Source organism: Diadema antillarum, unplaced genomic scaffold, assembly GCF_040938485.1.
Source record: "Diadema antillarum isolate AM-2024a unplaced genomic scaffold, OU_Dant_1.0 seq00001479_RagTag, whole genome shotgun sequence".
Classification (NCBI taxonomy): domain Eukaryota; kingdom Metazoa; phylum Echinodermata; class Echinoidea; order Diadematoida; family Diadematidae; genus Diadema; species Diadema antillarum.
The window spans coordinates 484,959-555,993 of record NW_027272218.1 but is presented as its reverse complement, the minus strand read 5'-3'; the positions used below and the strand labels follow the sequence as shown (position 1 = coordinate 555,993).

Genomic DNA, 71,035 nt, shown 5'->3' with positions numbered 1-71,035 from the left:
TCAACTAAAAAACCCTTTTAAGTGCTCGAAAAAGCATATCAAGTGGACTTTTTAAAGTCCCTACCGGGATGGGATTGGGGTTGAACACTGTTGGTATAAATCGTTATCTATAAGACCGTCACTATATCTTGATTAGAATTGTCATTCGAAGATTTAATAACCAAAAATGACAAGAATTCCATGTTTTGTAAGCTGAAATACAGAAATTTTCGGCTCGCTCGCTGCACTCGCTCGCCAAAATTCTTCAATATCTATTACATTTAAATCACCCTCAAAAGACCCCTTCTAAGTGCTTGAAAAAGCATATCATGTGGACTTTTTTTTAAGTCCCTACCGGGATGGAGTTGGACACTGTTGGTATAAATCGTTATCTATAAGGCGTCACTATACATTGATTAGAATTGTAATTTGAAGATTTAATGACCAAAAATGACAAGAATTCCATGTTATGTATAAAGCTGAAATATAAAAATTTTCGGCTCGCTCGCTGCGCTCGCTCGCCAAAATATATCAAAATTTAGGGTTGCCTATTACATTAAATCACCCTCAAAAGACCCCTCTTAAGTGCTTCAAAAAGCGTATCATGAGGACTTCTTTTAGTCCCTACCGGGATGGGGTTGGGGTTGAACACTTTTTCAGAAATTAGGGGCGCAATTTTCGCGCTTGCCCCGGGCGCCGTTTTCCCTAGATACGCCACTGACAGTGGCGTAACTACGGGGGTGGGGGGGGGGGGCACGTGCTCCCTCCCAATCCCCCCAAAAAAGAAAAAAAAAAGAAAAAAAGGGGGAAAAAAAGAAAAAACCTACGAAAATGGTAATTCAAGGGTTAGTAAACTGCTTTTTTAAATCGACATGAAAGGATGATCAAGAAAAAAAGATATTTTTCTAAGATTTCTTTTAACCATATAATTAAAGAGGTATAACATTGTTCAAAAGGCCCGGAGACGACAAAAGATTGTGATTCAGCGTGATTCGTGGTTGGCATTTTGAATACAAGCATGGATGTGCGCAGTGTACTCAGAATATCGGAATGGCAAAAAAGAGTTGCTGCAATGTTGTGCAATGTGATGTTTGATAGGTTGTACACATTTTGCTATCAAAGGTTGATCATTGATTTTGCAGTGTTGCTTTACATACTAGTCTATATTAAAATGCCTTGCATTGCCAATAATAAGACTTGACCTTGGCTATTTCCTAACTTTTCCATCTATTTGAAACACACACACTCACAAACACAAACAAATTAGGGGATGCTCTATATAAAGTGCAGATTTTGGACATCCTTCTCCCGCTTGGTCACTTCGACGCCCCCTCGCTGGTCATACCTCCCCCAATCATGAACATAAACCGACACCCTTGACTACCAGTGGCGGATCCAGGGGGCGCCGGTGCGCCCCCTCCCTCCAATGCGAAAAAATATATATACATGTAGATACAAACGACAGTTTTTGGACGGTAAAATGTCAAAAATTTTCAAGCTCGCTCGCCTCGCTCGCTCGCATTTAACCGTTATATGCTATTCTCCTGATGTTACTGCCATTAACTGCCAGCAGCAGTTGCGCCCGATGCGCCCCCCCCCCCCCCCCCGAATTTCCAAAGCGAAAAAAATATAGCTACAAACGGCAGTTTTCGGACTGTAAAATGTCAAAAATTTCAAGCTCGCTCGCTTCGCTCGCTCGCATTTAATCGTCATGCAATTCTCCTAATGTTGCTGTCAGTAATTGCCAGCAGTTGCGCCCGGTGCGCCCCCTCCCCTTGATTTCCAAAGCGAAAAAATATAGCTACAAACGGCAGTTTTTTGGACTGTAAAATGTCAAAATTTTCAAGCTCGCTCGCTTCGCTCGCTCGCATTTAATCGTTTATGCCATTCTCCTGATGTTGCTGTCAGTAATTGCCAGCAGTTGCGCCCGGTGCGCCCCCTCCCCTTAATTTCTAAAGCGAAAAAATATAGCTACAAACGGCAGTTTGGGGACTGTAAAATGTCAAAATTTTCAAGCTCGCTCGCTTCGCTCGCTCGCATTTAATCGTTGTGCAATTCTCCTGATGTTGCTGTCAGTAATTGCCAGCAGTTGCGCCCGGTGCGCCCCTTCCCCTTGATTTCCAAAGCGAAAAAATATAGCTACAAACGGCAGTTTGGGGACTGTAAAATGTCAAAATTTTCAAGCTCGCTCGCATTTAATCGTCATGCAATTCTCCTGATGTTGCTGTCATTAATTGCCAGCAGTTGCGCCCGGTGCGCCCCCTCCCCTTAATTTCTAAAGCGAAAAAATATAGCTACAAACGGCAGTTTGGGGACTGTAAAATGTCAAAATTTTCAAGCTCGCTTGCTTCGCTCGCTCGCATTTAATCGTTATGCAATTCTCCTGATGTTGCTGTCAGTAATTGCCAGCAGTTGCGCCCGGTGCGCCCCCTCCCCTTAATTTCTAAAGCGAAAAAATATAGCTATACAAACGGCAGTTTGGGGACCGTAAAATGTCAACATTTTCAAGCTCGCTCGCTTCGCTCGCTCGCATTTAATCGTTATGCCATTCTCCTGATGTTACTGCCAGTAACTGCCAGCAGTTGCACCCGGTGCAACCCCCTTAATTTCCAAAGCAAATATATAATATACATATATTATTATATATAGCTACAAACGGCAGTTTGGGGACTGTAAAATGTCAAAATTTTCAAGTTCGCTCGCTCCGCTCGCTCGCATTTAATTGTACAGTTATGCAATTCTGATGTTGCTTCCATGAGGTGCCCCCCCCCCCCCAATGTCGTGACCCACGGTACGCCACTGAACACCCCCCTCTAAAAAATCCTGGGTACGCCTATGCGTTCAACAGTTGAAAAGGTTAGAGCAACGTCGATCTGGCGCTGCTCAGTGGCTGCCGGGCCCACGATCAATTGGGCAAAAAGAATTTCCATTCTTGGACAATAAAATTTGGAGTTTATATCCAAAACAATTATTATTATTATTATAAAAGTTATCGGGTCAGGGCTATAGCCCTGACCCGATCGGTGGCTATATATAGAGCGACCTGCAGACTAATGATGTCGGGCCACCACTGTTATTACAATTAATGTTTAGTTGGCTCGATCTGGCCATCAAAACGTCGTAAGCGTGACTATGTGTTTTTCTCATCCAGAATAGGGTACAATAACTCAAGACTGAGTGCTCACGACTGCACCCATTTTCGCTATAGTTCAGGCGACAGTCAGATCGCCGCGAAGATCTGACTGTCGCCTGAACTATAGAGAATGTGATAATCTACATTATAGCTACACATTATAGGCTTTTTACTTAGTATCTGCCAAATTCGACTCAAACATTTTTTTTTTTTTCACAGTCAACTTTCACGGCCAAATGCTAATTGTTATCTATCCTGGCATAGAACTAGGCCTGACCTTATTCTTGATTTAAGCATTTCCATGAGTCGTTTAAATTCATGTTTATGCCTCAGTTCAATAATTATTTTGATGTTTTATTAAAAATTGTTTCAGTTCTTATATGCTTTAAGCTTTTACTTCTTTGTCTACACGTTTCCACTCTATTCTTTCCAAGTTACTACTCTCTATCTCTCAGCCCCCCCCCCCCCCCGCTTCTCTCGTCTCCACTGGTCAAGTATACAACTTCAATTTCCAGTTCTGCTCACTGCTGCCCCTCAGTCAGTCAGTTGTCACCATTTGCCTTCTTTTCTTCTTTATACACTCTCCCTATATCGCTTCCCTCCTCTGATCAACTCGGTCTTTACTAGGCAGTCTTCTTCTGCCATGTAACAGTCCCTGGCAAAGATTTTTGATACTGCAAACCTCCCTTCCCCTTGTAATATCTCACTGTCAAAATGTACGCGATGTCTACAACTCTTTCTCTATCATGTCAATTTCCATAGCATGGTTGATTGTATTTTGATTGTTATAAATTATTTAATTCTTTATGTTTCCTTTAATTTTTCGGACCACGAACTTTCATTATCAGATCTCCAAAAAAAGAAACTTGATGATTTTGATGGCCCGAACGGGCCACCAAGGAACATAGATAGTGTCTCTCCAAAGAGCTGGTCACTGAAATATTATTTGTTACTTTACTCAATCTTTAGAGACGATTTACAGTATTTGCGACTATCCATGCAAGACTGAACCATGAGAGTTCAAAATCTATAGTGTATACAAAAATGGGTGCTTGGAGAGGTAAAAAAAAGAAGGAAAGTACACTTAAACGCGCATTCGACCAAGTTGATAAATTGGTAGGCAGAACTAATGAAATGACTAAAGTCTGTATATAGGGAGCCTTGTGGCAACTCAAGAAATCAATGTTAGGTGGGATATCTTACGCTTTCAAGGTTTGAGGTTTACTAATGTTAGATTATTGTTTTCGGTTTCATTCAGTCCCTGTGTTATAATACCGCCCATGTATAATTCTGGTCAGGTTACGGTATATTCTATGTGATACCTATACATGGCGATATTTATAAGAATAGTGTCGTATAGGCTTGAATGTTGAGAAGTTTAGGAAATTCCGTCCTTTTATGATATAACATGTCATCATGATCACACTTGATATCTGAGAGTACACGACTGGCTTCAAAGCGTAGCCATGATAAAAGTAGGCCTACTTTCCCGAACGTCAAAGCTACACTAACAGTAAGACAGTGTGCTGCACTTGTAAATTAATTAAAGTAGGCCTACATTGTGCTATTCCTTAGTATCATCCAAACTGCGTGTCGCCAACCCCCCCCCCCCCCCCCCCCCCGGTTGCACCGGTCCTGTCTTCGTATCCGGGCAATTACCCCCAGAGGGCAATATGTGGTAAGGTTAGAGTAAAGATTAGGGTTAGAAATAGGGTTATAGGTTTAGGGTTAAGAGTTTGGGTTATGGTTAAGATTAGGTTCATGATTAAGATTAGGGCCAGGGGAAGGGTCCGGGGTAATTGCCCAGGGGGTAATTGCCCAGGGGGTAATTGCCCTAGACCCCCTGTGTATTATACTCGATCCTTCTGTTTCAGATTTATCTATATCCATTTCGTGTTCAAAAAGGAATATCTCTGAAGTAAGATCTTTAGGAATCATCAATTAATTCAACGTATTCAAATGAAACGATCGAGACTATCAAAGTGGTTGAAACACAAACATTGGAATCACTGAGCATTTACTAGTTTATCATTTTGAATTGTACTTATCTCCTCGCAGCTTTGTGGTTTCCTCCAACTAGATGATTAGAAGAAAGAACTATACCCTTTGCCAATATTCCGTATCAGGGCAATTACCCCCCTTCCCGGGCAATTACCCCCCGGCTAACCATACATACTGGTCAGTAAAAAGTTTAGAATAAATTCTATTTTTAAGATTAGGGTTAGGGTTAGGGTTACACTTTGGGTTAGGATTAGATTAGGATTCAAAGGCCAGGGTTAGGGGAAGGGGCCGTGGTAATTGCCCCGGAAGTAATTTCCCTAGATCCAGATATTCAGTCATCAGATATTATGATCTGAATAAAAAGTTAATATCAGGACTCGATTACCCTATTCATCTCGTATCATATACATGTACTAGTATTATTCTTCTCACTAGAATAATACCCGAAAATAGTTATCGCAAATACGTTTGTCAGTCTGCACCCTTTTTTCCCCCTTTTTGACACGCGACGTACAGTAATTGATATTTTGTAAGTGCCTTCTATGTGTATCCGGTATCCGAGTAATATCCGAAATGAAAGCAGATCCGAACAATATTAAAGTCATTTAAGTGGAATTTCAACCTTTTTTAACACTTTAATCTCTTCCCCTCTTTATTTTTGTACAGTCAAAACTTTTAATCACTTATTTCAAACTGAATATGACCTATTATTTCACCTATATCTGATATCCTATTCCATTGTCTCATTCCTTCGGATATAAGCTATCCGGATTACATGCAGTCATGTAGTAGCGCATAGAAACAGGATGCTTGCTGTCCGTTCCACCGTTCGCATACACTGCTTGCTGCACTGCACTGCTGGCTTGTATCACGTACAACATTTTTGTACATTGTATGTACGTGACGTGCATAACACAACAGCAGCATTATATGCGATGTGCACTTGTTCAGTCATGTCGTCCCTAAGCCGAGTGAAGATGGATGCTATTGAGGGCTAGCTGCGGTATAAAGTAGTGCATAGTCTGCGCACAGTACAGTAAATGTTAACCCCGGGACGCTCCGTATACACAGTTACACACTGTGGGAGCGTCCTGAGTCAATAGAGTGCTATATCGGTAAGCTTGAAAAACATACACAGTCTGTCACAGATTTTCGCACCTCCGTAGGTTTCGAATATCACGAGGAAAAAACGTACTTTTATAGTATACATAAGATTCTTATCTAATTAATACCCTTCGTTCACCTTGTTCTTGTTCACATTGGTCCAATGATCTTGAAAAAACGTTTTTTTCACGGCCATATACGGGTCCGTAGTCCTAGCTCCCCATCCCATTCACCATTTTCGAAATCAGTATGCAGTACACTGCGCACGTAAATATTCATGTGCTGGCGGAGTCGCAATGCGTTTAGCCTTCTGACAAGGCGTGCGCGCGCGCACCCACCCAGAAAGCAACGCAATATACAGCGAGAGGGTTTGCCAACAGTATGATAAGGCCTTGCCACAAAGCTACACGACTTGATGGCCAGCGCATGCGCACAAATCTCAAATCCATTTACTGTATAAGATGTAGTTCTCCCGAGTTCCTCTCGACCGAGTCGCATTTAACTCATCAAACCGAGCAGAAAGGGACTATTACCAGAACCAAAAGTTGAACGCAGTCAGTCTTCAACATTACATCTTCACCTGTAAGTCTTCATATTGCGGAATTTTTGCGATTTCATATTGATTTTTAGGCGCTATACTTCGCCTGTCATGATCATGTCTGCTACAATGCGCAGCCCCAACACTGCGTGTTGGGGCTGGTCGCAGTTAAGTAAATGTGAGTCTAATTAAGTAACGTGTTAGATAGAGAAGACATGCTTATAATGGCTGGATTCACCACATCCACGGCCTTTTTACTGTAAGTGTTAGATCTGCTTTCCAAAGAACTGTATTGACCTATTGTATTACTTGTAAACAATTGCAAAATTTAAGCTCTTCTTGCATGTGTCTTGCAGCAGCAGCGCATATCAACATTGACATGTCCATGATCATGTTTGACAGACATTGAATTAGTGTGAGACAGTTATGACAGACGATGTCGATGGTCTAATAAAATTTGATACACTTGTAAACAATGGTAAATGTAATGTTAGAGGGGGTTTCTGAAATTAAGGTTTACAATGCAATGACGCCAATGTAGAGTTCTAGTCAGTAGATGTATCAAACCTCTCTCTGTCTCTGTATCATTTGTAATGTATGGTTGGGGCACCACCTATCGGCAGGGCACCCAATTCCCATCGGCACCCTGCGTATCATGCTTATTCATGGCTGTTTGCGTATAGAACGAAAAGGTACGCGCGGGATTAAAGTGTCAGCTATAAAGACAATAAAAACGAAAAAACGAAAATCAAACTCAAACAAACCAAGCTAAAAATTACACATCCGCTCAGTAACGACGCATGGCTGTGAAATTCACGTGTATTAACCTATGGCCTGTGAAATTCACATGTATTATTACCTATGCTGTGAAATTCACGTGTGATACCTATGGAGGGGAGGGGGTGCCGATCGCAAGGTTCCCTTTTTAGCTGCGCGAAGAAAACGGAACGCACGCACTAAACTTGCGCTATTTTAAAACGGAGATTCATAATTAACGAGACGGTCACGACATTCAAAACTGCAGTATTTATGGCATATTTGAGGTAAGAATTAGGCGGATTTGTGTTATATTTTTAGAATAAACAAGCTACAGATCCTTAGGGTGACGATACGTGGTACCCCCAACCCTACTATCATCCTGCTGAACATGGATGTAACAATTAGTGAGCTGTGCCTGTGGCGATACTGATTCTAGGCCAAGTTTGTCTAACGTTACTGGTATTAAATTGTGTATTTTTAGTGGTAAGCTGAGCTGAGTGCAGTGTGATGTGTGTACACAAGCTTTAGCTAGACTCTCTAATTTAACGTTGGATGTAATGTTAGACTCCTCAAATTAAAATTTACTTTTGATTTTATATGCGAGGCCGAGGGTGGACAATCTAAAAATAGGTCTGTTTCAGGCGGTCGATGAGTATGAGTGGTAGTATAGGTAGCTCTACTACATCGACCACCCTTTTTGAAACCGACCGCATAGTTTTGGCGCACAGAACGCTTAGTACGCACTGCACTGTGCGCAGAGCACATAAAAATAAATTGGCTTTGACTGTTATGAGTGTTAGTGTTGTCGTTGATGAGGATGTGTGGGAAAACGCAAAAATTCACTGTTCATTAATGGTTTTAATCGAGGACAAAATTTTGAATGAATATTTTAACTGAATCGTAATTTGATGTCAGTGCATTTTCTAAAAAGTTTCATACAACCCAGTGTTCAATACAACTCGGTTTGTGTGCATTGTCAATGCAAAAACAGTGGTCGATCCAAATAAGGAGCCGCACCGCGGGGAGCTGAACAGAGGCCATGCAAGTTCGACGGCGATATTTTTGCACTGAAACTTCGAACAACGGCCTTTGATAGTGCTGGATTTTCTCATTCACGTAGCCTGCACTGAAAGTTTTTACATGAATTTCAGTGTTAAATATTCTTATTGTATAGATCTACATTGTACAGTGTGGTAGAAAGGTTGTATAATTGTAAGTTAGATCTAATGTGTATAAAAAGGACCTAATGTGTATAAAAAGCACATAATCATCAGCTGCGAGGGCGATGGCCGATGGTACAAATAATTTACCACAATCTAACATCGCCAAGCCAGGTGATTCGCGAGTTGTCTGTCAGCCCTTACCTTCGGCTCAGCCTGATAGACACCTCACCCAGGGAGGTGGAAAGAGCTAAGAGACCCCTCCCTGCCTCACCTCAATGATAACCGAGGCGATGTAGATCGTCATTGTATCCATTGCCTGAGAATTAGAGGTTAGGAGATGATTATTTGCTTTTTATCCCACATTGATTGACAAACTTGAGATTCGATAAAAATGTACATGTACATTCCATCATAACCACACATTGCTGATATTCATTTTATAATCTTGCTGAATATTACAACACAGGCGGTACAGCCACGGTCCATTGCAGTTGAATGAACGAGACTCGCATTAGATCTAAGACGATAACAAGCGAAAATGCTGCATCATCACTTTGTTCAATGCAGGAAGCAGCCAGACCTCATGACAAAACCAAACTGACAAATCTGGCCCTAGCAGTAGCCATCGATCCTCCATGTGAGATTTAATCACATGCAGCTTATTTGGAATACTCCTAACTATTAGTATTACTAGGGCATGATAGATCATTACCAGTACATTCTACCTACCACTACTGAACAAGGACAGCTCTTACTGAATAATGTTGTAATAAACATGTACTAGTACATGCATATGATCAAAATGGTTTTGCTGTAGTGTATGTCAAAGTCAAATATGTGGTACTCATACACGCATAATCAACTTACTACCCATGTACACGTATGTACATATTTTTGCTTCAAAATATTGCTTTTTGGTGGTTGGGAATCCATGTTTTGCCTATTTGTTTCTTTGTTTGTGTGTTTGTTTATTTATTTGTTTGTTTGTGTTTTTGTTTGTTGGTTGTTGTTTGTTTGTCATTGGTTTTTTTGTTTTTTTTGGGGGGGGTTCTTTTTGTGAGGTGTGAGTTAAAGCTTGTCAGGCATGTAAGCATTCATGAGTTAAAGACCCCTGAGGCATGGGGCTTGTGCATGCATAAGGCTGCGTTCACATAGAAGTACACACGTGTATACTATTCGGGTATTTGGGGCTCGTTTTCGAGGGCACGCGAATAGCTTGAATCGAACAATAGGATTTCCTAACACCGGTTCACATAAGAGAGCATCATTCGAAAGTACCGAATAGCATAGAATAGTATAGCATAGTGGGAATCGAGCTTGTTCGATTTTCTTGCAGTGTATACTGTCTCTTGTTAATGAAATAACGACAATTTTGGTCTGGATTTGCCCTTTAGCAAAAATAAGCATGTAGACTGACATTCTGGTGCAGTTTAGAAATTGTTAATAAGATTTGCTGGGATGTAGGAGGAAGAAATCCTCACTGCATGGGATGGTGAGTTGATGGTGCGGGTGATGGTGTACTGGGTGCCCGAATAGCGAATAGCGAATACCAAATACCGAATACCGCATACTTCTATGTGAACGCAGCCTAAGGCATGAGACTTTGTACAGTGTACTTCGAGGTCTGCTCTGCTCAGTAAACAATGTAATAATAAAGAAAGATGTACAGTTTTTTGGTTATCATTATCAGTAATTGATAAATTATATAGCAGAAGCTTGTGAACTGTGATCACAATTTAAGAATAATGAATCGTTGCATATTCACTGAAACAGCATGTGCAATGTATTGATACCTTTTCTTGAGTAGAGTGATCACTCTGTCTCATTAGTATAAGTTGGGTAGTTTATCGGAATCAAAGTAGGCAAGTGAAAATCTATAAAATGAAGAAAAAAAGTGACATGAGTCAATGCGAAGTCATCCTTTGTACATTGAAAAGACAATTTAGATTACAAGTACATGTTGTCCCAAGTGGACTGTGTTTTATCTGCAGCCAATCATTTTGTTCAATAGTGCTATGAAGTGGGTCAGTGGGTAATGCATCTGCTTTGCAATCAAATGGCTCAGGTTTGATTCCCAGTGAGTGTAGCTTTGCTAGGAGCAATATTTTGTGTTATAATGTCATCCCTTTTGGGAGGAGGCTAAAATGCTCTGTCCTTCAAATGTGTGTGAAAGAGTCACAAACCACTCACATAAAAGATCCCATTTCATTCATTCATTGCAATGAGCAGGGTTCTTACCTGTTTAAGCCCTAATGACCCACACCTGAAAATGGATGAAATGAACTGTGCTGACCCCTTGTGGTTCACCCAAGGTGACTACATGTACATGTAGCAAAACTCAGCAAATGGTATCAACTAGGCACATTGTGCCATACGAAGAACTGATATTTGTGCATACATCAGTATGTGTAGATGTAATTTACCAGTACCATTCTACCTGTATTTATGATATAATATACGCCGTATGTATGTACATTTGTACATGGTGTATTTCACCTGCCCTCAATGTACAGTGTACGATATGTCTGGCATGTACATGTACATTGTTTATATGTGCATCTATATATGAAAGAGTTGTTCTTTACATCTGTGTTCTCCTTACAGTTTTGATTTGTGCTCAATGCCACAATGCCAGTTGCCAGCAGTATTCTTCCAGTGGTCTGGGATGAAGATTTGTCTCATCGTAAACTACCTTGAGTGTTCTCATCTTGACCGTTTCGTGTACTGCAAATAACAAGTGAAGATGTTCAAGAATGAATTTCAGGTAGGTGTTGGAATGTTTTATTTACAATTCTTTTTTTTTTTTAATTGTTATCATATTTTTATTTTTAATCTTTTTTTAATTTGGTTTTTAAGATGAATGCCTGGGCACATAAAGGCTTAATGTTCATTCTTGATGAATTTGAAATACTCTGCTCAGGATCATTGTAAGGTCATTACGTCTTAGAAAGGCATTAATTATAGAATCTTGAGCATCATAATGATTTTTCTGCAAAGATATTTATGATTTCATAATATTTCTCAATATGATTGTGTGGGATTATAATTTTTTTTTTTTGTATCAAGAGGCTGTTATTTGTGCATTATTGCAATAAACTTACGGTTTGATTAAAAAACAGAATTGCATTATGCATCAAGAGCAAAGCAGCTTTACACAAGCATATATGTATAGTACATGCAAGGCTGCTCACTAACCCATTTTTCCTACTGGTCCGACAGGCAGGTTGGACCATTAGATACCCAGTTGTTCATGTTTTACTAGTCTATTCCTGAAAGAGTTACTGGTCCAACAGTGATTTTTACTGGTCAGGGACCGGCGGACTGGTGCCAGTGTGCAGCGTTGTACATGTATGTGTCAGCTTTTAGGAATATGCAGCAACAACACTTTGACAGAAGAATAATGCTGCAAAGTGAAATTTTTACCATTCACCTTTTCCATGCAAAATGGTATACAAATAATGTTTATGAGAGCAATGGACAGAATATTTCATGAGGTGAAAGATGAAATGATCCATTCAACGAGGCGCAGCCGAGTTGAATGGATCAAACCTTTCATCTTTCACCGAATGAAATATTCTGTCCATTACACGAATGAAAACATTTATTATTTGTTTTATATAATGCCTGAAAGAGATCCTTGTCCTTTCATGTTTTATCAATTTAGAAACAATAGAGAATCTGAAATCGCGAGAATGCTCAGCTCACTGAGCGCTTTATGCTAGGTAGCGCGCTGTCGCATATAGACATACACTGCAAAACGCAAGCGTATACGCGTAGTATATGCCGGGCTCTCAGTGAGCGTGCAATGGAGCAAATCGTATGGATCCAAAATTGCACGGTAAATGGAACCACAATTGCACGGATGATGACGTCATAGTGAAATGGGCCGAATAATCAACGTCAAACAACCAATCAAATGACAAGGATCTCTTCAGGTGTTTAACACAATATTAATACATGCATGGTTGCTTTGCTCCCGCAGGGTGGACCGTTTGTAGAGGTGTTCAGCTCTCAGGGCAAAGAACCCTTGCTGAAATGGAAACTTGCTGGACAGGCATCCATTCAAAAGGTAGGCTGCTATATGCTACGTTTACACCATGTTCCCAGCGGCCAAGGCAATCCTGTTTCAGGCCACCAGGGACAAAATTGGTTGGACGTGAGACAACGTGGGAGGGACGGGATGGGCAAACGTGACAGGCCATGGTTGCTGAGGATGCCGTGTCAGATTAAACTGTCAAAAATTTTACCACGGCAGTCACGATGCTGATGAGAAACCATGTAGACCATAATAAGATGGGAAGAAATGCAACAAACATGACAGCACTTAATAGGCCATTAAAAAAACAACAACAAACAAACAAACTAGGAGGCAGTGTGTAGTGGGGCACGAGAAATATGTGTAGTCCAGCCTGACCAGATGCTGTTAGACTGATGTCTGAAAGCTACATGATCACTAGAACAAGACTGGAGTACGTGGCGGGGTGGGGTGGGGGGGGGGGGGGGGGAGGAGAATATCCAACCTACTTATGGTGCACTATGTTTCCGGCAAACGGGGCTGCTGTGGCCACCGGGAACATTGAGTTAATGTACTTAACACTAGATTACTAGCAGCTCTGAACCCATGGTCGTGGTATGCTACTTGCAGCTGCTGCTTGCAAGCTTCTGTGACGGTAAGGGTGGAGGAGAAGGTGCCATGGTCGTATGGATATGAATATAATGCTACACTATCCACCAGACCTACAGGGTTTGAGCTTTGCTGTGGCACTTGTATTCCTTGCAAAGACCCTTTCTTAAGTATACTTCACCCCAGTTAGGTCTATAAATTGATACCCCAAAATAAGGTGCTGAATGCTGAATGTGAAGTTGAATTCAGCAAATGTGTGCATTGGAAAGCAGCAGCCATGCTACAGTAGAATAGATGCTGGAGGAAAGATTGATGAACATTCCTTGCTGCTATGGTTGTTGTTTTTTTAGGTCTTTATCTGTTAGGAATTAATTACCTTGGTATGTTTCAAACAATCAGTCATTGGTGCTGTTCAAGTTTTTAAATGATGTCCATTTAATAGTGCTTTGCAACATGGTTTGTTGTAAGAGTCCTGAAGAAATATCCAATAATGTATATGATGTTCTATTGAACAGCTACATTGAATTCATGGTGCTACATATGTAATTTCACAATTTACATGGTGAAGTAGACTTGCTAGTCTCAGGTGATATTTATGACCCCTAAGCTTCAAGCAGTCAAGGAATGTTTCCATTTCTTTGAACTAAATTTTATATTGAACTTTCTTGCTTTTTATCTTTCTGCAACACCATCTCCTCATGAAGTACCTGTAGTGCACTTGGGAGGTGTGAATACTCAAACAACTATCTTGGCTGTAGGCTGTCATCTTTTTCTGTGTGTTTGTTGACTGTTGTACATAGACATTTGACAAAGAATGCAAGAGCTACATTCACACCCTGGAGGGAGCATCGACCACCACCAAAATGCAGCTGCCCAAGGATAGCAAACAGACATGTGAGTATGAACTCTGACCCCTATCTACTAGTAATACTCCAACATGTGGAGAGACTTTGGCCCAGTAAATTGTGCTAAGACAAGGTTCTAGTTCAATACATATATTCAATGGGTTTATTGCCACTTGGTCTAATATCTGATGGTCCATTTCCCAGTTCATCTAACACCACTACGGCTATACTCATTTGGTCTACTATCAGTTTTGTCTAATGCCCAGTTTGGCTAATCATTGTTTGGTCTAATGACTAGATGGTCTAATTGCACTTTTTATCTTTGATAATTTCCCATTTTGTCTAATAAACTGTGGGTATTCGATTAAATGGACATAGCCCATCAGGAAGTAGACTGACTGGTAATGAGTCTTAGTGGCAATTGGACTTAATGGTCGGTCATTAGACGAACTGGTTGTAGACGAAACAGGATGAGATGATGTGGGTCGAGATGTATGGCTCTTAGACCAAGTGGGAGTAGACCAAGTGATAGATCACCATTCAGTGTATTGATACAGAATTTTGTTTATGCATACATGTAGGCTTCCTTGATTCCCTAGAATACTTTTATACTAGTTTATGTCTTCATTAGTGGTAGAGAAAAAAGAGTTCAAACATACACTTGTATCTACCATAGATCTTGGTGAATGAATGAACAACATAGGACAGAATGGAAACTAATGGAAGACAATGTACCTGGTGCAGATCTTCTCTCCATTTAAGTGTTTTAACCATTATTTGTTGTGTTTATACACTATTTGTATTGTGAGTAAAATGTCTTTGCCCTCAAAAAAAAAAAAGTTATTGTGGGATACCTATGTTGTATGTTATTATTCTCTCTATTTTTCTATTAGTGGCCTTGATCCAGAGATACCTAGTGATCCAGTTCTTTGTGCCTCTTGGTCAAGATTTCTCCATGGAGCTTGGGTAAGAACTGAACCATGAGCATTCTCTTGTCCTGCATCTAGTATCAGTGATCATATATTTCATGTATCTAGCAAGATGCTGTCCATCCTCTTCACTGATGTACAGATCAGATTTGGCTAAATATCTTCTTCTTTTTCTTTTTTTTTTCAATGGACAGTCTTTTCATGTTCCCTTCCAATCTCTGAAAGTAGTGGTTGAGAATTCTTTCTTTCGGAGTAGACCAAGAGAGATTTTTTAAAATGAGACTGTTGAAGTAGCTTGAGTTTACTTTTGTTTCTGCTTTGGATAAACGGCTTGCAAAATGTCTCTTTGTTGAGCATGACCATGAATATTATTGAGTAATATATGTTATTGCTGAAGAAGTGGAAATCTGTTTTTCTCTCACATGTACAGTTTTCTTTTTTATTTCAATGTATTCTGATGTTGTCTTTCTGTCACTCTTGTTATGGTTGTTTCTAGGATCAGTGACATGAGCAACAACAAGAGAAGGCTGTTCCTCTCGACAGCCCAGAGGGAGACCTCGGCCACTCCGCTGCACGCCAAAGTACCCCTCACTATCATGAAGAGAGCTGTGGTGAGCATTTACAGTGTCCAGTCCTATTCGCACCAAAGATGTGCCCTTTTGTGTTAACTCCCTGTGATACTTTACCAAGGTTGTACCAAAGCAACATTCCCAGAAGCTTATTGGCTGGTAGTATGGGAGCTGCCACTGCTGCAAAATGTGTTCAGTAGTATTTCTGTGCTGTAGAGCACTGCTTGCAAACAAGGTGTTGCTACACTACAGGTGGGACCCTCTGTCAATAGATTAGCGCTATGCCTATACACTGAGTTGACACAGACACTCTACTTCTTACAGTAAAATGCTTGCCTCTCTGCTGCTAGACTTCTGCCAGACTTACACCAGTATTTTCATGCTTATGGCAGTAATACATTCTCCAGACATCCTTCAATTTCACAGTCAAAATAATGGCACATTAAACTCATGTTTCTCTGTGAATTTTTCTCTATGCCTCCTGCCCCCCCCCCCCCCAAAAAAAGAATGATAAAGATATGGTCACTGTGTATGTGTGTGTGTGTGTGTGTGTGTGTGTATATATATATATATATATATAGCAGAGATTCATTTAGATTTTTGTAGATTACAAAAGGCAGTTGTGTCTGTTTTCTCAAGATTCCTTGCATTATTGTGACTAAGAATATAACAGTGGAGGACTTGATTTGAAAGAAAATATATCAGTTTGGTGATAGAGCTCATACTCGGGTTTATTCTGTCATAGATGATCTATCAGTTAAGACTTAAGGGTCTTAGCTATTGTGTGATCCTGATTCTGGTTTTCACCCAGTGTTGTCTTTGAATGTCAAGTGACATCAACATTTTTTATATTGTGTGTAATGTTTGAGTAATTGATTAAAAATACAGTTGGTTTACTTCAGATCAAGACCCTTTCATTGTTTGTGAAAGAGAGCCAAATATTCAAATTAATGATTCTTGCTGCAATTTGTTTTCATCAAGTTGTTTGAAGTACCGACTGCTGTAAAGGATTAGAACCATCATGAGGTAACAGGCTGAAGTTTGGTAGTCTAGTGGATATATGACACCTGTCTAGCAATCTGGATGTTGTTGGTTCGAGTCCATTCCGAGTATGTACTGTATGCCCATGATTTTTATCATGGTTATTACTAAAAACACTAAATAATCAGTGTTTATTTAGGCCTTTGAAGGGCAACTTGAGCCAAATGTTATTTGGCTAAGAGATCTTTGAAGCAACTCGTTTATGGGTATTGCTGGAGTTGAAGATGTCATTTCATGTTTTGTTTTTTATCAGTGGTCAAACCTGGCCATTGACATGGTTTTAATGTACTCTTTAATGGGTATTGTTGGAATTGATAATGTCTTTTCATGTTTTGTTTTTCATCAGTGGTTAAACCTGCCCATCGACATGGTTTTATACTCTTTTATGGGGAATGCTGGAATTGATAACATCATTTCATGATTTGTTTCTCATCAGCGTTTAAACCTGGCCATCAACATAGTTTTATACTCTTTTATGGGGATTGTTGGAATTGATAATGTCATTTAATGTTGTTTTGTTTCTCATTAGTGGTTAAACCTGGCCATCGACATGGTATCCTTGGTTGGGGAGCTGTTCCGAGGCCAAACCTTCAAATCTCTGGACACTCTCCTCATCTCTGCCTCCTGCAAACTTAGGAAGATCTTCACCCTCAAGGATCAACCGCCAGATACCACTGATGATGATGGTAGGTATTGTGTGTGTACATGTGTCTACATGGCATTATGTCTTGTTTGTGTGTTTGTTTGTTTGTTTGTTTGTTTGTTTGTGTGTGTGTGTGTGTGTGTGTGTGTGTGTGTGTGTGTGTGTGTGTGTGTGTCTGTATGTATTCATTCCCCATTGTGATATTTTGCTCATAGCATTACTGCAAATGTTATGCCATTATAAAATCAGATTGCATGCGTTGCAAACTATTATCACGGGATGGAATACATGTATCCATGTGTGCTTGGGTATTACCATATCTGGAAATTACGCATTTGGCAGCCATTGTTGCTTGTTTGTCGTTTGGGTGATAACAGTCATGCGGAAAACTGAAGTCAATAGCAGCAACCTTAAACTAGAAAAGCACTCAGAGAGTGCAGACCTCCGCCAAGCAGCTCATTTCTACCCATACATTCAGTTTGGATTGTTTTTTGACTTTGTGCTTAAGATTCAGCAAAAATGCCTCAGAATGTGATATCCAGTTGCTTTCTATTCTTATTCATAGTGTTTATTCACAAGTATGAAATCATAGATAGTGAAAAATGATAATGTAACTATACTTACGGTAAAATGTTTTGGAAGACCTTCCCTCGTCCTATAGTACACACAATGAATCTCTCTTCTTCTGCAGTGTTGTATAACTGTGATCCACCGACCAACAGTGTCAGAGATATTTCGTCAATCCCCAAAACTTGCCAATTCAGTTCAGACGTCCTACATCTGACCCAGGTTAGTGACAGTAATTGTATCGTTTACATTTATTTTCACATCTCTATCTGCTTTCTATTATTTACCTGGCTTGTGTTAGATATACACATCGTGTGTTTTGAGTTTTCTGTCCCCTAGATGATTGTTGTAGTAGTGACTGTACATGTACAACTTATGTAAACACATTCTTGTAGTAAAATGTGTGATATTACCCGTGAAAATTATTCAAGCAGCTGTCTTATATAAATATAATATACATCTTACACTTTATTTTCACACCTTTGTTTTGTCTTCTCTGTTGTATTCTTCAATTAGAATTCTTAGATATTTGACTCTAATAGTAACTGGTTAGGAATCAAGATGCTGCCTCTGGTAACATTGTTAATATTCATGGAAACAGAAGCAGTATTTTGTGAGTGAGAAATAATGCCTAGATGCTTTTGCAGTAGTGCTAGCGGCATTATGTTTTTGTTTTGTTGATTGATTTATCTATGTATTTGTCTGAAATGATTTTGAGTTTTGTTGTGCCTTTCTTGAGAAAGGCATGGTATGAGAAATGAATTTAATCTAAGCTGATATCTAGCTGTTCATATATCACTGTCGCTGTCCTTCCTGATCAAGTTTGTGTAGACCCTTAGCAGCTTCCATTTATAACTGTCATGGATACTAGCTCTGTTTATTACTATCACAAATACTAGCTGTGTATTGTCATAATTATCAAGACAGGATTTGTTAATTTTTTAGAGAGACAGCTCTGCCATTTCACATGGCATTATAAGACACAGGGCCTTACTGAGAAATTTGCTTTAGATGTGATACTTCCAAAAAGTACATTTTAGACTGTATGTTTCTGTCTAGCTTTCATTGCACAGCACTCATAAATGCCATTTGGCATCATAATGTAGTCATATTATTGTTCATGGAGTCTGTTCTACATGTTCATGTGTGCTCATGTCCGTGCCATTTGCAGCACACTTTCATTTGCACTATCATTCTGTATCATAAGAAGTGTAGTAGAAATCAAATCTAGTCTGGTTATTTGCTGTTCGCACTGCAAGACTATGATGATCTCCCCACAGGTGCTCTCCATGGCCAAGCTGAGGCACGTGGACTTCAAGATGAGAGGTGATGGAAGCAGGCCTTCCTCCTCCACGGAACCTGGTGAGTTGAGATGACCAGTTAGAGACAACCTTGACCAATGACCAATGACCATTTTCAAATGATATAGAGCCATTCAGAGATGGATTATATAGAGCAGTTTTGCTATTGCTGCCACCCTGTGTTATTAAGAATCTGTGAAAGTTCAACCAATGGCGAGAGGTGAAAACCTGATCATACCCACACCTGGCACTGCATGTTTGTCAGGGAGCAGCACTATGGTGCAATTTGTAATTATACTGGGAGCTGAACAGAATCTTGTGTGATGTAGAATGATTGAAAGTGGCACTAACTGTGAAGTTGTTCTAAATGAGTTGAAATTTAGTAGCACAGATTATCACATTCAGTAGTCAAAGAAATTGCTCTGTTGCTGCACAGATGATAAGAATAACATCTTGTTCATTCTCAGATATTTTCTTTGAAACATCCCTCGAGCACACAGAAGGCTGATGATAAAGATACATGGATACAAACATGAAAAATTAAACTTGTATTGATGTAAAAGATCACCATAAGAACTATTTCCTTGAATCTCCTGCACTAATTCCCAGATCTGAACTCCAGCCTGCGTGCCAAAGATGACCGTCCAATGCACATAGCCTTTGGCACCAAGGTTCCCGTACCTTCCACGTCATCAGGGAGAAAGGTTTCAGCCTCAGGGCAGAGAGAGGTGAGGAACCTTTTAATAGTTTTGTAGTTATATCCCCACCTGCGAGGTATGAAAGGAGCAGGGGCTAAAAGGGGTGGGGGTATTAAAATGTCGTGATATGATTGGTACATGTACAAGTGTATATTCCAGTTCGTTAGTTGGCCTTGACATTTACTCACAGATATCACAGTAATATCATAATTCACAAAACTTTTATATACCTGTGAGTGCTGCCATCAGGAAAGAGCTCAGTCAGTGTAGTTTGACAATTTAAGTCATCATACTATTGAGTTGTCTGTAGGGGTTAAGTTATAAAACTTGGTACACATGATATAGATGTAGATGTGTGAGACATATTTCTCATGTTCATCAAGGAAGATTAAAGACAAAAACCTTTCTTTTTCAGGTGGTATGGAAGGAGTATTTACATTTGTGGAGATGGTTCTAGTTTCTGTAACCCTGTGCAATTAGGATAGTTTTGCTTCATTGTACAGTTTAGGGCTAGTGAATATCTCGTGAATTGTATTTCCCATATGGAAAGTAAAGGTTAGCATCCATCAGGTAAAGGAAACTCTGTCTTTATCATAAAGTATACTAAAGAATATTCCTTTTTTTCACTGAATTGATTATTTCCAAGTTTGTTTGTTTGTTTGTGTGTGTGTGTGTGTGTGTGTGTGTGTGTGTGTGTGTGTGTGTGTGTGTCTTTTTTATCTAAAGGAAAATGCTCATGTAACAATTCTTAACGTTAAAACGTTTTGGGGTAGTCTTATTACCGTCAAAATGGAAGGGAAGGCTGCTGTGAAAGTGCTTAAATCAAGCCGATATTCTTAACCTGTGACTTAAATTCATTTGTCACATTATCAGTTACGTTGCAAGTCAAAACAATGTCAGTGGATGAAGTGTAAACTTGTTTTATTATCAGGGCTCCAGTGCCACTGGAAGTAGGACCAGTCGCTCATCACACTCCGGCTCCCACAGAACAGAAGGTGAGATCAAACTCTGGCCAGTAGCCTTGTTGGGCTCCCAAAGATTTGATTACCTTTTGGAGCTCATATCTGTATTTGATGATTCATCTAATTCTACATGTCATCTCTGCTAAATGGCAATTGTGCCACAATATTATCGTCATGAAACCAATGTACACTTTTTGAATCATTAGTCAGTAAATAGCCATTGAGACTTGGTGCAAATGTTGCTTTTATTGTTTTGGTTTCACAAAATGAAATCTTTATTTGAATGTTATTCAGACAGATTCCTCACTCAGATGGCACACTTTCTATTGTTGGAAATATGGCTTCATAAAGATAGGAAGAATTTTAAGCAAATCTCTAAAAATCTTTAACCTTCTTGCAATATTTGCATATTTGGGGTCCAATCAGGTAGCTCTGTGATGGTAGAAAGCTGTTGGTGTATGAACCTCAAGTTCAGTATCTGATACCCCAAGATAAAGACCAAACACTGAACCAGTACATGATAGTTACATGTACGTACCTCTTGCAGCATGAGTTTGTTTCTCTTCCAATATTTGTGTAGAAATCCCTGTGTTATAGAAACTTGTGGTTAACTGTGGATATAGGATGATACTTTAAATGCTTATTCTGCACTCCAGAATATCAGTAACAGTAAAGCTTTTTACATGTAAACCATGCTTGTACAATGCCAGAGCTGTACAGTACATTGCATACAGTGTACCTGGCAATGTGCACCCATGGTCTACTTCAATGTACAGGATGTGTGTAACAAGCTGCCCTTTGCTCCATTATGTCCCTTAGTTGATGGGAAAGAAGTATAAGTGTGGATTGTAAACATTACTAGTACTGTATGTCAGGTTCTAGCATGGCTGCTGGAATTGAAGTGTTTAATCTGTGTGTATCAGAGGCTCGAAGTATGAGGTAAGTATGAATATTGCTGTAAAAAAAATTATGATTAAAAAATGGTAGGTTCCCTAATTAGCATTGTATTAAAGTAGAAGTACAATAGTCTAACATGCTTGTGAATGCCTACTGTGACCCTACAGACCCCCTTCACAGTGCCAGAGGCCAGGCCCCACCCAGTGCTGGAGAGGTCAACAAACTTGTGGTCCATGGTCATCATCGACAGCAGTCAGACCCAGGCACAGAGATACAGCACCCTGATGGGATCGACAAGGGTGAGGGTATAGATTCAGAAAGACAAGAGTAAATCTTGAATGCCATCCTTGCCATACATTTTAGATAGCTCTTCCCCATCCACAGGAGAAAAGATTTGGAGGCCAGTGTGATATAAAAGACTAATATGCTCCATATTGTCAATGCAATGCTTTTGTTATGCTGCCAGTGCGAAGTGTCGGCGGAGGCATTATGTTGAGGGGTTGGTTGTGCGTCCGTCCTTCCAACCGTTCTTCTGTCAGTCTGTATTCGATTTGGTGGACAGCATAACTTAAGCACCATTTGAGGTATCCAAATGAAACTTGGCATATGTATGTAGGAGTGTGGGGGGGGGGGGGGGGGGGGGGGGGGGGGGGGGAGCGGTATGCCTATCAACTTTTGGGTACACACACTGGTGAAAGGTCAAGGCCAGTGCTCAAGTTTCACCATCCCCCCCCCCCCATATCTCTACAATGCCTGAATGTATTTTTGTGAAACATCGTGTATATATGTATTCCCAGGTACAGATTCTCTTGATTAAGTTTTTGGCCTTGGGGTCATACTTGTAGATCAAAGGTCAAAGGTAAAGTGAAATATGCTAAAATTTCACTTTGGACATGCCTAGGTTGTTTATTGGATTTTTATGCAATACTGTCATGCTTGAAGGTGCTGATGGCAGACAAAAAACACTTTTGACAGCCAGAATCATTCATTTTGTGTTTGTGTTGTTATCAAATTGCAAACTGGTATTTTTGAAATATGACAAAAATACAGCCTTTATTTCCCCATAGAAATGAATTTTATATGGAACACCAGTGTGCAGTGAAAATATTTGTTTGATTTGAGTTTGTTGTTGCCATTAGACACATATAAGGCCATTCTACAACATTTTGATAGGAGTTGAATGATATTTTAGGAGGCCATCAAAAATTTTGGGTGATATGTGGATATGATTAATTCTAGGCACCCTGGCAGGGAGCAATACCTGGACATCTTCTGGGATCATGGAGGATCGACAGCCACACCCTCCCAGGGAAAACTCTGGTGGACGATCGCGACGAGTGGTCAAAGTGAGACCGTCCAGCGGCAAGAAGAGTGGGGAGGCTGGGCGCAGCGATGCCGATGAGTCCAGTGACGCTGACCTTGCCTCGGCGAGAGGAAGGCACCGATCGGGTGGAGCCGCCAAAGACAATAACCCCCACCCGGGCAAGAGTGATTCGTCAGACATGCTGTCAGCTGGTCTGAGCAATATGATGAAGAGTAGCAACTCGGCTGGTAGGGTGAGAACTCGATTGGACAGCCTGTCCGAGTCTGATGAAGGCGGGGGGAGCAGGCAGGGTAGAATGGCCTCGGGGCGGAGCAAGATCCCGCGGAGGAAGAAGAAGGAGCGTGGTGCTGGTGGTGGTGGACCAAAGATGTCTGAGAAGGGTGCGACGAGGGGAGAGGAGGATCCCAGCTCAAAGAGTGCCGTCAGAGAGGATGCAGATGTTGTGGCTCAAAGGATGTCTATGGTGCAATCAGTGGAAGGGAGAGTGGTCAAGAATGGTGCAGATGTCAGCGTAAGACTGGGTGGTTCAGGTAGGTGCCATTTGAGTTGTGTTGGCTGGCAGTACAATACTTGCAGAAGAAACAGATCCTGAAAGTCCCCTGTCTCTCACCCTTGTGTGCTTGTAGTAGATACAAAGGGGTCAGTAGTCGTAGTTGGTGCATTACACAGTGACATATCAATTTGATTCATTTCTACTTCATATATGATTGAAATAGAGACAGAGTATTTTAATAATCATCACCATTTGTTACTGTGACAGCAAGTTCATTATCAGCCACTGATTTTTGTTTTAAATCTCAAATATAACCCCCCCCCCCCCATAAAAAAACAAAATAGACAAATGGCACTTAAAATTGATAACATATCCAAACAACTCAATGCAGTGCATTTGCTTTGGCAAATTAGCAAGTGTACATGCTGTTGATATCCAATTTTTAAACTCTTAAGTGTTTCATATGGTGCAGTTGCCTTTCTTCGTCATGATCATTCACCACCAAGTGAAAAGCAATATAGCATAAGAGCATGACAAAACGTCACTGCTGTGTGAATCTGTCTACATCTGATTATCAAGTTGTAACTCGTGTTATTCTCAGCCTGCCCTCTCACTAATATCTTCAGTATTTGAACAGAATGATTTGCCTGTCATATAGTTTCCACTATGTTTAATAAATCCACCAAATATTGGGGGGGGGGGGGGGGGGAGTGAGAGATCCCTAAAAGACACAAATTTATCTTGGTATATTTGTTGAATATCTATTTGTGCCTTGAATAGATTCAGGAGTGGCCATATCAGCAGAGACTTCAGAACCTGAAGGAAACCAGTCCACAGTGTCTTCAAGCAGGTATAGGAATCAATTTCACTGTAAAAGTGAATGCTTCAAAGAGTATAATTTTGCAGTCATCTGTAGTTTCATAAGAAATATCCAACTCTATGAATGGACAGTGTCACATCCTACTGATACAATGTGTGATGTCTTCAAGCGCACATTTTCCCCTCTGTTTCTGGCTTATAGTGATTATACCATGTTCATGACTTATTTGTTAGCACGGCACTTCTTCTTTAGAATTAAGATCTGACTTTGCTAATGCAGTGTAAGAGTAGCCAAAAAACTGTTTATTAGTATATGTGGATATGTTGTGAGTTATAGTAGCAGTGGAAATTACAGTATATGCCATATACTTGACAAACTGTATGATATTTGATGTCTTGAGACTTGTAAGACAATTTCACGAGTGCCTAAATTCATGATTGAGATCATCATAATATGAATGAGAAAAAAGTGTTTCTTTTCAGGAGAAAAGTTAATAATTTCTCACTGTAGAGATGATCTATAACATATTTGTGTTCTGAGAAACAACATTTTTGTGTTCTGAGAAACAACATTTTTGTCAGTGTTAAATTCTGCCAATAGGGACCTTGTCTAGAAAATATAAACCAGGGCTCCACACTAACTTTTATTTTTGGTGGCCCGACTGGGCCACCAAAATCATTGATTTTTATTTTTTTGGTGGCCCGAAAGTAAAATCTGGTGGCCCGAAAAAAATATCAATAAAAACATAAGAAAAACTAAATAGGTCCTATTAAACATAAAAAAGAATAGATATTAAGTATTACTGAAGTGATACAGGTACCCATGTCTAAAATGAATGAATAGAAAATTCAATCATCTTTAATACTGTTATTCCGAGTTCTAGGATTTATCAAATAGGCTTATATTGATATTAGTTTAAAAGTTGATGCCTATTTAGGTGGTCAAAACTTATGTTTGAAATGATAAAGTGGGAGCATTTGCAGACATTTGTAAACGTCCGACATTTGCTTTGGCATTTTGTCTTGGCATTTTGGTAGCCCAATCGGGCCACCAAAATCTTCATTTCTGAAATTTTGGTGGCCCGGCGTGCGTTTTTTGGTGGCCCTGGGCCACCGGGCCACCGGGCCACCGTTAGTGTCGAGCCCTGTATAAACACACACACAAAAAAACAAATATTAAAATACACCACGTAGGCAGTAATGCTGTTCACCTATTGATTGTTTTCTAGCTGCTGCATCGTACAATTTTGTAATTGCTAATATCTATACAGTTTATAATGCTGTGATGTACTTTTTAAAACTTAATGGAGGATGTGATCTAAAGCCAGTTCATACCGAAGATGAATATCTCCCATTGTCATAGTTTTCGAGTGCGATAAAACCAGGTGTCATAAGATGCAAAATCCCATTTCTGCTTCAACAGTGAAAAGCCAACAAAGCAAGACAAAACAAGCAAATGCCACGCCACAAATATGTTTAGAGTTGATTGTGTACTCAGGTACCGAGTACAAAAAATGAAAGAAAAGAAAAGAAAAGAAAACTGTACCATCCTTTTGTGTGACTTCCTTTCTAACTCGCTGATTATTTGTTATGTGCAGGTCATCCAAGGCAGAGCCTAAGGACAAGGGTAATCTCTATACATTCATGTCTCCACCTCATACCGTCCCAATTCGAGCAGCTGAAAACTCTAGGCAGCTGGACCCTAAGAAATTACAGGTCAGCTGAACTTCAAAGTCTGTGTTTGTGTGTGTTTTTTGTGTTCTTGATTTTGTAATTGAATGTATTTCAACCTTTACAGCAGAACTTGATATTAAGAACTCTGCACAGTGTAAGTCTGTTTCTCTACATGACTCATAAGTGCTCAAATCTGTGTTGAAAGTTGGTTTAACCCTTTTGTGTGCCTTGAATGCCAATTGGCACAGAATTCCCCATAGCCTTGTGCACACTGTCCAAAGCCCCTGGCACCAAAAGGGTTGATGAGAAGAAAAAACTCTGTCTGAACAAGTAAGGGTTTACATAATCAGACAAACAATACAAAATAAGTTGTTTTTTTTTTTTCTGATTTGAAGTTTGACATTTATTGCTCGTTTAGTTGCAAATAAAGCAATTTTGGTAATTATTACGCATGCAAGTAGACAAGGATGTCACACCTCACATCTTCTTTCTGTTATAATTCACTTTAATTACTGAGGTCAAGTCAAACATGGAGGAGATTTTTGCCCTGACATAGTATTTGCCAATTACAGCACATGGTGGGATGACAGAGTTTGTGTCGTTAGAATTTGTGGTTAAGATTTCATCATTTTTGCATCAGTATGTTGAACACAGATCATGATGACTCGTGCCTGTAAAACTGGCAAAAGAGACAAATATTCTATTTTGGAATGTTTGCCAAGTAATATGACAGGATATGAAGAAATACTGATGGTTGCGGTACCTGGCGCATACAACTAATCTTTGATTTTTCCCAATTATTTCTAATTTTGTTGTTTTTTAGATGAAAATGCAGCAAATAATTGACAGCAAGACACCGACAAACATTGGCCAAGCTGATAATGGCGAGGACTTTGAGCCTACCAAAGGGTCATCGCGTGACCTGATAAGTCCCGAGACAGACTTCCTGCGAAATGCCCAACTCAGTGACGACTCCGATCTGGATGATGATCGCCCTGGCAGCGGGAGGTTAAAGGTCAAGCAGACGATCGAACGCTCACACTCCCCGAAGAGGGCAGTAGAGAATGGTGGCAGGGATCCAGTCAGAAGTAGCTCCAGAGGCGAGGGCGACAGGCCGCTCAACCAGCCTGCATTGAGCATGTCGCCAACACTACGTCGCAGCAAGCTGGCAGCGCTGGCGGAGAGCCAGGGCGGGGCATCCCAGAATCTTGCCCCACCCCGAGGGTCCCTGTCTCGGATGAGCATTAGGTCTAAGCACCTCAAGGAGATTCCAAAGGATGACCCACGTCTCTCTGATGTGAGTCTATTATCAGCATCAACTTTATATTCCCTTTGTAAAACAGACATCAGTGTCTACGTAGACCTGAACTTTACGCATGGTCCTTATTGTCATGCCTGTACACGTGTGGATGTGTAGATATTGTTTGTTTGTTTGTTTGCAAAGGCAGAACAGAGTGTTGCCAATGCTGGTGATCTTCTGTAACTAGATTCTGTCTCAAAGATGAACATATTTAGCTGTTTAATTATTTAGTTCATTTTATGAGCACTGTATATTGCCATAGCAATTATAATATCACTATAATCAGTGCATGGCCTTAAAGGGGATGGCTAGTAACCGATCAGTGGGAATCAGTGGGAATGCTGAGGGATGATTGTTCCAATCTTTGTGGGATTCATTTAAGAGTACTGTTGTGTGAAAATTATTTGCTTCAGAACGATCTCATATTCAAGTAATGTGCAGATTCACAAACACTGATTACTCGGGGCTTACAGCCAAACAAGCTTGCTTTCATGTAGGTCCCGTCATACTTTTCTTTGATCAACCCCATCTCGATTTCGAATTTGACCAGTTATTACATATAATTACTGTGTTATTACCACGTAATTGTTTGTGTTTTGCACATTGTTTACAAGGTTAAAGAACTTGCTTGATTTTCGTTATAATGTCCATAAATGAGAAGTATGGAAATAAAAATGAATTGAATTGAATGAATTGAATTGAATTGAATTAATGCCCTGTCACTTACCAGGCACGCTAACCTGGAAACATTAAACTGTACATTACTTGAATATGAGACCATTCTGAAGCAAATAATTTTCACACAACAATAGATATATGATGTACTCTTAAATGAATCCCACAAGGATTGGAACAATCATCCTCCAGCATTCCCACTGATTCCCACTGATCAGTTACTAGCCATCCCCTTTAAGGACCAATGAGATGTACTCCCACTTGGTGTATGAGTTCAATAGTGGAATGATTTCTTTCTTTTCTCTCAAGGACTATGACTGGCGGAAGTACCAGTCCAACAACAGTTCGCTGGCCTCCTCCCTGGAGGCCAACATGCTAGCCAGCCTGCGGAGGCAGCAGCTGGAAGAGCTGTACGAGGAGAGGAACGAGGGAGCAGCCAACAACAGCTTCGAGATCCACAACTACGGCGACGACGACGAGAGTAGCTCCAGTGGTGACACGACCACGACCTTCAGCACGTGGAGACCTCCGGTGAGTCTGGCCAGAACTCTCTCATTGTCCTTGCTTTGTCTGTACTGTAAACCCTACATGTGGTTGGATCATCACATGCCGGCCTCGAAGAGAAACTCCACAGTTGATTCATGCTGACTTTAATAGATTGAGTGTCATGAAACAACAAAATTTCACATGTTTACATGGAACTGTGATGCCTCTGAAAAATCACCCATGTAAACTGAATGAGTCAGTGATGTCATCAGCTAGCCAGTCTCCCATTAAATCAGATTTGTACTACAACGTGTACATGTATGTTTCTATTTTCAATGATGTGTTAAAAACGAGTCAGTGATGATCCTTCACATTTAACATGAATTCTTATTAGTCAACTTTTGATGATAATGCTGACTTTTCAAGGGGGCATAAAATTGCTGATTGGATACAAAAATACAAGCCTTTCTGATGTTTTTATTCCTAGCTGAAAGAGCTGTGAGCCAATTACACACCATAATCTCATCCGATATGCCTATATGGTGGTAACCGTCATCACACCCAAGTTCAAACCTCAGAATCTTTGAAATTCTTCTAAATTATTTGATGGAAACTTTCAGTCATATCAATCAACTATAAGTCAATTTGACCATGGAGTGAAAATTCTCTTAGAGTAAACAGATTTGGAGTAGAGACTGATATAGACGACAACCACTTTCTACCCATACTACTTAGTTAAGTTGCAGTTATGTGACTGTTGGATATTAAGACTCGTGGAGCGATTCTGGACTGTAAGCGATCATATTCTTATTGAAACATATATGCTGTAGTCCTATGGTTTTGTACAACTGCAGTTGTTAGATACTTTCAGTAGTAGTATTGTAAGGTGCAGATGATATTCCACATATGGCTCAGCTATGTGACTGGAGCAACGTGCAAAGATTAATCACATGAGAATTATTTGAATGGTATTTAAAGTGAGTCATTTCTGTTCAGCATGAACATGTCCCTTTTGCATCCTCAGTGTAAACTATTTATTTCAGCATGAAAAACATGAATGACTGTGGAAATGATTAAAGCAGCTTTGGTTAATTTTCCTGGCAGAGTGAGTCACAGATTAAAAACACAATCAGTCCTGTTTCTGTGTGACTGTTATGCTGTCTTCAGCCATTTTCTTACAATTCATCAATTTTCAATGTTTTTGCCCATTTCCTGGTCATCTACCCCAGCATCAATGCCACTGAAATTGTTCTTCCTTTTCCTCTTTTCTTTCTTTTCCTCTCATAGGATAATTTGCATAGAGGCAAGGGATACCAGGAAGAAATGAACTATGAGCCTGCTGGAAACCCCCTCATGCAGTCCAACCCAAGGTAAGAAGACCTCAGTGCTTTGAAGAGCTCATGAAACTTTACTATGTCCCAGGGGCATTAGAGTTCAGAATTTAATCTGATTTTAGATATTTTTTTACTCTACCCAAAACCCACTTTTCAGATATTTTTTTTTTCCCAGTTCAAGTGCATTGAAATGTCCACAGTTTATTGCACTTCAGACTTTTATCAGATGTTTGAGATTTTTCAGACATATTTGTGCAAGCACTGTCAATGATATCCATGATTGTGAACACCTGTATACAAATGAGTATAGGACACTCAGTCAAAGTTCTGGTAGTTGGGTAGTGTGTGACCCTTTTTGCTTACCCACCGGCATTCATATATGCAAGAGGTGATGGAATTTGATGAGAACTCGTTCATGTTTGTGGGCAGATCACAAAGAGGATACTGTAAAAGTGGAAACTTTTCGCGCATTTCATGCAACCACAAACTAGCACAAAATTAAAAGCACACAAATATTTTTGTTTGCCATATGTTCCAGGAATTGGTGTCTTGATTCTGCGGAATTAAAAACATTCAAAACTCTTCTTACCCAGCTGAGCGTGAAAAATTAGTAGCGGGAAAATATCCACTTTTACAGTAACCTTTTGCCACAATCCCTGACATAGTAAAATATTGCTTTGATCATTGTTGTAAATGTAAGTGGAAACAGTCTTTCTGAATAGACTGTGGCTGCCATTCAATTTAAGACTACTGTATTCAACACCATGTGCTGGAAGTTTGCTTACGAACTCACCTACACAGTCATAAAATTGTAGTTTGAAAGTCTAGAAAAACATCCAAGTAAGAGATGTGTGATGTACTGTGAAACCACCCACCACTATCAACAAAACAAATACAACCCTGAAATCGACCTTAGGATTTCCAAGTTGACAGTGATGGGAAATGCACACGTGAAAGTCTGGATACACATTCTTACCCCCAGTGATGCCAACCCGTGTTCACCATCAATTGTATCAAAAGGAAAAGTACTTTGTTCTAAACTGTGGGACCTGGAAGATCCGACATTGCAATCACATAACCAAGTTTTCTTGGTTGTGGGTGTGTGAGTTCCATGATGGGGAGTCCCAAATGAACTTTTAACCCCTCACGTAGAGACAGCATTTATCCTTCTCCCCCCCCCCCCCCCCCCCCCTCCCCCAAACTCCCAGGGACTATGATAAGTATGAGCCAAACTCTAGTGACAGTGGTAATGTCATCTTGTGAAGTTCTCAGGCACCATGGAATGGTGTGAAGGTGCCGTAAAGATCTGATCATTCTTTTTTATCCATCTGCCATCAATATCATTGTTATCACTGCCACTATCTTCATCATCATCATCATCATCATGTCATTACCTCTGCCAAGGGAGGAGGTTATGTCTTCATCGATGTTGGTTTGTTTTCCAAATTCATGAAATTCTTCTGTCGAGGTGTTTACTTACGTCGATGTAGGGCAATCTGTCAGTCAGTTGGTTTGTTTGTCTGTGTGCAAACGACTCAAAAAGCTGGGAATGGATTTGCATGAAACATACAGGAAAGGTTGAGAATGACACAAAGAACAGATGATTAGATTTTGGTAGTGATCTGGGAATTTTTATGGATTTTATGAAGGATTTTCGATATTTTGGCAGGTAGGGTCACTGAACTTGTGAGAGCAAGCTGCGCATTTTTTGAGGTTTGCATACGTGGGCTAAAGTGCATGCTGTAGTTTCAACTAGGGTGAGGTGAGCCGCGCAGCTGGAAGTTGATGATGTAACAAAAGGCTTCTATATTGGGAAATCTGGTGATTTTCAGCATGTATGTGGAGACCAAGATGGGAGACCAAGATCAGTGGTGGAAATGAGCTGCTTAGCAGAGGTCTGCGCTCTCAGAGTGCTTCTCTAGTTGTTATCGTTTTCTTTCTTTGAATTGTTTTTATACAATACATTGTTGTCATCAGCAATTATTTTGGCTATGGGTGACAGGGAGGCAAGACACAATGGAGTGGTAGTTTGGGCAAATGTTGCATGGCACAGTTGGGATTCTGGAGACACCAAAATAACACAACACAATGCTACTATAACGTTGCAAATTGACAAGCCGTAGTTAACCCATTGAGGACGAGTCCCGAGTATACTCGGGCAGGTGTCTATGGGAAATGCGTGCTGTAGCAAAATCAAACCGTCCTCAACGGGTAATGAAGTCTTCATAATGTATTATTGTAAGGAAGTCTAGTACATGGCTGTGCACCTCGCCTGCAGCCCCTCTTGTCATTATTTTTTGTTACTTCCCTCCTGCCAGAAGGTAATATGTCAGTCATAGTATGTTTTCAGTCATTACAACCACAGTTGGTCACTTCTTTCCTTTTTATCACAGAGACTGGTCCAACCTCTTCAGCCCTCCAATCGTCCTGCCGAGTGAAAAGCTACAGAACGAGCAGAACCAGCTTTCTCCTGTCAACGAGCTCGGCTCAGGTAATTCAAACCAAACCCTTTCAATTATCCATCATTTTGAAAGTATTCTCCCCAAGCATGTGTGAGCAACACAGGTATAACATGGTGTGCTGCAGTGTCCTTAGATTTCTGACTTTAGACCATCAAGACCATACAATATCTCTATGAGCTCACCATCAGGAATGTTGCATACCGTATGCCTTGTCCATTATTTTCACACTTGTGACCATGCACTACAAAACAACCAATTGCAGCTGTATTTCTTTCATGTGAAAAGTAGTTACAGGATGTAATTTTGCTTGGAAATATCTTTTCTTTGGGGGCGGGGGAGGGCATTTTCTAAATGATTAGTGCTTTAGAAGTTCAGGTTTATACAGAGGAAGTAGAGGAGCAATTACTTTTTCCACTTATGAGGATGAAAGGGATATTATGCTGATTCTGTATTCTTGGTCGTGAGATGGCAAAATAATGTATTTCATATAGATCACCAGTAGATATATTGTTTTGCCAAGTTCACGTACAACACGTGCCTATCACCGCTTACGTTGTTTTGCCAACAAGATTTTAACAATTCCCACTGAGAGGGGGTGTCATATCTCAGTAACGGACTGCGTTCTGATTTCAAGAATTGCTTTGGAGCTAGATTTCTAACACTAAAACAAACTGAAGTATGTGACTATTGTCAATTTTCATGAATTTTTGACATACGTTGTTTTGCCATCTCAAGTCCGTCATGCTATTAGGTGACCTAAATACAGCCCTGTCAGACAACAACAATGTGATATTCAGTTTGGATATGTTGTTGTGACAGATTGAAATTTTCAAATTCTTGGAAATGCTGGGGGATTTTTGATAATCCTTCACAAAGAAACCGTCTCTGAGGAATGTGAATCTAAAGGAGTCATTCAAATGGGGGCTCCTCTGCATCTTAACTGAATGGTTTGGGGCTGAAGCTAGTAACAAACTATGACCATTTTGAGGAGTTGTTTTCTAGCTTGATATTTTCTGTAGCACCGAAAAATGGTTAAACCATTTTTTTTCCTCGTATGGAAGTACATGTGTTGTTTACATTATATGGAAGTCATTTGCAGGTACATACTTCTAGGAAAATGCTGTTGGTTTCCTGTCGTGTGAGCATCAACATTTTCAAAATCTGTTTCCTTAACTCGAGGAATGCAGGCATTATGTATTGTTGTTGTTGTTGCTGCTATTGTTGCCAAAGATCAATCAGCATTTTGCTAGGTGCAGATTAACAGTTGTTCTGAAGGAATCATGCAAGGGTGGCTGCATGTGGTCGCTGGGGTCATGTGATTTGTGACAAAGCACAGCCCTAGGGCTAGAATGGGATTGTCAAGATATGTGTCACCAGGACTGTTCGTCTTTAAATTGCTTGTCTAGCCACTATTCACACTTGCATGTAGCATACATCAGAGGGTCCAAAGTTGTTTCAGTGTAGAAGCCTTACTTGGCATAGTACTGTAAAAGGAGGAATGTTCGCGTGCATTTCAATGTCGCGAATTTCATGAGCGCCAAGATTCGCAAAATTAGATTGCACATGAAAGTTCTTGTCTACACCTATACGCATTGAATGTTCGAGGCAACTTTCAAAGATTTCTTGCCGCGAAAAAGTAATAGCAACACAATAATAAATTCCACAAATCCATACATCGGTAGCTGTCCCTTTATGTACAACAGGATGTGAAATTATGAAAATCATGTGGACTTCCGCTTTAAATCATGCATTTCTTCTGAAAGGTTGACAGGAATAACAATGCAGTATACAAACATGTAAATGTGTATTATTATTGTTCCCTAATACTTGGAATACTGTAGTCACAGACAGATGCACAATAGATCTGAATGTATGGAAAGATAGAATGAAAGCAATCTGAAAATCCTATGCAAGTAAGTGAAAATGAAGAGAAAGGGAGAGAATTAAAGGAGACCTCTAGATGATTTTTAGACTTTTACATTTGAACGATTATAAATTGGTTAGTTACTGGGTACAGAGTTGCAGAATTCATACTGATTGGGATGAGGAATGAAAATGTTTTCAAAATCTATAACAAATCGCAATGAACAAGGATGATGGCATGGTAGCTTCACCATTTAGTGCATGGATGGGAGGTGGAGCTCAAGGTAGCAGAACAAATGAAGAAAGCTTGCATAAATTCTATACAGGAGAACTTTTCAGCAAGCTGTATTGTGATGGAATTATTACTTTGCTACATTTAAGAAATATCTGAGCCTCCCATGTCATCATTGTTGTTCTGTGTATTTTCTTTTTCAGAGTATTGGTTTCTCCCATCAAGGACCGCAATAAATTCCACAAATCTTAAAATGGCGCTGTTGATTTATGTACTACATGATGTGAAAACATAAAAATCACTTGGAATTTCCCTTTAACCCGAACCAGGCCAGTGCCTCCCCCCCCCCCCCCCTTAGATCTCAGCCCTCGATTGCGCAATTGCCCTGAAAATTGGCACGTACATTACCTGCCGCGTAATCTACCAAACTAAAAAGAAAAAATGAATTTTTAATTTCTTATATTTATATTGATTAATATGGGTGAAATCATAAATTTTAATCTAATTCAGAAATAAAGCTAATGGCATCCTAATTTTTGGTGACATTATTCCTTGTAGTATTCCTAACAAGGCACTTGAAAAAATCTGGTATCAAAATTAATTTCTGAATTTTTTATGTATTTCTTTGTTTTTCGACCTTTTTTCCGCAAAATTTATTACAGAACCTAGTTTAAAGGGTGTGTACAGTTCTGGTCGAGGTGAGGATTTAGCTTTTAATGTTTTGCGAGATATTCAGAAACCACTCTATGAGATGTCAAAGAACATGCAATTTAAGGGGTATCAAAAGTTTATTTGATGAAAATCGGTTTTGAAATGGCTGAGATATCCCAAAACAAGGTGAAACAAAGAGATCCTAATAAAAGGCGTGGCCTGTCGCCTTTTTTTATTATTGCTTATATTGATATATCAGCCATTTGAAAACCAATTTTCATCAAATAAACGTTGAATCCTTCTTAAAATTACATGTTCTTTCATGTTTCTTATTATCTCACTTAGGAATGTTCAAAACATGAATCCCCACCTCAGCCAGTACTGTACAGTCCTTTAAGCATAGTTATGCTAAAATTAATTGATTTCAGCCCAGGCCTCGAAATAGGATTTTGGAGGGGCACGGCCATTTAGAAAAGGGCACTTTTTCCAAGAGGCCAGGGCACTTAAGTCAGTCAGAGGGGCACCAAGGCCACATTGGAAAGGGCATGTTTGGTGTTTATGAAAAATGAAAGAAGAAAAACAAACCTAGAAAAACAAACAAACACACACACACACACACACACACAATGTGCAACACACAACAAAAACCTCTTCCCTACAGCTGTAACACATTCCCGATCTCCACGTTTCTATCAGTGAAACAACATTTTTTTAAACAGGAATAAAACAACAGTAGGTATTGATTGAAACTCGACACCCTTTCAGGCCAGCCAGGCTGCCATGAAACTTCAAAGCACATTCCGACAGCTGGCTGGCAAAACCACAAGGCAAAGGAATTTGCGTGCGCGTGTAGATTGCTATGATTAGTCTGTGACAGACAGTTCATGACCTCCAAGAATGCGCCAGTACGCGCGGTTTCTTCTGTTGATTGGTCTCTCTCTCTCTCCACCCCTCCCCATTCCCCAGTCTGGCACACCTTGGCATCGTGGGATTTTTCTTTTTTTCTTGGTGAACTTGGGAGTTCACTCTTCACTACTCTATCTGAATATGCGCTGCCTAGCTAGTACATACTCGCGGCCGCTGCGCTGCGGAGGCAGTCGGGACGGTAAAAGCCGGTCGGGCGTACGTGTAGGTACACGTCGTCTCGTATCTCGGAAAGATACTTTGAGTTTGAATCAGATATATCGGGACGCGAGTGAACTGAAGGTATGATATTTGAGATCAGGAAAGTTGTTCAAACTTATTAAAGAGACTTTGAGAAAGGGCATATCATACGTCATAAATAATAACTTTCATTCTAAAAGGGCACCACGGCCCCAAGAAAAAGGGCACATTTTTTTGGCCGTAACTTTGATCAAAAAACAAAAGGCATTGCGGCCAACGAGAGGGGCACCGACGGCCATGGCCGTCGGTGGCCGTCGGTTAATTCGAGGCCTGTCAGCCATTGAAAGTGAAAATAATCATATCTTTATGAATAAGGTCAGAAAACTCTATTTGCATAGACTTTGTACACAAAATCATGTTTTTGAGCCCTTTTCGATCTGACAAGCATGTATAAAAGGTTGTGCAGCGTTGTAACGGTATGTCCGAGTTTCCCGAAAATGGTGTCGTAAGATGTGCGAGACTTGAAGCAAAAAGTAAGCGAGCGGTGCGGTCAAAAAAATTTGCGCGGCAGAATGGTCGCGGAAAAAGTGTAGATGACTAGAAAGAAACATAGAGCTATAGAAAGATAGATGGATGGCCAGATGGATAGAGAGTGTGTGTTATTCAAGAGAGAAGACTTAATGGTGAAAACAGCAAGATTAAAGATTAGATAATCTAGGTCAGCAATCATGCTGCCAGCATGAAATGGTCTTACTAGGATCACAGGTGTCGGGACCGTCTCTTTTGATGTTCCCCTCACAATCCGAACATGATGACAAGCTTGTTTTGTCAGAGACTAATAGTCTTTTTTTTTGTTATCATTATTATTTTTTACTTGTAGTCATCTGCCATGCTCGTTAGGCAGTCTCAACCAAACAGCCATGCTTCTGGCAAAACGATACCCCACCAAGATTGAGCATTTAATTTGCCAGCGGCAAAAGCAATATTCCTTTGTTGTATATATCTGTTGCTATGGATCTTGTTGTATGGTATCATAATTTATGTCAGTGGCAAGGGGCATTAGTTATAGCAAGGAGGTACTAGGCAAAGCCTACAATGTAGTACCTCCTTGGTTATAGATTCCAGTCATGTACAGTGTACAGTCTGTAAGTATAGTCAACAAGGACTTCTCTTTGCTTTTCCCTGGGAGTGGGAAAGATTACTTGATGATATATGCACCAGTGTAGATTTCATGTACTGTAAAAGTGGAAATTTTCGCGGTGTTGAAATTTTTTGCGCATTTCGCGTAACCAGAAACTAGCGCGAAAATAAAAGCACGCAAATATTTTTGCTTGCCATATGTTCCTATAATGCATGATGTCTTGATTCCGCGGAATTAAAAACACGCGAAACTCTTCTTACCCGGCCAAGCGCGAAAAATTAGTCGCGCGAAAGTATCCACTTTTACAGTATGCAAATTCTGATGTGTCAATTTCTTTTTGCATTGCTTCTTAGAAACTTCTCTTGTTTTGTATGATATGGTTTACACTAACTCATTGTCACTCCTGCGTGGCGAGCTCATATGAGCTTCTGATGTACAAAGAGCTCAGTATAAAACTTGTTATGTGTGTGTGTGTGTGTGTGTGTGTGTGTGCCTGTCTGTTTGTAATGAATGAGATTGAGATTTATAAGGGTTTGTCTGGTCCAATGGCAAAAAAAAAAAAAAAAAAAAAGGGAAAAAGATTTCTCTCATTTCCCACGTCTAGTGAGGAGTAATCTTAAGGCATGTTTGCTTCAGAATGAGGAAACCTGTCACGTTGTGGAAGAAACACATTCAAAGAATGGTATTTGCAGCTGGCAGGTCACAAGCATTTGAGTGCGTAGAAATACCGCTCCTGGACCGTTCTTTTTTTTTTTTTTTTTTTGCTTGTAAAAAAACAACAAAAAAGGCACAAAAGTATCATAGGTGGTCATATTTTTGCTACTGTTATACACATAGATTTGATTATGTCATAAAGACTGTGGTGAATGAGTTACTGAAATCCATATTGGTAGTTACACTGCGTGCTGGGTATACTGTATAAATTTGATGAGTTTGTCCAAATTAACATACTTTTCCATACTCCATTTCCAATTTTTTTAGTAGTTTGTTTTGGCCCATTTCCTCAGAGCCAGTTTTCTTGGAAGTTTGAAGAAATGAGAACGCCATTTTCTCCCACCAAATTTTTTCCTTGCTTCTTTTTTACCTAGTAGAATCACATTAACATGTATTTAGTGTAATTGACTTTATTGACCGGAGAATGATCCATGGGTTTAGTTAGTTCTGTTGAATTGTGTGCATGTTGTCAGAGTGATGTAGAAAAAGAGATCAATGTTTTACAGCTTATGTCTCCCATGAAGGTTATGTGGCATGAATCTATTTTTTTTCTCCTAACCAAAGCACTCACAATAGTCTTTCATAGAGCTACAGTTGTCGGCTTTGTAAAATGGTTCCATGTTGATTCAAAGGAAATGGACAGTGACTGTTGATATACAAAACTCCAGTGAATAGATGATAAACAATTATATGAAAAATGTCAGATTTGAATTGCAGACCAACGCGCCCTAAATGCCAGTTGATGTAGATTACCTCTCAGTAGGCGTTTTCACATCAGCCTGATAAAAATCCAAGCTCGAGATATTTTTCGCGATCGCAAATTAGTGTGCTATTTCATTTCCTATTCACATCAACCCGAACATTATCAAATAGCGCACTAGTTCGCATTAATTATCCTGCTATTTCGGAAATTTCCCGAGTTGGACTCGAGAAATTTTCTTGATCAGTTAGCGCGCTAATTTGTATTCACATTATCAAATAGCGCGCTATTTCGTGATTGGGTTAATTTCCCAAGTCAGAAAATAGCGCGCTATTTCAAAACATCAGGCTGATGTGAAAACGCCTAGTGTATCACCTATTCCCAGTGGGCCCAAAGTCCAATCCTACCAATGCTGGTCTTGACTAGGTCGAGCATTCACTGGTTACGTTCACACACAGTTGCCAAACTTGAAATTTAGGTTGAAAACTTAACTGTCAATGATTAGCTCCACTCGTGAATTCACGACGTGGGTTCACACGCGCACCTAAACTTTAAGTTACAACTTACGAGCGATCCCCACTTGATGATTACAATGGAAGTGCAGAGTCTTTGTTTGTTGTTTGTTTGTTTGTTTGTTTGTTTGTTTGTGTGTTTGTTCATTTCCATCTGAGAAGATGGCTGGATAGCCCATATTCAGCTAAGCTAAGCTGATCTTCCATGGGGTCCAGTTGGGTGTGAGGCTGGACCACTTCACCGGGTTTAACACCCTGCTCTTTGCGATGAATGAATGAAGTGGGATCTTGTACGTGCATGAGTCGTGACTCTCTCATACACGGGACCTCCATTTTATGTCCTATCTGAGGGACAGAGTGTTTTGCCTCTTGCTAGAGGGGACAGTAGGATTACACACAACATTGCTCAGTCCATGACAGACTCGGGTTCGAACCAGGGCCCTTAGGATCGTGAAGCAGACGCGCTACCGACTGAACTAACTCACAGATCTTGAAGGGGTGGTATAGTTTTGGTTGAGATGGGAGATTCAGATTTTTATCTTTTATGGATATAATTAGAAACCATTTATGAAACATTACAGAGCATGCAATCATAAGTTTATTTGATTGTTCTATAATGCCCTAATAAGATTGTAATGTGCATGCTTGGAACAATTTTATTTGTGTTTGAACAAGTACCTAATTAAGTACTCAGATGTCTATCCTTACGCAACAGTAGTTTTGCTTTATCAGAGAGCTCTGTTTAAATACCTTCAAGATGGTGATATTTTATTTTAAATCGTGGGGGGGGGGGGGGGTGTTTTGCTGAAAAAGTCCTCTTCGCCTGTGCATTGATTTAGTGAAAATTAAAGTGAAGTGTAAAACTCATGTAACTTGGAATAGAAAGAGTAAAGTGTTTACATCGGAATAAATCTTTTCTGTAAACTTCACTCATGCAGACTAGGCCTGCACCATTATCATTTATTTGCAAAAATAATGTTATATGATACTATTTTCATACAAAGACTGTAATCAGAGAATGTAGGCCTACCTATGCCAAACTCAAAAGATACGAATAACATATTTCTGTATTGGTCCCAGACTGTCTGCTGTAGAGGAAAGTTTTGGTTTAATACTTTTAACAGACAGTCACTAGGGGCAAGCTGTTGTAGTATTTCTTGCCAAGGGGAGGTTCTCATTTAGTTGGTATCATCAAAGTGATAAAAGTATGCATACGTTGTATGTAGTAAGAGGAGTAAGCTGACTGCACATACGTAGGTTTGTCTGAAAGTTTAACAGGTGTAACATGAGGTTTGATATGCAAAATATGCAATAATGGTAGGGCCCCATTGATGGAATTTACTTTCTAAAGATATATTCCATGTGATCTTGGTAGTGCAGTGTTTCATTTTCTCTAAATTATTGTATAATATGTACTGTATATTTCACAAATAGTGCAAGATGCTGTAATGCATGGTTGAATTTGTGATTAAGAAGTACGGTGACAAAATGAGAAATAAGCATTGTCAGGAGAACAGTGATTTCCCACCTTGGAGATAACATAATGCACATTTTTGTCACAGGAGATAATATTTTTGAAAGTTGCCAGTGTCATGAATATCAAATGTCTAGAGAAAGCAAACCACCACGAAATATACCACATCTATAGACAGGAGCACGTCATTACTTTATGGCTGCAGCATTTCATGTGTTTGGGTTGTGGGTAGCATGATGATGAGGAACTCACTGCCAGTGTCATGGTCAGCTCCCCAAGTGAATACTGTAATTAAAGATAATATAAAGTTTTGGTACCTCAAAAGTTTCCCTGAGTTTCCTTGTCTTAGTTTGTGTTTCAGGTTAAAGTACCTTTCATATAACTAACACTGTGAGACTTACTCGCCCCAAAGTGCTCTCATGTCTTAGTAATCGTGCAATAATGATTTCGTACAATACGTGTATATTGATTGTCGCGGTACCGTGTCGAGTCAAACTAACGGCTTGTTCAAATTTTTCAGAGCCCGCTCTGCTCTGGTACGAAACCATTATTGCATGATTACTAAGACATGAGAGCACTTTGGGGCGAGTAAGTCTCACAGTGTTAGTTATATGAAAGGTACTTTAACCTGAAACACAAACTAAGACAAGGAAACTCAGGGAAACTTTTGAGGTACCAAAACTTTATATTATCTTTAATCCGTTGAAGACGAGTTCCAAGTATACTCGAGCAGGTGTCTATCGGAAATGCGTGTTGTAGCAAAATCAGCCCGTCGTCAAGGGGTTAACAAAACTATGGCTAAGCCTCATACTTGTGAGGATGGAATAAATAATGAGTTGTACAGTTGTATTTGCTGATAGGGGACCCATATAATCACACTCACTATGGTTTGCTGCACTCCACCATCTTCAATACCTTGTTTCTTATGGCAAGTTTCAGTGGATGCAGATTTCCAAAGAAGAGTAGAGATAAAACAGGAAAGTCAATGTTATTATGATGATAACTGTCACTGGCCTTCTTAGAATAGTGACTTCCCCTTTAATCGGTTTCTGTAATGACTTAAGTGAGTGAAATTTCATCAGGGAATATTTAGCCAGATTTTTTTGCCATTATGTATTATATGTTTTGTGCTGTGTTTTTTTTGTTTTTGTTTTTTTTTTTGTCTGTGAGGGGGTAGTTTAGGCAGTGAAGGGGGTTCTGAATTGAGAAAGAAGATGTGTTTTATTCACCTGTTTTGATCAAGCTGTACATCGTTTTCAGCTGAAAGCGTGACGTTAGTTCCCATGAAGCCATCCACTTATCACATCACAAACCATTACAGGTAGGATGGTATCAACAAAATGTGGCGATGAGTGGCGATAAGTAATCCACCGATATCCCGGTAAATCAAGAATGACAACCGAACCAGGTGGCAAACTCGTAAGACTGCACCCCTGTTTTTGAAACTGATATTATACCACATGTCCACCGAAACTTTCTTTTTCTGTTTTCTTTCCCTGACTTTAGCAGGCACACCGTTCCCATGGCACATTTAGCCAGACCTGTACTTCTCTGTTGTTGTTGTTGTTTTTTTAAAACAGTGATCAGTATTTTGTTGTTTTTTATGTATTATAAGTTTTTTTTTCCCCATACAATTCCTTTGCAGCAATAGCTAAAGCGTGTTCACTTCTCTAATGGGGAAACCCCCCCCCCCCCCCCCACCGCATTCTTTATTTTAGCATTGTCCATCCTGTATAGCATTTTCTTGGAATGTGGCCTATCATTCCCTGATTTTGTCCAGCAGTCTCTCACAAATTAGTCTGCCATACTGCAGAGGAATAATGAAACCAGCATTGTGAAAATATGATGGCACATCATTTTGAAGTTGTTGTAATGAATTGATCTACCAAACAGTGATATTTGTTGCAGCCACATGCACAGGCATAGCAGCTGAGGTGATGATGTCATCAACTCATAGTTAAGGTCAAAGGTCAAGATGAAAAGCCATAAGACCACCCGTCATGAAATCACTAGATGATTTTTTGGGTGAAATTCAATAACAGTCATTGGGCAAGATCAAATTTATATCAACGATACAGTCATGTAATTACTAAAAAATTTTGTTTACGTCTTGACGAATATTAGGATGAAGTTTTAAAGCAAAAACCATCTTTAGAAAATTGACCACTGATTAGTTTTAGTTGTGAATGTCCAAACTTTCAGAGGGTCAAGGGTACATGGTACGTAAGGAAGCATGTGCCGTAAGGTACATGTGGCACCAGTGCTGACTTGGGGAGTGCAGATAGGTGGGTTGGGTAAACCCAAGTGTTTTGAAGTGATGAAGTGCATGCATGTGGACACGATGGTAATGCTAATTTGTTCTGATTGGTCATGAAACGGAAGAGAAATCACTGAAACAAGCGGACCTGCAGCTTCAGGAGCAAGCCTTCATTATTTTGCCCTAGATTTTAAAGTTATTTCCTATAATGCAAAAGGGATTTTTTTTTCTTGCAGGAACTTTCCAAAATCTTTACCACCTCTCATTTCCACATCTAAGTCATTTGCTCCTTTCATTATAGGATGCCACCTATAACAAAAATGTGTATGTATCGTAGTCAACATGGTTTCTTCTATTTCTTCTTCTTCTCCTCTTCCTCCTCCCTCTCCTTCTCCTCCTCCTCCTTCTTTTCATTGAAGATAGTGTAGATCAGGATACATTGTCAAACACAGTGAAAATTGAAAAAGCCCAATTGGATTTCCTGTGGCATGTCCAGTGATGTTTCTACGAGTAAGCAGAATTATGAAATTAATTATGATCATTTCTGTCACTCTATCATATCTTGTACATTCAGGGTGTGATGCTCTGTTGTTGTTTTATCTATTCTATAGTCTGTGATCTGTGTTACTCCATGACCCATCATAAAGTCTGCAATGCTAACTTCAGATCTTGAGCTGGGCAAATGCTTTAGCTAAATTGACACCTCACTGCTGCCCGACTCTCAGAAACTTTTCCTCGTTTCTTGATTGGCCAGTTCAGTGGAAGAAAGGGACACGGTTGATTCAATTTTTCTATCAAAGTCTGAATGAAAGAGAGGGAGATGAAGTGACCTTGAGTGCGGCCAGCTTTCAAAGATCTGATTGCCAAGTTACCCCTTCCTTAATAGGAGATCAAAGGCGCTGCCTTTCATGTAATTGAAGGGTCAGTGTGTTGGGGTCAAAGGTCATGACCCTAGAATTCACTGTGTGACTGAGGTCTCACTCTCATCCATTGCGTTTCCCCTGTCTCTCAAGTTAGCTTAAATTCATCTTGCTTCGTCACCTCTCCAGACCCACTCTGTAGTGGAAGCAGGGGTCATGTCCTTTGCCCCTTTGCTGAGAAATATTGTTGGATGTCTACAAGCACTTACTGTATACATACATGTAGGACCTATGCCATAATAGCGAGTCTAAATTTTCGCAAATGGGGACTTCTTGACGATTTTGGCAAGTGGTTACATTCGCGATCGTGGAGTACAGTACTGAATTGGGAAATGTATGCTGGCACCTCACATTTATGTCGTGATCAGAGTCAATATTTTTGCGTGTCTTTAAATTCGCAAATAGCACCTGACCTGCAAAATTCAGGAAAATAGAAACCTCATGAAATATTTTGGGTATACAGTACTATCTTGTATCAGGGTGTTATTTGTGGATCCATACGTCACCATAAGCACAGAAAATGTGGGATTGAGAACAAAATTATCATTACCATGAAAAACCACAAAACTATTAATCAAGAGTCAGTGCCACAAACCTTATCCTCCGTACCATGAAAGCAGGATTAATCGTCTTGAGCATTACCAATTAGCATCCTTTGCACAGTCTCCAAGTAATACAAAAACTTTCAATTCTCTTCAAGTTATTTCTGTACTTCCTTGTGTTGCCTTTCTGATAAAATCTGGACTCTGCACATTTCCCAAATATTGTTGTTCTTATGGGCAGGTGGAATATCAATAAATAAAGGGGGGAAAGACACTAGAAGACCACGTTGTCTCTTAGGTGATAGATATTGAGAATGTATGAAAGAAGGATATGGGTATGTTGCACAAGGTAATGTAAGCAGCCGTTTGTTTACTCTAACTTGGTAGTTTCATTTTTTCTGGATTTTTTTGTAACTTTTTGTTTCAACCCTGCTTGATAACCTTTTTGTTTTGCTTTTTTAAGACGTACCAGGTAAAGAAGATATAGTTGTCGTTGTTTTTTTCGGATATGTATATAAATCATCACCGAAGAGCTATGAGTAGGTGCTAGAGTGCAAGCTATTCATATGCCCTGTACAGTATTATGTTCTGTGAGTGCAAGGGGAGACACTAGGCAGTAGGCTCACCCCTTAACACAAAATGCTTTCATCCAAGCTACCAAGGAGCAGCCAAAGTAAGGACTGCATACTCACATGAAAAATAATAGGTTCAAAAGTTTAAAGGCCCACTGTGAAAATGTATACTAGAGAGTGAGGTCTGCCATCACTAATAGGGTAACATTTGCAGCCAAATGCCATCACAAGTTACGTTCAGACGACAAGCCTTAACCTCGAGGTTGAGTTTGTAGTTAGGGACTGTGAAGATGCACTCGTAGTTAGCTAACCTCGAGGTTAGCTCGATGTTAAGAGCCACGAGATATCTTAGGTTTAGCACTCTAACCACGAGCGGCGGGGGTCCCCACTTGTAGTTAAGCACCGTATGGACGCAAAAATCAACACACTCAAAGGGGCAGGAGTTTAACCTCGAGGTTAAGATTCGTCATGTGGAAGCACATGGAAGTTAGGGGGTAAGAGCTTAAGCTCGAGGTTAGGGCTTGTCGTCTGAACGTAACTACAGACGGTAGATATTGTATACTTCGCCCTCTGGTAGTAGTGAGAAAAATCTCTTTGATTATCACATAGGAACAAACGTCTTTTATAATCCTTCCGCTTTGACGCAGGCTAGAATTATTAAGCAATTAAATTGCTACAGTTGGTATTTCTTATGTTAAATATGAATTACAATGTGACATCATGATCTCCATTGTACAAGCTTTGCAAATGCCAGTAACAATGACCACTGTAAAAGGGGATATTTTCGCACCACTAATTTTTCATGCTCGGCCGCGTAAGAAGAGTTTCGCATGTTTTTAATTCTGTGGAATGAAGGCAGTAATTATTGGAATATAATAGCAAGCAAAAATATTTGCTTGCTCTTATTTTGGCGCTACTTTCTCGTCGCACGAAATGTGCTAAAATTTCAACACCCCGTAAATGTCAACTTTTACAGTATTGATAATGTTTGAAACTGAACAGATGCATGTATGCACTTAAACTATATACAAACATAAATGTACATAAATTATGTACAAACATAAATGTACATAAATTACATGAATCACATCCATGATGCATGCATGCATATGTCAAAAACATACAATGACCATTTAATGCACCAGTTGTTCCTTTGGGGACCATTTACTGCAGTTGTACTTCAAACTATGTAGTCTGGTAATATTCAGGCAGTGGTCTCCATTCAACATTCACTTCCGTTAGATAGTGAAGCTTTAGCCCTGTGACAACTGGCTGAGTGATGTTGTGAATCAGAATGGATAATCACTCCATTTTTCCATGCATCCCTTTGTTTTGTGAATGCCTAATGCTTATTACAAGAATATGCACAAAATGTCCTTTATCGGGTTCCATGACATTTGCTCCTGCGTCAATTACTCCCATGAAATATCTACTTGCTACACACAAATTCTACCCTCAAACATAATCCTAACCCTAAACGTAATTCTCACATCAATTTTAACCTAAAACCTTATCACAACCTTAACCCTAACCCGAAGTCCTTGGAGAAAATATTAAATACCGAAGCAATTGTCACAGGAGCAAATGTTGTGTCACCACTTTATACATGCACTGTAGGGCTGATTACTGTAAAACGAGGAATTTTCGCGTGCATTCTAATTTCACGAATTTCGCAAGCGCCAAGATTCGCAAAATTAAAATGCACGCGAAAGTTTTTGTCTACACTATATGCATTGAATGCCAGTGGCAGTTCGCGAAAATTTCATGCTGCAAAAAAGGCCGTCGGCTCCAATTTCCGAAAAATTCATGCCGCGAATATATCATGTTTTACAGTATATGACATTGATGTATATTGGTGTTTGTTTCTTGAAGAAACGAGCGTCATCAAAAATCTTACTGTGGCATTGTCATCTTGTTCTTACAATTTTTCTTTTTTTGTCTTCGTAGTTCAACATGCGAACATGTTTTCTTATGTTTTTTTCTTTCTTTCTTTTTCTGGTGTGAATTTTTAAAAGGAGCAGCAAAACCTCTTCAGGGATATTTTTGTTTTGTTAATCTCAGACGCTGTTAAGCAGCTTTAAAAATTGGAATCTACCACTTTTTCCAGCAAGTTATTTGTACCTGAATGTTGCCTTTTCTGGAAGATGCTGATGTGATGCTTGGAAATGGAATAATAAGTTTAGGGAAAAACAAAACTGAAGGTGACTTTGATGTATTCCAGGAAATAAGCAACAGAGTGCTGACATTATGTGTGCCTCGAATTACACATAAAAAGCTAAAACAGGAATACTTTCACTATAGCAAGTGCATTTCAATACAAGAGACTTCCACCTTGATTGAAGGTCGTGCCATGACTGTTTTCTCAAAGAAGTGTACAGTCTTCCTGATCACGTTGTCGGTTGAGAATGAGAAGGGCGTTAACTTTCTGTAAGGTGCCTGGTACGTATGGCCTTCGTGGCAACCCAATACCCTTATCATTCTCAACCAACGACCTATGCATTGACATTTGTGCATCATGGTCATGTGAGACCCAACTCCATAAAACAAAACTAGCCCCTTACAATGTATATATACAGTGTATATATATATATATATTCATTTTTTTTTTTTTGAAACAGTGATCATCAGTCAATTGGTGGTGGTAGTGAGGTGGGGGGTGGGGGCTGGTTGAGAGCACGGAAAATACTCTGAAACATCCCATGAAAAAATTGTGCGTACTACATATGTACATGTACTAGTGATAGGATTTGGTGAGTTGTTGAGCACACTCTGCTAGTACACAAGACTGAAGAGTGATGCCAATGTTGTTTATGGGTGGAGGGAGGAAATGTTTTTAAGGTAATCTTGTGTGCTTACTCAGAAAGGAATATCCCCACACCTACCACTTCAAGCCATGTAGTAGGCTGTAACATCAGTACCTTTCGTGGTAAAAGGTAAAATGCATGTGAAGAACTGAACCAATTTATGTTTGTTTGTTGTTTGCTTGCTTTTGTTGGGACAGGGAGTTTTCTGCTTGAAATAGATTGATGAATGTGTATATTGCAGAGACATCCAACCTCCCTGTAAGGTCATCAACCCCATGCCCCCCCCCCCCAGTCTTTTAATGATCTTATTTTTTTCATTTGTGTAGTCGTCCATTTATTTTGTGTTATAAATTATGCATACTTCGGTTTGCTTTATACTGAATATACGAAATGCAACTATCATGATTTCTGTATGTGCTGTAATACACCAATTGTATATATTATTGGAATCCTGTGAAGTAGTGGTAGATGTGGTGAAATAATAATGATAATAATGATGATGATGATGATCATGATGATCATGATGATAATGATAATGATAATAATCTTAATAATACAGGGCACTTATAATGCGCCAATTCCACTTGACTAAATGTGCTCAAGACGCAGTGAGAAAATCCAGTATGTCTTCTCTCTAACCAGTGCCATAGTTTAACCAAGTCCTGTCTTTCTCTCTGTGTGTTCTGCATGGCAGGATTCCTGAGCGATGGGAGCAGACATAAGTCCAGCAGCAGCGAGTCCCAGGCCAGGGTTGGGCCGGGAGGGGAGACGGACGGGGAAGAGGAGCTGGACCTTCTCTACGATCCCTGCCTCAACTGCTACTTTGACCCCAAGACTGGCAAGTACTACGAGCTTGCTTGAAGTACATCCCAGCCGTGCAAACGAGAGATGGCCGTCACACCCCAGGCTTTTGCCATCCTTGGTGAATTTGGCATCCTTTTCTTTCAGAATTGATGCATTCATTTCTTTCTGTAAGACACACCTTGATTTTGTCTGATGTGGATGATCTAAACTGCCTTGTAGTGTACATCTATTTCGTAGAGAGCCTTTTAGGACTTGTTCCTCCATATTGTGTCATGTGACACAAGTCCTTTTTGTGATGGATGCAATAAATGCCTCAATCTGTCAATCATGTCACTGAATAATCGCCATGACAATAACAAGAAATGCTTTCATGTGATACGTGCCTGTTTAAACAGTGTTGGTTGTCAAATTCATCTGGCCTTTTTTGATCTGTTTTGTTTTATTCCTTCAATTGTTTGTATGTTTGAAGGAAAGTCAAAGACTGTTTCTGACCCTGTGACATCATTAATTGTAGCTTGCTACAGTTGATAATGCATGAAAACAGTTTCAGACAATAAAAACTTTGACAATACGTGATGGGTGGTGAAGACAGAATATATAAAATGTGGACTACGCACGTAAGCAACCCAAAGCAGTTGTGAATAAACGCAGTGCCATGCTTGAATCACGAATGCTCCTTCATACTCCCCTCCCCAAACTTTTGCAAGAATGAATAGTATAATACCATTAAACTGCATTTTGTCCTACTTTTATGATGATATGCACCAGTCAAAGAAATGTGTACATTGTCATGCTCTGTGCCACACACACACACATGAATGAGTGAATGTCAGGATAGCCATTGGCTGTTTTGTGATTTTTGCAGTGGGCAGCAGGGTGGGGGGACAGGGCTGATGGGTTAATAGTTTCACCTCAGCAGAGCATGTTAGCCTGCACCAATGTACATTCTTTTATCCTATCATTAGTTACGTTCACACGCAGTTGCCAAACGTGAAGTTTAGGTCGAAAACTTTAGGGATCGTATAGTTTTGGTGGAGACCTAACGTCAGGTTTATAACATTTTTGGTGAGATAATGAGAAACCCCTTATGAAATATAAAAGAGAATGTAATTTCATTGAAAGGATTCAATGTTTATTTGATGAAGATTGGTCTTGAAATGGCTGAGATATCCAAAAAAGTGATCCTAACAAAATTGACAGGCCATGACTTTTATTAGGATCTCATTGCTTTACCTTATTTTTAGGTATCTCAGTCATTTCAAAACTGATTTTCATCAAATAAACTTTTGATTCCCCTTAGAATTTTATGCTCTTTAACATTTCATAGAGTGGTTTCTGAATATCTCGCAAAACATTACAAGCGGAATCCTCACCTCAACCAGTACTGTACAGTCCCTTTAACTGTCGATGATTAGCTCTACTCGTGAATTCACGACGCGGGTCCACACGCGCACCTAAACTTTAAGATACAACTTACGAGCGAATCCCGCTCTATGATTATACCGGAAGTGCAGAGTCTTCACTATGATCTTATGCCCATACAAAATAGCGCAGCTGGAGGTTGACCCGGAAGCCAACAAGAAGCGAAGGTCATGCTAACTCAAAGCTCGTTGATTATTGTGTCTACACGGAGCGAAACTACAAGTTGGGACCCCCCATGGCTTTTGGATGGAGCGTAAACCCTAAGATGTCTCGTGGCTCTAATCATCGACTAAACTATAAGATTGCTAACTTTCAAGTGCGTCCACACGGTGCTAAACTACAAGCTGATCATAGAGAGTTAAGTTTTTGACCTAAACTTAAGTTTAGGAACAGCATGTGAACCTAACTACTGTATTCGGATACACTGAATTACATGTACAAACTAAAACAAACTGGATTATGATCTTTTTGTATGAAGTACATGGAATTCCACTTTGACCACAACCAGAGTGGTATAATTATTGTAGTCTTGGTGAAGATTCTGTGAAATATATCCCACTTTGGGTTTGGAAATGCTTTTTGTGCCCAGGGAGGGATATTTTCATGTTGCTAGATATATCAAAATGCAAAGACTTCAGTGAAATCATGAGACTTCTCTTTGTAGAATTTACCTGCCTGAGTCAAGCAATTACTAATCCTCCCATAAAAACCTCAGCTTTATGAATTGAAGTGATACGTATTGAGTGATAAGTAAAAGAAACCAAACAAACAAACACACATAACATTTGATTTTGAGGAATTATAGTTACTATGCACTTTTCAGCACACTCTTTACGTAAAATTGTATTCCTCTTTGTCTTTTGTATGACTCTGAAATAGAATCTGGAAAGGCTCATTGTAGTCATAGGAATGAAACCTTTTGACAGTGAAACAGCGCCACCTTGTGTCAAGGCTTATGCGTCAAGACGGTACTTATTTTTGTTTTCCAAGCAAATTTTTAATTGGATATACCATTTATCATGTAATGTATGCTGTTTTCATAGGTTGCTTGAAATATGTCAAGCATAAATAATCGGAATAGATTTGAAGTGAGGCAAAGGGTATAGTTGGATTTTTTTTTTTTTCTGTGCTGATTTTTTGGCTGGTGGGGGCTGCATCAGAACTACAACCCTGTTGTAGGTAATGTAAGCTGTCAATCAATAGGGCATTTATCCCTAGCATAATAAAACTAGCCGCCGTATATATATTAGTGTCGTTTGGGAGGTTTCTCAAAGGAGGTTATTTCTTTAGTCTAAGTGCTGATTTTACCAAACAGAACACAGATATGTTACGAGGGGCACATAAGTAGATACTTTACGTCTCTACACCCAAGTAAACCCAAGTAAGTGCATGTATGTTTGGTGCCTGGTCTTATACCATAAGACATGCCATTAGAAGGCTCTGATTAAGTTGCCAATGGTATACTCTACTTTTTTTTTCTCTGTTTGTTTGTTTGTTTTTTATCAGTAGTGATGAGAGAAGGGGGTTATTTGTTTAAAGGTCAAGCCATTTGTCTACTTTCAGATAGAATGTAAACGATTTAATAAATCAAGACAGTTTTTTTTTTTCCCACAGATCTTTTGAAATACTGTAAAAGAGAAAATTTTCACAGTGTGGAAAATTTTTGCAACATGAATCTAGCACAAAACTTAAAGCATCCATTTGTTTTTTGGTAGTTGTTACATATACAATACTACTTGGTACTATATGTTTTGATTCAGCAGAATTAAAAACACACAAAAGTCATCTTACCCGACCAAGCACAAATATTACTCATGTAGAAATTTTCACTTTTACAGTACAAGTAGATAAGTGTTTTTTTTTTTCCTGTAAAAAATCAATGCGGCTTTATTTGTCCAGCCCTGTGACTTTCTTAAGCAAGGAATAGGCTTCTAAGAAACTTTAAGACAACAACAATGACAAAACAGGCCGAAATAATAAAACTTACAAAGTCACCAAGCCAAACATTATGAAATACATATTGTATGAGTAGTTTGTACCCATTAGTGTAGACTTTTTGGTCAACCTGGCATTTAGTTGAACTGTGGTATGTGCCAACATTGTGAATGAATGACCCTTATCTTCTAATCCTTCTTATCTCCCTATCCTTTGCCATATGAACTCTGGGCTAGGCTCTTTCATTTATTTTAAGTAGCTTGTAGGGATTTGGACAAGCTAGTTACCATTGTCAAAGCTTACACTTTTTTCTTTGCAAGTATGTCAAAAGGTAAAAAGTTCTTAGGCAACTTCTTGTTCTGTTTGATCCTTTAATCATGTATGAATAAGTCTTGAGCATCTTTCAGAAAGTTAATTAGAAACCATGTCAGTTATTTCATCTAGCTTCAGAGCATACAATGTATGTCTCTTCCAGAGCTGTAATTCTGTGATAGTTACTGTCTACCAATTTAGTTTTAAATGAAATCCTTAAGTACAAGAGTAACCACCTGTTGGGATGTTTCTGTTTCCAATCTTCATCTGCTTCCACTTTGTACCTTGGCATACACTTTAGCCCTTTTTACACTTGTGTTTCTTAACCCCGTACTTTCTCTGACCCAGGACTATCGTTAGTCCCGTACCAATTTTTTCAGCTTTTTACACTCCCTAATAAATCCCGTACTAAGCTCTTGTCCTGGGCTAAGGAGAAAACTGACCTTTTTACACTTGTATTTCTTAGTCCCGTATTTTCCAAACCACATGAATATTCATGATTACGCTGTGCACTGTACAAGTACACGCACGCACTGGAAGTACTTGATTACCTTGTTTCTTATTGGTCAGTGGGGGTCGGACTTCGTCTCCGTCGCTTAGCCCCAGTTATTTTTTCGTTCTGTTTACACTCGCTTGCTTGGCACCGCAATTGCGGGGTTAGCACCGCAATTGCAGTGCTAACCCTGCTTTTTTGCAGGGCCAGATAGTACGGGATTATCGGTGGGGCTAGCCCACTTTGGCAAAAACAAGTGTAAACAGAAAGTGGGCTAAGGAAAGTCCGGTACTAACAGTGGGGCTAAGGCCCCCCTTAGCCCCATCGTTGGTACGAGACGAAGCAAAAATTTGCAACTGTAAAAAGCCCTTTTGAGCCGAGCTCTACAATAGTTGACTCCTGAACCCCAGAGCGATGTCCCAACTGGAACGAGGAGAGAGTGATGAGATGAAAAAAAGGGATGGCTTAATTTGAGTAGTAGACAGGGAGCAGCAAGTTCTGCCAGCAGGGGAGCAGTGTAAAAAGCATTAGGGCCAGTCTGACCTGGGAAGAACATTGGGGGGGGGGGGGGGGGGGGGGCTGTTTAAAGCGGGATGTCTCAAAAGCCATGTGCTGCAATGGGAAAAGACAGATTAGGGTCTTCTTTGAAAGATCCTAGTGTGGGGTTGAGTCGACGTCAGACACACTAAATGAATCAGTGCCTGGACTATACGGGATTCAATTGAATTAAAGTGGTGCAGTCGAATGTGCAGTCCACAATTATGTGTGCCACGGCCGAGATAACAATAGAGAGTGCATAGTACATGGTTTAGTATGCAGTAACTTCAGCCTGTTGTCTGTAAAATGTATGCATTCTTATCCAAAGGATAGAGAAATCTGATGATTTGCTATGGTATGTGTGTGTGTTTAAAAGATGGTAACATACAGAAACAGGAAATTAAGTAAAAAAAAAAAACAAATCTTTCAGAAGTTGTAACAATTTTGGATGTTGTGTCAAATATTTGATGTGGTTGCCTTGAGATGCTTTGATAAAGCTGCGTTGATCAAAGACTGAAACATCATCTTGTGTGGTTCAGCTGAATTCTTTTTCACTTTTGTCTTTCCGCTACGAGGATGATACTGAAACACAGCTCTCAATGTAAATTACCTGTATTTACTCTCATGTCAGCTGATTCACGATGCCAGTGAACCTATGAAGTAGAAACACTGTAATATGTTGTCGGTAATAATGTCATGTCTGTATATGACAGAGGCCTTCAGTAATAGTTACCTACTGGTTTCAGATTGACAAAAGATCTTGTGTATATAGGTCTACTTTGTGAAACGTATTTATTTCTTTTATCATGGCTACTACTAAAACACTGATCAATTCATTGCTTGTTTGCGTCGATGTAGGGCAATTTGTCAATCAGTTGCAACATATTCACAGTTTAACAGGTTTACGTTTTGCAGTTTAACATGGTGTTGGGATAGTAAAACAAGTTTTCTGCTGCTACTGCAAATGACATTCCATACAAAAGATGACACAAACAGCAGGACCTGCCATTCAAACATGCAGCTCTTGATATGTTTATGCTATTCAAGTTAGGGCAAGCTCCGTAGCAGAAGTACGTACAATGTCAAGCTAAGATGGTCCTCCTCAATAATGAATTAGAACTGATATTGTTCAGACTGCCTAAGTGCACTCAGAGTGTAGCTCCACACTTGTTTGGGAAAAAACAAAATATGCCTCCAAACCATAATCGACCAAGTGTGATTTGGGAACATGTTTGGGAGATACTTCATTGAAGCTTGCTTTCAGACTCTGGGATGATAACTGTGCGATTAGTATGGACTGGACCATGTTTTGACGCGGGTCTACATACGGGTTCTTTTCAGGGTCTGAAACCTCTCAAAGAATAGATTTTTGTTTTTGGACAAGCAGCTAGGCTGAAGACCAGCAACAGCAGTGTTATTCCAGAGAGGTCCCAATGACCATTTCAGACAAGGAAGTCTGGCTTATGCTACGAGGGTCTATTCCTTCTCAATGATCGGCAAATAGAACGGATCTCCATATATAGTGCTCAGTCACAAGTTGTAAATAAATGAACCATTGCATGCCAGCTCTCTTTATCAACTTTGTCTCTTTTTCTCTCTCTCGTTCCCCCCCCCCACCCCTCTATCTTTGTCATTTATTCACTCTTGTCATTGAGAGAACCTTTTACAAATCCCACATTTCACATAATGTTGACTGGACAGGATTTGCATACAGTTGTGACATCAGTGTACAGCTGTTCTATTTTAGGACGTTAGCTACTGATAAAAGAAAAAAGATTGAAGAGATGGATGAAAAACAACAACTAAAACTGAAGAAATGTAATGCCCTGGAGAAAGGGGATTTTATGCCATCTGCTTGATTCAAAAGATTGGTAAACAGAAGCTTTTTACCATCAGAAGTATGGGGGTAAATTTTGAAACCACTTCTCTGAATCGACGGCAAATATGAGAGTGTTTTATAATGATTTCTAGTTCAAATAACATTCCAACAGTGTGTCGTTTCACAATAATTGTTCCGTCCAGATGTCATGTGCAACATGTTTGAGCATGTACTCCTCAACAAGTTGAGTCAATGTTTATACTGGCTGCTTGCGGAGTGATTAATTCAGGGTACAGCCAAACAATAGCTCTGTGAATGTGTGTGTGTGAACTGACTCTCTGCTTGCCCCATTCTATTACCTCCCCATAGGTATGTGTGTGAAATTTCTTGCACAATTGACACGGCACAAAAAAGTGGGCTCCACAGTGGGCTCCTTGCATCCTCCTGTTGTTGGACTTTCTCCACTGTAGCTGCCCAGTCACTAGGCGTTGTCACATCAGCCCGATGTTTCGAAATAGCGCACTATTTTCTGACTTGGGAAATTAACCCGATCACGAAATATCGCGCTGTTTGATAATGTGAATACATATAAGTGTGCTAATTGATTGAGAAAATTTCTTGAGTCCAACTCGGGAAATTTCCGAAATAGAAGGATAATTAATGCGAACTAGCGCGCTATTTGATAATGTTTGGGCTGATGTGAATAGGAAATGAAATAGCGAGCTAATTTACGATTGCGAAAAATATCTCGAGCTCGGATTTTTATCGGGCTAATGTGAAAACGCCTATGTACTCCTTTGTCTTTAGGCCACATTCACACACAGGAGTTATTGGTTGTTGTATTGCAATGCAAATATCTATTTCAATGCAACCATTCACTGAAAGCTACACCCCCCCCCCCCAAAAAAAAAAAAAAAAGAAAAAAAGAAAAAAGAAAAATAACTCATCTGCAAATGACGCATATTGAATCTTCAGACTGCACATGCCTTAACAATAACCAAAGCATGTGGTCCCTGTCCAGACCTGCAGTGTGCAGACCTAGTATGGCAAGTTGAAGAATGGGATTAAAAAACATGTCAAGTGGTATGTTCACATGTCATTCACACATACCGCACAGGTAAAACTACGGCGAGAATTTGAAAAGAAAAAGAGCAAGCCGGATCGATTTTCATGTCACGATGCGTGTTGTGAGAGATAATGATTCTTTTGCATCCACATGGGAGAAGGTGGTAATGGTGTTCGCATTGATTTTTTTTTTTTTTTAATAAGAGCTACTGTAATTTTGGGCTTGTGTGAATGGAACATTGGTGTATTTATAGCTTATCCACAAAGATGCTGTGACATTGCATTTCTTGTTTGTTTGTTTATTTGGGGTTTTTATGTGTGTACAGCAATGGTGCATCAAAGACAACCTGTGCGTGCCTAATTGGCTTTCTGTACTTTTCATTGTCATTGTTTATGGTATTTGCACTGTCTTTGACTGTGGAAGAGTAAAAGTTTGATTAGAGGGGGTCACAATATTACATTTATAAAAGTATTGACCCTCACACTACATGGAAGGGACTTTGACCGGAAAGTCATCTTATAAAAGTAGCAGACCACAGAATACATCTACAGGCAGAACTAGGTACCTGAAGAGAAAGTCATGGCATATGAATATCAGTAGATTAACTAACATCCTACATTGTACTTGTATGTTGATCACATGACTCTGATCCCTGTGGTTTGTTTGTTTGTTTGTTTTTTGGGGTAATCTTCTCAACTGGCCTTTTTTTTAATCATATGTTTCTCATTCAGAGCACAGAAAATACTTTCCTGGAAAAAAAAAAAGACCTAGTAAAATATGAACAAAAGAATTCATTGGGAGGTACTGCTGAACACAGCTGTTATATTTCACTTTGAATATTTATGAAGTTTTTGCACATCATTGGTGTCATTTTTAGGCTCATGTTTCAAGCTGTGTGGATTGCCAATTGTCAGTCTTGGAAATGAAAATTGCAGCGATCATCACGCCATCCAATAGCGCCCTCTCGAGTCCAGGGTCAGTGTCCCTTTAAATTGGGACAGGCACCTGATCAGATGGTGCCAAAACCAAACTTGGTGAAAAATTAGCAATATTTATGATATGAAGTCACTCTGTTACCATGGCATTATTAGATACAGCTCTGCATTCTGGATGTGTATCAAGTGGTATAGAAGTGGGTGTTTCTGCAGTAAAAGGGACCATTTCCGTGATGTTGGGTTACCCCAATACAATATGATGTTTTCGAACACTTTAATGAGAGATAACTTTGCCCCAAGCTTGCTTGAAACAAGCAATCTATGTGAATCTTTGCCATAAAACGAAAATTTTGGGGCGAATGTATGATGCACTGGACTGACATCATAAACTAACAACTGAAGGTCAAATGAGATGTTCACTGAAAATTTGAAGTTTTTCAATGGCATGACCTGATACTGATAAGAAAACATAAGAACAGCCCTAAAATTCTATTGAACACTGCGTTTTATACCATTTCTAAACTTGATGGTGAGTGTATGTTCCTTGGATTGACAAAATGTGACCAAAAACCCGAACATTCTTTGAGTGATCCCTTCTACTGTGGAAATACCCAAATGTCCCTCTCTTCATCTCTACTACCATACTCCCTTGTAATATTTGGTCCAAATTAGGTAATGGCCGCACATAAACCCAAAGAATCAAAATGAATGGGGGTACATTGTAGATTCCATGGGAATGTATGTCACACCTTCGCATTCCAGTCTAAAAAGTGCAAGTGAACAGTGGAGACATTTATCAATTTGCTGCCCTAACAGTTTTGTTTACGTCAGCACTCCTGCCTCATACAAAAGCATATGCAGGCTAACATGTCCAAGGTCATTGTGCTTTGTTTCCGATTATTCATGTCTGTGCTCCAGGAGTACTAACCAGGTACTATGTGTTTGGTGACAAGGATGCCTTTTTGCCTCTATTCTGCACCTCTGATAGGTAATGCGAGTAAGATTGTGCATTTTCATAGAAATGTTTGCTTCTCATTATGACAAGAACTTTGCTTGTCTAAATTCTTTGTGTTCCTTTTTTCATCATTTTCAGCAAAACAGGAGTGATACATGTTTTCCATCATTGAAGAATGATAGTCGATATGAAATAGACATATTGGATTTGGATAATCTTTTGTCACAAATTCTAAGGAAAGAACAAGGGCATTATTCTTTGTTGTTGTTGTTCTACGTAAAAGGGGAAGAGAAATGGGACTAATGCAGTTCCTGCTCTGGTAGAAGCATTTTGAGCATCTGCATTAATGATAATGGCAGGACTGTCTGGTAGAGCAGTGGCAACACTGAAGAGGCTACCCTGGATAAAGAAAACCTTGTTGTTATCACAATTATTTTTACTGTTGTTATTATTATAGTTGTTTATTATTATTATTATTATTATTATTATTATTATTATTATTATTATTATTATTATTATTATTATTATTATCATTATTATTATTATTATTATTATTATTATTATTATTATTATTATTATCATTATTATTAGTAGTAGTAATAGTAGTAGTAGTAGTAAAAATTTTTTCATTTTGCATGACAATACAAAAAGCAAAACAAAAAAAGATAACTCCTGTGTGTGAGCACATCTAGAGGACTGACGATACCCAGGGCTCGACACTAACGGTGGCCCGGTGGCCCGGGGCCACCAAAAATGAAAGTCGGGCCACCAAATTTCAAAAAAGGGCAAATTTGGTGGCCCACCTCGGGCCACCAAAATTTTTTGAAAAGTATGTCAATAAATTTGCAACTTTTTGCGCCGGAAATTAGCAGTTAAATTTGTTTAAAGGATGGATGAAAAGGACTGAATGAGTGCCTGAGAGTGAGTGTTGCAAGTTTGTTGAAGTTTATTTATGAGTAGATTATGTCCAACTTCTAACTCTTACTATCATAAAACTTAAATATTTGACTCATTAGAAAAAAAAGGACTTTTAATGTTTTTTATTGTTTTTTTCGGGACACCCAATTTTTCTCTCGGGCCACAAAAAATTTGAAATTTAGGATTTTGGTGGCCCCATCGGGCCACTAAACAAAAAAGTTAGTGTCGAGCCATGCGATACCATTGCAGATATCATTACAGCCCTGCTTGCGAGAACACAAACAGAATTTTCGCCAGTAGTTTAACATGAATGACATTTTCTGCTGTAACTACATTAGAGAGATTAGAGACCTGCTTGATTGTGGTTCCCTTGAGACCTGACGTGGATCTCCGCTGTTGGGTTCACAAGAGCTAAGAGGGTATTTGAAGGCAACCGGGGATGCGGGTCTTGCCTGCTCACAAGGGTGGTCAATTCCTGGTACCACAAAGGGGTGTTCCACTATGTGCTCAAAATCTGCCACTCCAGTTTGTAGAAATACCAGGTCAAGTGACGGAAAGTGTCTCATCTCCCTCATCCCCCCCCAAATCCCTTGTCTTCTACGTGTATCATGTGATTTAAAGGGATGGTGTAGTTTGGTTGAGATGGGGTTTCAAATTTCCAACTCTTTCATGTAAGATAATGAGAAATTTCTTATGAAAGACGATAGAGCATATAATACTACAAGAAATTCAGAGTTTCAAATTCATGAAATTCTTCCGTCGAGACGTTTTCATTGCAACTGATTGACACATAGCCCTACATCGACGTAAATAAGCACTGAATTGATCAGTGATTTGGTAGTAGCCATGATTAAAAAATCATGGTGGCATGGCTACTACCAAAGCAATGATCAATTCTGTGTATTTACTTTGATGTAGGGCACTTTGTCAATCAGTTGCAATGAATTCAGAGTTATTTGATGAAAATTGATTTTGAAATTTGTTGAGATATCCTAAGCAAAGCAATCCTAATAAAAGGTGGGAGCCACCTTTTGTTACAATCACTTTGTTTTACTTTGATTTTGGATACCCTTTCAAAACCGATTCTCATCAAATAAACTTTGAATTCCTCCTAGAATTGTATGCTCCTTAAAAATTCATAGAGTGGTATCTAAGTACCTCCCCACAAGGTAATAGCTTAATCCTCACCTCAACCAATACGAAACTCCCCCTTTAAAGGGCAACTTGCCCAAAACATATGATAACAAGTGGTCAATTCCATTGTGACTTATGGGACAAAGTGACAATTTTCAGCAATTTCAGACTAGTATTTTGAGAAAATAGTTGCATCAAATGCATTTTTCTCAGTTCATGGTTAGATCCATCATATCACAGTTTATGAAAACACCATACTTAGTTTGAAAAGTATCATTGCATTACGTACAGCAACAAAAAATTGCTGTCGTGACTTATGGGACATTTGAGGACCACCGTTTTTCACATGGGAAAGTAAGTTCTGAAATATTCTTACACACAGAGTCTCTGGAAAGATATTTTCTTTCCTGAATGTAGCAAAGGGTTGGTGCTTACCCTGAGCCAAGTGGTATGAATATCTACTCATTGGTACAGTAGCAGGATAGGGAAAACCAGTGTGACTGATGGGACACAAAAACGTGACTTATGGAACGCTATCAACTACCACATTTTGAGATTGAGAGAATAATATTTACTGATGCCGAAACAAGTTCTAGAACATCATAAAACCAATCTATGACCATAGAACATTCAGAAAATAAGCCATCTGAGAATTACACAAGCTATATTATGGTCATAATAGTGTATCAGAAATGATACATAAATTCTGCAAAAATTGGCAATTTTCATGAAAAATGAAGGTTTTTCGGACATAACTCCACTCCACGTTCACCGATGTTCACAAATGAGGTATCAAAATATCCGTTTCGAAAGGCTGCTTTGAGTAAACAATACCAGATCATCTGATTAATCTTCATTAATCATCTATACTAAATAGTTTGATTTTCATAAAATGCAACCTTTCCGTGGAATTGACCAAGTGCAAAAGTCCTAGAAATAGCAATTTATTAAAAAAAATAGAATAATCCATTGTGACTTATCTGAAGAAGAAGGCAGCATAGAGCAGGTTTCTCAGACTCTTTTGGGGGAGGTTATGCAAAATAAGATCACTTTTAGCTGTGTGCTGATGGATGATATCTGTCAGTTTCAAACACCACATTCAGATCTGGCATGTGGGCATGTGTTGTTACATGGACTCGCTTTCATCGAGAGCTCATGATCTGGCGTGTGGGCATGTGTTGACAGTTGTTTAATCAACTCACTTTCATCGAGAGCTCACATAAGCTGTTTAAAGTGAGCAAGAGATGTTAGTTTAAGTTTAAATAAAGCTATGCACAATTTTATTGGCTGTTTGATATATATGCATTGCCGCATGCCTTTGGCAGCGAAGACTAAGGTTTCCTCCTTTTTTTTTATTGTCCAGTTAAAACACAAAATGATTTGCCAAATTTAGTATGCAATGAAGATGAAATTTGAGTTTGCATTGTTTTTTTTTTTTAATCACAAAGTGCAACTTTTAGTCACTCTGTACACAGGGGAGGTTTCATTTTAGCTTAGGTCATTGGAAAGGCTTTCACTCTGATTGTGACATTTGACATTTGATTCATGTGTTTACTCCCATGGAATAGTATGTATTTGCAAGCTATGACAATGAGTTTCAAAGCTGCATGTGGTGACAGAAGTCAATGTCTCAGTGCAACTCGATCAGATTGTTTCTTACAATTGTGACTTGCGACCATAAATAATACCTGGTTTTTTAATCTTTAGTAAAATCATGTGATGGCGGAGAAAAGTAAACTCGGTCCAGAATGTGACTTATCATCTTCCCAAAGTGCACTTAAAGTGAGAGTTGCCCCCAATAGCAGTTTGGTTTATTGCCGTTGTTAATCAAGTGATTGAAATGAAAGTAAATCGTTGTGAGTATGGGTCAGCAGAGGCCACGGAATGTTTCGCCGTCAAAGAGTCATTGGTGATTTCCTGTTACAAAACTCCCCAAAGGGCTGCCATGGTCACATGTCTGTAGTGTCATCTTAACCCGTTGAAGACTAGTCCGTAGTACACTCGGGCGGGTGTCTATGAGAAATGCATGTTATATAGCACAATCAGCTCGTCCTCAATGGGTTAAGAATGCATGCCATGTATTTTATACAATGTGAATCAATCAGATGTATAACTTTTCACTGTGAATGCAATTTGCATGAAGGGTTACATGTTATTTTGTGTTGTTGTTGAGGATGTTATGTAAAATGATGTCTGCAAGCAGTGCTGAGTCAGAAAGTAATCTTTCCGTAGATGTTCATTTCACTCTGACTGTTGTTGCTTTCTTTTTTTTTTTGGGGGGGGGGGAGGGGGTAACATTTGCATTTACATTAGTGTTTATGGAGTATCATTAAATAAATGCAAATTTCAAAGTATTCATACAATATAAAAGATATGTGTCTGTTATAGATTTCAGATGATTTAGAGTAAAGGGAAAATATTGAAAACCTTGCCTGATATATGGTATCTCTGTTGCACATACTGCAGACACTGAAGTGGTAGGATATCTTCATATCTCTTGTTGTATTTGTTGGGGGGGGGGGGTGAGGTGAGGAACTTGACTGTCAGTGTGTTATAAGATACTCTACCTTGATTGATTTCTTTCCCTGTCAGTATGTCATCCAACCCCACCCCCTTCACCTTACATGAGAATGTAACACATCAGAATCATCTGCTCATCGTCAAAATGTATTCAATTTCATACATACATATGATTAGCATTGTGTATAGCAAATTCATGGATTGCCCTAGCCTTGATGCAGAAGATTTCGTAATTTGAAAAGTACTTATGATAAATATTATCAATGTGTGTGCGCCATGTTTTTATACCTAATTCTTTCTATTTATGAAAAGAAAATGAAAGTGTGAAAATGAATGTAATATATTTGCGTCTTGAATTGTACTTTTTTGTGTATGCATGGTTTGGCTGTATGGTATGTTTGACTGTAAGAAATGCAAATACTTTGTACAAATTGGTAGTGCACTACAATTGGCCAGTTGTAAATATTTGCAAACTATGAATAAACTATATTTGCCAGTGTGCAACATAAACAGAGGCTGAATGTCGTGCATTTTGTCAATCATTCAATTTGTCCTTCAATGTTCTTTAGAGAAATCGCATGGTATGATAATGAGGATGTAACTGTACTGTACATCTAACATTTTTATTCTCAGTTGGATGAAATGATGGTGGACTAAGTTCAAGGTCAATTTTCACTTACCCTTAAAAAGAATCATGTGCTAGTCAGAACTTTAGCTGGAAATGTCCAGTGGCAAAGTTCAAGGTCAAATGTCAATGACCTGTGACTAAAAATTTAATTTACTGGTCATAACTTTAGCTGGGAATGTCCAGTGGCAAAAATTATTTGGTGAGATGGATGAAAGTGATACTTTTTTGTGTGAAATGATACAACTGTAGGTGCTTGAGCTCAAAGCCGAAGATTAAGGGTCAATACTTCTAATTAAAGATTTCATTTTCTAGCCATCATATCAATTTGAACCGTCTCTTTCTCTATGTGATGGGATAAGAAGAATACAAACATATAAACTATTTCATTGTACTTGCATGGCTAAAATGATGGAGGGGCAAAGGTCAAGGCTAAAGGTCACCGAAATTTAGCTCATACCTATAGCATTTCCTCATCTTTGCCACTAGGAAAGTCCAGTGACAATGTCATTTGGTGTGATGAATAGCAATGAACTAGAGTAATATATCCTTTGAAATTTGGTGCAAGTGAGATTAAAGGTCAATCCTCAAGGTCATTTGTAAAGGTCAAGATCAATGAACTGTAAATGTACATGAAGGACCATAGGCGTACTTCTGGCAAAGTGCATTGACCAGTTGAGAAAGTCGTGTCCTCTTCTGTTAACATTTACATGTGAATTGTTGCTGCTAACATTGTTACCTTGAGACATCTTGACCCATGTCACTTACACTGTATCTCTGACATTTTTACACCTCCACAACTTTATCTCTAACATCAAAATAATACATATGATGGCACACAGTGCTTGTGTGTGTGTCTATGTCTGACTATTTTTTATCTGACAATATCTACCACTGGCATCAGCAACCTGTTTGGAAATGTGACATTTTACCTACACCGTCCAAGGGTTCAAAGTTGTTGTTGCTGTTGTTTTTTTTTTTTTCATTAGTATCCTCTAGTAAGATTAAAGGTATTTTATTTATTGAAGGTTGCTGAAAGGAAAAAAAAAAGAGCAACGCCAAACCTACTGTATGCTTTATATGTTGAATCTACCTGTACATATCACACCCATGCACAAACACGCACATACACACACACACACACACACACACACACACACACACACACACACACACACACACACACAATAAAGCGGAGCTCCTGGCATACCATCAGCAGTCTGACTTTTTTTTTCTCTCGAGTTTGTGCTGGCTTTAGTATGTATGAACATGCAGATCAGAATCTCTTTGTTGTAAAGTGATAAGCTCAAAATAATAATCTCAGCGTGCCATTATATTGCAAGATGTCTGATGTGATGCAATATTGTGGTACATGTACTGACAGACCGCGGCAGAGCACGAAGAAAGCCTCACCGAAGCTGCCGTGAGCTCTTAAAAAATCAGTGCCCTAGTTCATTTGCATAAATCAGGGGGAATTTGAAACGTTATGCGGCACAAAAATCTTTGACAGTTCAATACAGGCAAGTTGCACAGCAGGGTAAACTGGAGTAGATTCTAATGTAGTGATACTCATCTCAGATGCCACAGTGTTAGAATTTGTGGTCCGCTTTAGTAATTCACTTCAACAGTGGGCAATAATAACAAGAACTGTTCACTCATTTGTCCTCTGAATGATAAAATGTTCAAATACACACCTTTTTCCAGCATTTCTTTCTTCATTCAAGTTTCCTTCAATTAATGTTTTAAACAAATTCCATAATCTGATATTACTAGTATTATGCACAGTTTAAAAAAAAAAAATCACAGACTTTGACCCAAACTCCATAATATAGCAATTAAAAAAATGAAAAATACACCAAAATTATAAATGCACACCGATCTGTTGGAATAATCGTGTTCACTAGCATTCAGAAATCACCCATAGTCCTTGGAAATTTTTACAAGAGTATCTGAGAATAATAATTGCGGAGCATTTGTTGGAACACACTCCATTTGGGTAAATACTATGTCAGCATATTTTCTATGTGTATGGTTTGAAAAAGCGAGACAATTTTCATCTTCTTCCAACGTTGTAATCAACATGATCTGCATTTCATTTGCGAAATATGCTTAATTGAATACTACGTATTATTCCAACATCTCACAAGGATTGCTGTTGTGTGTGTGTGTGTTTGGGGGGGGGGGGGGGGCGTGGAGTGGGGGATTATCTAAAGATATTCCACACATACATATTGCATAATATGACTGTAAAACAGTGCATTTCTGTGTAATAGGAACAGCGTAGCATATTCGTGATATTCCACACCGTAACGATACGTCCAATTTTTTGTTTAACTGGATGAAAAAAAAAAAACAATCACATAACAGTGCAAAAAGTCTGGTGTTGAATATGAAACACTGAGCTGGTGTTAAATTTCCGGTGCTCATTTATATTGTTTGATTAATACCTCCGAGTGTCATTTAAAGATTTAAAATTGTTTTTTCGAATAGTTTCTTAGTTACTATTCTTCTTGTTGATTTTAAACTTCAACAAGACGATCAAGAATTTTTTCCGATAAAGTACTTAATTTTTGAAGGAAAAAAAAAGGTGTGAACACATCTACACCATAGTAATACCAGTTGGTGTGGTCTCATACTGAAGCTGGACGGGTGTTATACAGTTGACATTAACAGCAGCGCAGTGTCAAATATATCACCAGCTACAGTGTCTAATTAACACCACGAAGTTCCAGGTGAACACTTTTCAACACCATCACAACATACTCTCTTCACCTGTGGGTGTGGTCCTCTATTGACACTTGATCCACACCGATGTTTTTGCAGTGAAGTTACGGACGCGTCTGATTATGCAATAGCGCCACCTTTCAACCAAAACTAGCATTTGAGTCTTTAAAAAATATGTGTCATTCATACTATATTCTGCTCTACGAGTATCATTATCATGCTTGACTGCAATCTGATAGTTTGCGCAATACTCAGGGGGGCATTTCATGAAGCACTTTTGTCTGACAACTTGTCGGACAAATTTGCTCTCAGCCAATCAGATGCAAGGATTTCAGTAGCTTTTAACATTTTGTCAGACGAAATATCTGACAAAACGCTTCATGAAATGCCCCCCAGTATTGTCAGGATAAAATCTTAAAGCTGTGTTACGACTCATTGACCACAGCAGTAACGCTTGATAAACTTTTTTTTTGTTTTGTTTTTTTCCCCTCTCCTTTGCTTTTCTTTTTGGGTCGGGGATTCAATGGGGGAGGGAAGGAAAATTACGCTGTGGACCCCGTCTTACTGCTTCAGTGTTTCTGATGGGGTTCGGGGGCAACGCGGGACTGATGGGGGGGGGGGGGGGGGCGGTGAATAGGGGGGCAAAATTCTTGGTTTAGCAGGTTTGAAAGCTTCTCTTATTTCTGTTTTGGCGAAAAGCGTTTTAGTCTTTATTGCAACCAAATTATGTGCGCCCTCCCCGATTCCACTTCCGATGCATATTCCAAACGGGGAAGAAAACGATGTTTGTGATGACAAGACTTTAGTATTCTCACATCCATGCCTAGCCGGAGAAGGGATCACGATGAATTAGCGTGTTATGAACGTATTTAATGGCGAATGGAAATGCAAGCTATCGCCAACTTGATATTCACCTGTATTTGTTGTGCCCAAACCGATGCCTTGCAACACAAATATTTTCTGTCAAACTATTTTATCATATTGTATAGACATAGACAATCAATTTGTACTCAAAATCCGTGATACAAAGTGCAGTCAAGTAAAATCATTAACGTTTTGGCACAAAGTAGGCCCTATATACATGTTTTATAGATAAGTTAGCGTGACATGAGTATCGACACTAAATTAGTAGCCTGCGATGTACAAGCATTGATGAATTCCCTTTGATATGTCTTTGCATGATACAGTGATTAAAAAAAAAACTAATTAAATACTGTGACGTGATTAATATTCAGATAAATTTGATATACTAATTTCTTCCAGAATCGAACTGCACCAGCTGTTCAAAATGCTTTCAAGCGCATTCGACTTCTTCGCGTTCGTCTTCAGACACACGAGTTTTCTGGATTATATTCTGCTTCATGCAAAGATTACTAGTAAATATTCGACAGTACCGACGGGTGTTCTCATATATATAGGAGCTCTCCCTCCCTCACACACACACACACACACACACACACACACACACACACATCTGTATTTTTATTAAAAGAAATAAAATACGCACATCCAGAAGCACTCGCGCCACCTACTTATGCCCCAAGTGTTATTGTCTTGAATTGCAATATAGAAAACAACAAAAAGAAAGAAAAGGAAAGACACTGCAAGCGTCTTACGAGGGTGCCAAGAAATCATTGGCCAGAAGTGCTGACAACTCCGCCCCTTCTAGAAATCGAACCAATCAGGGCATTTTAAATCACGTGCAGGTGTGCCATTGGACACAAGTGTCGTTGAGTGATACAGTAGCGCACAATGCGGACAACTTTTGCCTTGACACTTGCTATTCACGGAGAAGTGATATTCATTACACAGGACTAGTGTATACGTTGAACGTGATGAGAAAACCTGCGGCTGTTAGTTTCAAAAAAAAGGAAGAAAGAAAAGAAAAAAGCAGTACCTCAAGAATTGTCAGTAACCAATGTTATGACCGCTCATTATACGTATAATATTCATACAATATGTAGGGCCTACATGTACATGTCATAAATATTATAAATATCATTTTGTTTCAGTTAAACCGTGAAGTAACTTCAGATACGTCACATGTATGGATCTCACACCACATTGACATCTAGATTTCAAACTGATTAAAAGGTGTATAGTCATACTGAGAATAATAATGAAAATACAACACGAAGGTTATATGTTACCGCTTCAAATTTTAATCCTTGGACCAAAGCATTACAGATTTAGCCGCTGGCAAAATAATGCTGGCCAAGACGTTAAGACTAACTAAAGAGCGATCGAATCAAAAGTCGCTTTACTGACGGACCATTGAGCACATCCAATCTGACTGGTTTTTGATTTTTTATTCGTTTGTGGTTTACATTCGTTGCATATCAATTCAAGAAACACCAAGTTTGATTCCAACAGAAGCGAAAAACGAAGTCATGTGGTGATGTGAAATTGAAATCATTTTCTTTCCACCGATTTGGCTCTCCGTTAGCCGCCAGCTCGCATCGATAATTTATGCCCAGGTCTTAGTACTTCTGACGTTGCTCGTTTGCTGATTATGCCTTTTCGCCGCAAGCCGACTAGCGAATTAAGGGGGTCACATGGACGAAAAAAAGAAAGAAGATTTAAAAAAAAAAAAGACAGGGGAAAAAAGCCTCTAACTTTCGACCTCTGACGTAGCATTGCTGAGTGACAAATCAGTTGCCCTGAGTTTTCTCGCTATTCAGTAACCCTTCCTTGCCCCCCCCCCCCCCCCCGATTTTTTACTCTAACATCTCTCTTCTCTTTTTCTTTGTGATTTTGTTTTTGTTTTGTTTTTAAATTCTCTTCCTCTCTTCGCTAGGGCCGTAAATACGCAGCTCTCTAACCCGTAAGCCAACAGCTCAACTTGCTCGGGTCAAAGCTCACAGCACAGCGAGCGATGTCACTGAGTACAAACTGGTACGGAGAGGGCATAGTCTCAGCGGACCAGTTTACCTGTTGATTCGATACTTTCTCATCGTTCAGAAACGCGAATATTTATCAAGTGACTGGGGAGCTGAATCTACGCGCAGCCTACCCAACATGTGACTCCACATGCATAGTGTACACAATCACACAGAGACGCACTGCTTGGAAGAAGAAAAAAATAACAACGCTAACTTATCAGCCTTGGTATTTAAACGCCTGACTGCATCTGGTTCATCAAACTGAAGGGATTGAATCGCTCATGCAGTGTAGCGGTTCTCTGAGATTTGTTGGTCCTATTTCGGTGGAACAGCGGCTACCCATGCAAGGCCATCAATCCTACCCAGATTCGTAGCATTGGGTGAGATTTTTATTTCACTAATTAGCCTGCATTTTACGTACTGTAAGATCAATTTCACTTTTCAGCTCACATTTCCCATTATAACCAAGGGAACACTGATAAATTGTATTGACCTGTATGGCCGAAACTCTTGTTATTGTTCTTTTTGTTCTATGCTACTATCAATTTCACGTGCTCTCTCCTTTCTAATTCTATCCACAGTACACCACAACAATTACTGGTCTGTGTATCAGCTTGCTTCTCCGGGCTCGGAGTTGGAGATACACTGACGCTCTCCACCGATCGGGCCAGAGGTAAATCAAACACCAGACAAGTTTATTCTGAATTCACAAGTGTGTTTATACAGTCGCGAGACAGACAGGAAAATTTGCATTCATTGCCTCACTTTTGCTTGTGCAGTCGACAATGCTCGATTACTATCGCACGCAGTCCAGTCTTGAACGCGAAAGCTGGACGCTGCAACGATTGAATTCTACCGGCGGAGCTGACGACGAGATGGATTCAACGAGCACGAGTTCGATGTCCGACATTGATATGAGCGACCATTCCAGCCCCCTGAATTCGACTAGCGATGACGATTTGTTTCTCGATTACCTCTTCTCTCGTGGCATCGTAGATTCTTCGGACGTGTCGCCATCAGTCCATGACAGTGACATGAACTCGAATACATGTTTTGTGTTGCCTCCAGCCCACGCAACGGCCCCTCACCCACGTCCGTCCATGAGCCAGGAGAACCAAGTTGGGGGTAACATATGCCAGCTCGCCGACGCTATGATAAGCAATGACGCGTCCCTCTTGGCAAACCTGACCGAGGCTTCCGATATGTGCACTCCCTTGTTGGGCCAGACTGACACAATTCTGGACGAGCTGCTAAAATCAACCACCACAGACGACCTTGCAGGACTATGTGGCAGCATATTGAGCGACCTTGACAATGGTAACGTGTTGCACACGGATGCCGACAACCAGCTCGTTAGTGGGGGCCTTAGTGCGTTGCCTCTGATATCGCAAGATCCTTTCCTGGACAATGCAACCATCCCTTCTCATCTCGATTCGTTTGGCAACCAAACGACCCAGAACCTCTCTTCACAACATCCGAGCCTCATGCACAACTATGCTGCCAGTCAGCTGACGCTAGGAAAAACTCAGCAACCTGCCGCTGACCACTGCAGGACTTTCTTTACGTCTGGCGGCAGCAGCCGACTTCTGTTGACTTCTGAAAATCCTCTCCTCCCAGTAGGTGGAGATGGACAAAAGAACGGCTCGGACCGGGCCATTTTGCCACCTTCTGGTGTCCGCATTACACACATTCCTATGTCCAAATCCAACGCCAACAACAACAAGCGAGGATCGCAAACGCAAAGCCCCTTGAACGTCTCGAACCCACCGGCCAACTCGACGTCAAACTCGACGTCTACCACTACCCCCACGTTAAAATCCGGACGAGGACGAGGACGTGGGCATGGCAACAAGATTGCTGATGAACTCAAGATTCACAAGTGCTCGTACCCGAATTGCGGTAAAATGTATTCAAAGAGCTCTCACCTCAAGGCACATCTTCGACGGCATACCGGTGAGAAACCGTTCATCTGCACCTGGGAAGGATGCAAGTGGCGCTTCTCGCGTTCGGACGAATTGGCGCGCCACAAGCGTTCGCATTCCGGAATCAAACCTTACAAATGCACCATCTGCGAGAAGAGGTTCTCGCGCTCCGACCACCTTTCGAAGCACATCAAAGTGCACGCTAACGGTGTCCCGCGAGGGATGA

At 39.7% G+C, this 71,035-nt stretch overlaps 2 protein-coding genes across 2 annotated transcripts in view; both read left to right on the top strand.

Moving 5' to 3' along the window:
• The first annotated feature begins 11,300 nt into the window (after positions 1-11,300).
• On the top strand, positions 11,301-48,841 carry LOC139709893 (protein CFAP20DC-like). Its single transcript, XM_071621849.1, has 19 exons — positions 11,301-11,441; positions 12,660-12,746; positions 14,102-14,195; positions 15,040-15,112; positions 15,572-15,686; positions 17,215-17,371; positions 18,020-18,117; positions 19,176-19,257; positions 19,806-19,924; positions 20,826-20,889; positions 21,921-22,052; positions 22,993-23,607; positions 24,351-24,420; positions 25,988-26,105; positions 26,887-27,360; positions 28,348-28,569; positions 29,812-29,894; positions 32,252-32,349; positions 48,501-48,841. Exons 1-19 carry the CDS (start codon positions 11,421-11,423, stop codon positions 48,665-48,667), a joined length of 2,889 nt encoding a protein of 962 aa, XP_071477950.1. The 5' UTR covers positions 11,301-11,420; the 3' UTR covers positions 48,668-48,841.
• Positions 48,842-69,672: 20,831 nt separating this feature from the next.
• The window catches only part of LOC139709892 (uncharacterized), a 2,443-nt gene continuing 1,080 nt past the window's right edge, over positions 69,673-71,035 (top strand). The window contains exon 1 of the mRNA XM_071621848.1: positions 69,673-71,035. This exon is cut by the window's right edge and continues 1,080 nt beyond it. Within this exon, the coding sequence (XP_071477949.1) occupies positions 69,673-71,035 (1,363 nt within the window).

What these genes read in the sequence shown, in the direction of transcription:
- LOC139709893 (XM_071621849.1), top strand. Translation starts at nt 11,421, where the DNA reads ATGTTCAAGAATGAATTTCAG. An exon ending in ACGTCCTACATCTGACCCAG is followed by an intron (nt 18,118 to 19,175) that starts GTTAGTGACAGT and finishes ATCTCCCCACAG; the next exon opens with GTGCTCTCCATGGCCAAGCT. An exon ending in ATGACCCACGTCTCTCTGAT is followed by an intron (nt 27,361 to 28,347) that starts GTGAGTCTATTA and finishes TTTTCTCTCAAG; the next exon opens with GACTATGACTGGCGGAAGTA.